The sequence below is a fragment of the Cygnus olor genome, chromosome 1 (assembly GCF_009769625.2).
Source record: "Cygnus olor isolate bCygOlo1 chromosome 1, bCygOlo1.pri.v2, whole genome shotgun sequence".
Taxonomy (NCBI): domain Eukaryota; kingdom Metazoa; phylum Chordata; class Aves; order Anseriformes; family Anatidae; genus Cygnus; species Cygnus olor.
The window spans coordinates 134,617,636-134,689,724 of NC_049169.1; the positions used below are offsets into that span (position 1 = coordinate 134,617,636).

The 72,089-nt window shown below is 38.1% G+C and overlaps 1 long non-coding RNA gene across 1 annotated transcript; it reads right to left on the bottom strand.

The window, feature by feature from the left end:
• Positions 1-15,384: 15,384 nt before the first annotated feature.
• LOC121062479 lies at positions 15,385-17,468 on the bottom strand. Its single transcript, XR_005815575.1, has 3 exons — positions 17,357-17,468; positions 16,550-16,580; positions 15,385-15,558 (listed from the first exon to the last, which is right to left on the bottom strand). It is a non-coding gene; the product is annotated as an uncharacterized LOC121062479 (long non-coding RNA).
• Positions 17,469-72,089: the final 54,621 nt, after the last annotated feature.

Here is a 72,089-nt window from a genome sequence, read left to right on the forward strand (position 1 = left end):
TCACCTGATGCTCTAAAGGTACCTCCACTGGTCCAGCAATGTCTTTGTTTGGATGATAACTCTGGACTGGTATTCAATATCTGGATTGTAGAAATAATCTCAGTGAGCAGAATAAAAATTTCCTTTATTAAAACCAAAAAAACAAAAATTGTTATGATGTTTTGTTCTACATTTGTCTCCAGTCACTGATGTTACATATGCTAACAAAAATAAAAAAAAAAAAAAAAAAAGCCTTTCAATGTCCCTTTTTATGTTTTTCCAGCTTTTAAGTCTCTCAACCAAACTTTTTTTTTCTTTTTTTTTTTTTTTTTTTTGGTATTTCTGCTTTGGTCATCTGAAGTAGATATAAGACTCTAGTACAAGTCTTACCAGCTGTCTTACTCTTTATTTATTTATTTATTTATTTGATGCAGCTCTCTCAATACAGGTGACCTTGCAAATTTTTCCCTCTTTCTTGGAATGTTAGTTGCAAGTCATCACCTGAATCTTTGGTTTTAGGACACAATTAAAATCTTCTGTTACTCATGTATTTAATCCTTTTGGATAGCTGTTTCAATAACTAGCCGTTTTTATGTTTTTTTTTTTTTTTATTGTTTGTTTTTTATTCTAATTTAGCCTGAAATCTTTTGCAGAAGATTTATTTCTGTTGAATGTGACCTAACCACATTTTCCACAACTACTATTTATTAACAGCATTTATTCTCTAATGTAAACCTGTGAAACTAGAATTCTGCTATGAAGATAATTTCTGACAGCATTTCTTTCTCTAGTAAATTCATATATATTCATTTCTTACCCATGGGAATCTACAAGAGCTTTCCGCTTCTGTACAAAACCAGTCTTAGGAAGTTTATTCAAGGGAAGCAGTTTCTTACTTTTCAAATGATCATGAATTTCTTCAGCACCAATTACACACAAACCTGAGCATGTTGTAGAAATGAGTTCAGTGACAGCAGAACTAAGGCAAGCTGTGCAAGTCTTTTCATATTTCCTTACGTTTGACGAAGAGCTAAACTGTGGAGAACGCAGTAAGAGAATGGCAGATCACTTCTAAATAGTTTTGATCCTTAGTACTGAGTTATTCACATCTTCATCTTATCCAGGATAGGTCACTAGTGTTCATCACTCTAAAATATTTACTTCAGTCCATATTTACAGAATCTTCCAAAAAGTCCCATGTGTGATTAGGAGGGCTGTGAAATATTTATCATTTTCAAACTTGCTGCAATAAGAACTGGTTTTATCCTAGAAGAAAAAAAATCTAATATTTCTGTTTTGCTTCAAGATAAGGTCTGACAAGTTTCAAAGAATAAGATGGACTTTGCTAAATATAAATACAACAAGGCAGTCATATTTACTTGTAACTAAGTAATTCTAAAATGATCAGTAAGACCACTTCTTAATTGCTGAGGTTTACAAGCAGGATAAATGATAAAATAATGTCCTGCTACTTGTTTGCTAACACAGCTTAAGCAGACCACATGCAAATAATGTGGAGTCTGGGGACCTGGTGTTCATTTTATAACTACCTCCTGGTGTGTTTTATATTACTATGAAGGTCATCCAACTTTTCATTTTGCCCGTATTCAGCCAGTCTGTACATTCTTCAGGAAGGGATTTTGTATGAATGAAGGTGTTCATACCATAGCAAGGCACAATGATAATACGTGATCCATAAAATCAAAGTGAATTGTGCTGGAAAAGCTTTAGAGAGATCATACAGTTCACAGGTTACCATATGGTAAATAGTGGGCCAGAATCAGACATACAGTTAGGCATCTCAGATCTTATTTCTTTTGAAACAACTGTGATGCATTCTGTCATCTGAAGATCCAGGTTATTAACTGATTACTTCTCTAAGGACTGTGAAGATTACTTTTTATGTTTTTTGAACATGGTGACAAAGCAATGAGTTTAATAGTGTTTGGGTTTTACAAACCAGTAATATATCCATTGACATAAGAGTAGCTATGTAGGAAAATGTAGGAATAACAATGTAGCTGTCAGGATACTGACATGAGCTAAGATTTATTTATTTACTATTTACCCAACGTGTTGCTCATATTTTTTGGCATATGATACTTTTTAAAATCCTTTAAATAACATAGGGATTTCAAATCTCCAGACAAGATGAAGCAGTTCCTAAAATCTCAGATTTCAGAAATTAGGAAATCTTTCCTTCAGCAGTGAAAACTAGAGCTTTCCTTCTCTTTCACCTCTAGATCTGCCCCATCATGTCTCAGTTTATGATAATATTGCTGCTAGCATTTCTTACCATGTTTTCACACAATTTTGCCAATATCATTATGCCTGGCACTCTTACACTACATACAGTCTGGACTATATATGTATAACTGGGCACTTTAGAAAATGAATGATGGCATGATTTATGATGATGTTCAAGACATAGAATGCACAAATCATATGAATGCATAAGACACATCATTTTTACATCAGTGGCAGAGATTCCTAAGATGAGCCATGATGTGGCTTCTTATTTTTACATACTGTGACCTTTTAGAGATGCTTCTTCTGCCATAAGCTAATTAGATCAGCCCAATGATGTGAAGCAAATGTTTTAGGCTATGGAATTGGCACTGGAGTTCCATCTTCTAAAAATAATATTTCTGTTTTTTGTTGTTGTTGTTTTTGTTGGGTTTTGTTTTGTTTGTTATTGTTATTGTTGCTTGTTTATGTATTCATTTATTTATTTAAAGTTCTGCAATGAATTTTTCCAAACAAGCTTATATTTTTGGATGAAGTCCAAAATAGCTGAAGTCATGAAAGAGAAAAGATAAAAAATAAAAAATAAAAAATAACAAAAGCACAAGAAAGATGAAGAAACATTATCAACAACAACAACAACAAAAACTGAGACTGGAGACATCTCTAATCTCTTATGTCGATCACTTTCAATCCTTCATAATCCCTAAATACCAGATGTGACAAGGGCAATGCTTTTAGAGAAGCATAGAGCAAGGAAGAGAAATTGAAGTAAAATCAAATTCAGACAATATAATGTTGACTTTAAATGCAACAACCGGTGGTCTATAATGATTCTAAGTCTTTGTTATCAATTAACAGGTAACAAAATAATTAAAGAAGAAATATTTTGCAGAAACAAAACTGAGCAAATCAAAAATAAGGCAAAATAAACTGGGGAAGAGATAGCTATACTGAAACCTTAATTTTCAAAATAGTATTATAACAGTATAACATGAAAATCTCATTAAAATATCCTTCATCATAAACCTTTCCAGAAATAGACCTTTCTAAGACTATGACCCTTTAATAAAAATAGGGTTAAAGAGAAGGCATGAAGAGACACAAACCCATTTACAGCAGTCAATGTAAATTTAGCTGAGTGAGACATTTTCAATACAGCTCAAATAAAAGACCATGTTTTCTAGATTTAGGCAGACCAAATCTTAAAATAAGACCAAAATAATTATTGTAAGTATGATGTTGTTCACCTGAAGATAGACTATATATTTTTACAAAATATTACTGATTTAATGATCTCTGTCAGAGTCTGCAAATCATCTGAAAGATATTTTGGAGGCATGAATGTCTCTGTTTCCTAGGGTAAGGGAAGGGAAGGGGAAGGGGAAGGGGAAGGGGAAAAAGGGAAGGGGAAAAAGGGAAGGGAAGGGAAGATCTAAGCATGAAAATGTACATAGAAGATACTCACCAAGACGAAGAAGTAGAAGAAAAGCAGAGAGAAGATGAAATTAAGATCAAATAAGAATCCCTTTCTTGAATAGATTTGGTATCCATAGTTTCTTGACAATAGAAGTTGAAGTTGAAGATTGATTGTAGTTGTGAAGTTGATATGTAGATTGATAATTATTATTTATTTATTTATTTATTTATTTATTGGTTTCTGTAAAGCAGAATTATTCTGTGTTCTGTAGTTCCTGTGGTAAACACATCTGTAACATTATGAAAGGGTTAAAGAACATATGTGCTGGTGCAATGCTATAGAGTTGAAGAAATTATTGGGGAAAATGCTCTACCTTGAACTTCCTTTCTTCTGAGCACATTAGAAGCTTTTGTATTACAACGCTGTTGTAAGTATAGAAGAGGCTTCATAACACAGAAGGACTAAATGTGCTTCATCACAGGGAAATGAGATATCAACTTGCATGCAGATATCTCCTAATTTAGGAGATAAACCTAAGAAACCTAATTTATTTTGGACCCTAGTAAAAATCTAGCTGCAAGAACATGGAATTTAGATGGCAAAAACACTAAATGGGGAACTCGTGAAATTTTGAATTAGACCATTCCACCAAGATCGTGCTGACGATTAGTATCTACAGTCACTTCTCTGAACTAAGTATATGAAATATATATTCATATATATTAATATATATGTATATTTAGCAAGGTATTACAGAGTATAAAAATACTCAAAAATGTATTTAAAAATACACACAATGTAGAAATAACCATCTCTCACCCCAACTTCAATGTGACCTCCTAATGAAAAAAATTATTCCTATTAAGTCAGAGAAAGGATTAAATCATTTTACTCCCCTCTCCCCCTCCAACACACACACTTAGGTCAGCTTTCCTACGAAGTACATACAGTATATGTTGCCAATAGATCATACATCTAAATATCAGTAGAGCAACTATGCATCGAAACCTGGATAAAGATGATGAAATCTCTGACTCAGACATATTCTTTAGATAAGTTTAACATCTAGACTAAGCTGGACAAAAAACTATTTGAAAATTGCCCTCATATTCTATGGCTCTTTATTAACCTTTAAAAAACATAATTTGTTTTCCTGAACAGCAGTTATCTCAGGGAGTCTCTTTCATATGTGTATATTTTGCTGGAAAGGATGAAATGAGTCTTAAAAACTACATAGCATACAGGTAAGTTATTCCAGTCACTTTATTTATGTCATATCTGTGTTTAGTCTGTGTACTGAACCAGAGAGTTTCTCTGAAACATGGACATTTTTTCTCTGAAATAATTTTGGTTTTGTAAATCTTAGATAATTAATATGGTCATATATCTGGTTTTGTTTATCGATTTATATCTCAGTATTTCTTTTGTTCATGTGTATATAAAATTGATCTCTTTAATCACAGAATAAAAGCATGGAGGGAACCTCTGGAACTCATCTGGTCCAACCCTCCTGTGCAAAAAAGGACATGTAGAGAAGATTGCCTAGGACCCTGTCCAAGCAGCTTTTGAAGATCTCCAAGGAGAGAAAGACCCCACAACCTCTCTGTGCAACCTATTCAAGTGCTCCATCACCTGCACAGTGAAGTGCTGATGTTTAGGCTGCATTTCCTGTGTTTCAGTTTGTGCCCATTGTCTCTTGTCCTGTCATTGGGCACCACTGAGAAGGCTCCATCTTCTTTGAACCTTCAGGTGTTTATAGGCATTGATAAGATCCCCCCCCCAGCTGTCTCTTCTCCAGCCTCAACAGTCCCAATTCTCTGTCTCTCCACAAAGGAGATGTGCTCAAGTCCCCTGATCATCTCAGTGGCTTTAAGTTTGACTCTTTCCAGTATGTCCATGTCGCTCTTGTATTGGGGGCACCAGAGCTGGGTGCAGTACACCTAGGTGTGGCCTCACCAATGTTGAATAGAGGGGAAGGATCACCTTTCTTGACCTGCTGGCGATACTTTGCCTAATGCAGCCAAGAGTACCATTAAGCTTCTTAGTGTCAAGGGAATATTGCAGCAATCCTACATTGTTTATATTCTAACAGCCACAAAAAAAAAACAAAACACAGTTTCTGTGATCACTTCTCATGGCTGTATCTTTACTGAATAATTGTGGTAGTCTGTTATTCAGAGTCAAGACAGTTTTTCCAAGCCCATTAACCTTTGATAGTAGAAATAACGGATTGTTTATTGTCTGAATACTTTATTAAGAAATAAAGTAAGTCAACTTTCCAGTTAGTTGATTTAAAACTTCAAATCACTGAAACTTTGAGCTGTTAAAAAAAGAGATGCATCATCTACAAGACAATCAATGTTTGTGACATGCATTGTGCATTTATTACCAGCAAGACTGTTCTGAAATATATACATCTATCAAATGTAAACTATTCTACTTATGCAACTAAAACATCTTCTTAGAGCATAAAAGGTTTATGTGCTTCCTTAGTTTCACAGAGTGTGCAAGTTTTTACCTATTAGAGTCTAAATTGGCGTTCCCCTGTCCATCATGCTTACACAGATCTTACATAAAAATTTCTAAAACCAAACCCAAACCAAACAAATATGTTTATATTTAATTATAATTCCATTAAACATTAAGAAACATTTTTTTTCTTTTTAACTATTTTTTCCTAATGTACTTTTAATTAGCCCTTCTGTTCTCTGACAATGACAAGTTGCCTATTGTATTTTATGTTCCTCTGAATTCAGATTTCAGTAAAAAGCCATCAGCCTATGGGAACAAAACCCAATATCGTTGAAGTTTATTGTTTATCAATATTCAAAAACTATGGGATGCCTGCCAGATATATTACTTCATATTTAATTCAGTTAGAGAAGAGCAATGCATTATTTCAAAATTAGAATTAAAATGTGTTATTCAGCAAATGTCAGATTCTGATCAAAATTCTGATCTCTGTAAAGATAGTACTACACTCCATGTCTTTGTGGATACACTCTAAATTCATAAAAGTCTGTAGTCATTTTCATGTCCTTATAGAGTTGAAAAAGTAGTTGCAAGAATGAAACAGACATCTTGTCTTGAATGAGCTGAAGTGTCAACTGAATCACTCCACCACTCACAGGGAACGGAGATTGCTGTATCCTGTACACCTTGAAGTAAAATCACTCCTGCATTTATTATGCCTTAGTAAAACACCATTCGCACTGTTTACCCAAAGTACAAATGAAGAAGAATGAATATTTTTGTTAGTTATCCATTGAATAAAAATTGGAAGAAAACAAACAAACAAACAACAACAACAACAAAAAACAGTTCCATGTTTCAATGAAAAGATATTATAAAAGAAATAAGGAACAAAAATATAAACCAAATAAAATTTCAAAGTCAAATGTCAAGAAATGTCATTATTTAAGATTCTGTAGATTTTTGCACAGTCTCTGAAGTTACATTCCTCCGAAGGTAACTTTGCAGGGTGTTGTATTGTTTAGAATAAAGTGTAGGAGTAACAAAACAGGTTGCACTACACAGTAAAAATATTATTTCCTTCCCAGCGAATGGAAGTTTCCTTCACCTAGGTTGACAGAGAAGAGCAGTTGAACACCTAAGAGACCTCTAATATTTGATCTAAAATTCATTAAATAAGACCTGTGATTGGTTGAAGTAGAAGAATCTTGACAGTGACATATTTAGTCAGGGATCTGTATGTGCTTATTGTTACAGGACACTTTAAATTGTGTCCTGTAACAGTAAATAAGTACATGTACTTTAAATTGTGTAGATCTTCAGCTCTTTGTTAAATTTATAGAAAGCCTTGATTTTACAAAAAAAAAAAAAAGTCTGCAAAAATAAAATCTGTAATTTTCCTATTAAGACAGGATACTAAGCTAAATTAAGAGGTTTTCGGTGTCACAGCAGTGGGTACTTTATTTTGGATCAGTTTACAACTGCACGAAGTTAAATTCTGGTCACCTAATGCAGTTTCAATATATCTCAATTATAAAATTCTATTCACTTCAACTGAATATCTAGATTTAGACTTCAATGCCAAAAGTAATTCTATTATCAAAATTTACCTTCTGCATATGCAGATTAGAGAATATTTCCAAAAATCAAAGTTGTATTTTTGGAAAGATATTTGATCTGATTCAAATTGCAGTTCTCGGTTTATCCACCACTACCTATGGTAGTGTTTCAATGTTTAATTATCTACAGTACTAGAAAATGGTATCTTATATAAAAGTTAATTTTATCTAACCTCAAATTTGAGATATTGGGTCACATGTCATGGTTTTGGCTGGAACGGAGTTAATTTTATTTGTAGACGCACAGAATCACAGAAGCATCTAGGTTGGAAGAGATCTCCAAGATCACCTAGTCCAACCTCTGACCTAACACTAACAAGTCCTCCACTAAACCATATCACTAAGCTCAACATCTAAATGTCTTTTAAAGACCTCCAGGGATGGTGACTCAACCACTTCCCTGGGCAGCCTATTCCAACACCTAACAACCCTTTTGGTAAAGAAGTTCTTCCTAATATCCAAACTAAACCTCCACTGGCGCAACTTTCGCCCATTCCCCCTCACCCTATCACCAGGCACGTGGGAGAACAGACCAATCCCCACCTCGCTACAGCCTCCTTTAAGGTACCTATAGAGAGCGATAAGGTCGCCCCTGAGCCTCCTCTTCTCCAGAAGACCTCATCTCTCGCCAAAGCGATTGGCTCCAGGGCAGACGCATTCTGCAGCGGAGCAGGAGATCGAGGCGGGCAGGGTGTTTTTTTTCAAAGTATCAAAGGTTATAAAGAAGCATATTAATAATTTAATTTAGGAGATGTGTCTAATACACATACCAAAAATTCTCCTGCAATTTTCCACACATTCATTTAAAGTAATAGCAGAAACTAAATATTGGTAATCTATTCCTTTAGGCTAAAATGGGGGGCTCCCTAGAAGAACATCGTCCTCTCAACATCTCGTCCAGGGCAGCAAATACACCCTCCAAATGTCTTCAAAAATAACTCCAAAGTTTCCACAAGAACCCCTCTTTTTTTTTTTTTTTTTACTTGTTGCTCTGATTTGTTACTCTAGTAGTGCTGATTGAAGCATGCTCTATTTTGCAGAAACTGCGGAGTTAACTTTTAAAGCTTGTGCATGTACATTAATGAGATATGCTTATGGCTCTCTAAATACCTACTTTACTAATGCTGTCCATTAAATTCTGTTTATTATCAAGTATAAGATTATAAACTAAAAATTATAAAGCAAGGTGCTTAAAAAGGGGAGGGGAAAGAAAAGACAATTCAAGTGTTAATTGTATTTGCTTCCCTCTAACCCTACCATTAGAGCTATAGCAATGTTTTCAGAATATGCCAGTGCAACACTAGAAGGATGATCAGTTTTTGGAATGTGAGGGTAAAAATTACTTCCTCAGATGTATGTAAGGGTATGCGAGAGGGAAGTTATAAACAGAAAGGGAAGACTACAGTGTTGTATAGAGTTTACATGGCTTTTTTTTTTTTTTTTTTGGGGGGGGGGGGGGGGGGGGGGGGGGGGTGTTGCTGCTGCTGCTGCATGGGTGCCATCTGTGAGAATAGACCAGAAGTTTTCCCATGTTAGGTAAGAGCCAGTTCCAGCTGGCTCCAAAAGGCACCCACTGCTGGCCAAAGCTGAGGCCATGAGCAATGCTGGTCATGCCTCTGTGAGAGCATTCATACGTACATACATACATACATACATACATAAATAATTAAATACTGCTCAACAGCAGCTGGGAGAGAGGAGTAAGAAAATTTTCTGAGAACCAGCCCTGCAGACCCCAAGGTCAGTGCAGAAGGAGGGCAGGAGGTGATCCAGGAGCCAGAGCTGAACTTCCTGTGCAGCCTGTGGAGAGGCCCCTGGTGGAGCAGGCTGTCCCCCTGCAGCCCATGGGTCCCACATGGTGCAGATCTCCACGCTGCAGTCCATGGAGGAGCCCCCGGTGGAGCAGGTGGACGTGGTCTGGAGGAGGCTGCAGCCCATGGAGAGCCCCCACAGGAGCAGGGCCCGGGCCGGAGCTGCAGCCCATGGAGAGGAGCCCACGCAAGAGCAGGGGGTCTGAGGGGAGTTGCTGCCCGTGGGGGACCCATGCTGGAGCGGTTTGCTTCTGGGGAATAGACCCCATGCTATGGACCCATGTGGGAGCAGTTCCTGAAGACCTGCTGCCTCTGGGCAGCTCCCGCAGGCTCAGTTTGGGAAGGACAGCATTCTGTGGAAGGGATCCCATGCTGGAGCAGGGGTGGAGAGTGACCGTGAAGGAGCAGCAGTGACAAAGTGTTATGGACTGACCACTTTCCCCATTCCCCTGTTCCACCTGGGGGGAGGAGGTGGAAGAGGGTGGATGGGGTGAACATGGTTTTAGTTTGCTTTTAGTTATCACAGCTCTAGTCTGTTGTTAGCATTAGGGAATGAATTACACTAACCTCCCTATGTTGAGCCCATTTTGCCCATGACAAAATCCGTATCTCAACCTATGAGTTTTTGTTTGTTTGTTTGTTTGTTTGTTTTCATCATATTTTCTCCCCCTGTCCTTTTGAGGAGGAGAAGTGAGAGAGCAGTGTGGTGGAGTTTAGTTGTGTGAAACCACCACAGAGGTTATGAGCTAAAGACTTGTAACTGAGGACTCCTTAAGTGAAAGCAGTTTCTGGTAGAAATCTAAGCAATGAGCTTTGATGTAGATCTATTCTTTAGATGCCTGAAGTCAAGGGAGAGAAATACGTGTTTCTCTCATTTCCTTATTTAGAAAGGATGACTGTCTTTTTTTGTTCTTTGCACCTTTTCACCTATTCAGGAAGTAAGGTTGCCTCAGTCCTTTATTCTAAATTAATGTATGATAGCTGCAAAATAGAAGTTCTTAGCATTTCCATAATAAAATTAATCACAGTTTATTAGCACTATTCTTACTTTTTTTTTTTTTTAGTTCATAGAACTCAAACTCAGGAGTAGGTATACCTTTTTACCTTTTGTCAAGATGTTTCATAATGTCATATACTCGGAAAGAACAGATAATTAGTAAAATCTTGGTCCTTCTGAAGTCAAGAAAACTGTGTCATTTCAACTTAAAGATGTGAGAATGACAGACATATAAGTAGTTCTCTTAAATATAAGGAAGAGTGTAATGTATAATATGATTAGCCATATTATGTGAATGTGTGAATTTAAAGAAAGAGACAGGAAGTCTCAAACTAACAACAAATATGGAAAACAAACAGACAAAACCCTTAGCTTTCACTGAACCACCAGCTGAATTCCAGCACAGTAGAAATCGCAAAGATAAAATTATTTTGACATTATATTCCTTTATTTATTTATTTTATTTTATTTATTTATTTATTTATATTTTATTTTATTTTATTTTTAGAATGCATGAAAACATGCTCAACTTGAAGAGAATGAATCAGAGAATCATCATTTTTTTACATTTATGGTATGCTTTCTGGAAGCCTTGACTTTGTTTTCACTGTTATTTAAGCATTTCACTGCAGGGGAACTGTTCTTAATAACATCATTAAGAGGCATTGCACAAACAATTTCCCTTTCAATATTTGCAATCCAGAATATGTAACGATAGGATGGTTGTTAAACACATTGCCTAGCACTGTTCAACAAGAGGCATAAATGACATTACAAAGCTAAATGGCAATTAATATCTCAAGAGGCTGACATTTATAGACAGAATAAAAAGATTAGTGTTGACAAAAGTAACCTGAATAAAGATAATTTTGGAGCACATGGGATTTACATAGATTACCATTCTACTTTGATGTCGTGCTAGAACATTTTTGATAAAGAAGTCCATTAGATGTTATTGTTACAATAGGCATAAAAATAGTTTGTAGAGATTTAATCTTGTTCTCTATTTCTATTAGTATCTCATACTTTGATTGTTATTGTGACTTAAAAAAACCACCACCATATGGTATGTCTTTATATAGTGATATCAGGCCCTTCTGCTGAGGCAGAGAAGGTACTCACTTTACTGCCTGTGATCTTCAGCAGAGTCAGATTAAGTAATTCAGATGTATAGAGGTATGTTGCTTCATTGTTCAGCTCCAGGGGAATATGGGCCTGAGATCATGTTGCTTTTATTATTTGGATGTGTTTTTTTTTTTTTTTCCATCTCTTTTCTTTTCTATTTTCCCTTCCCTTCTCTCTTGAGGGAGGGAAGGTTTAGCCACAAAAATGGAAAAAGTCTTATAAGTGCAAAGTGAATAGGTATGTTAAATAAGAAACGCCTGTCTTCACAGTCAATCTTTAGACTGTAAGTACAAATTAAAGTATGGTTTAAAGCAATTACTTTTTTATTATTTTTTAATTAAAATTCTCATTCAGGGTAAAAACAAGTGAACTTAATACTTGACTGTGGAGTGTCTTATTAGCATTATACTTTTGGTGTTGTTTTGTACTACAGCCCAAGCGACAGTCCATCCTTTCTGTAGCTAAGATAGGCTAAGTCTATGAAGATAGAAAGTTTAGTTGGTTTCACCAGTTTTCTGTAGCAGCACTCTCAGCTAACATCACTCGCCATCAAATAAGTATGTGCCCTGAAACATGTATTTGAATGCTTAGCCTTTCTGCAAACACAACCTTACACTTACAGAGGCACTCCACAGAGAGAACAAAATGCTTTGGGGATTTATAGAAAAGCTCTAACTCATATGGATCAAGGATGTACGAACTCATGTGTCTTGAGAAAAGCTCCCAACTTTGACTAAGTGAACAGAATTTTTTGTTGTAAAATAATAGTAACTGCTTTAGCTTTCTGATAGCTGGAAACTGATAGCTGAGTAAAAATGGAAGACAAGAAATAACATCACAAAAGAGTTATAAAGCAAGAGTAAAAGTCAAATAGAAAAAAAAAAAGACAAAAAAAAAAAGATTATAAAGGATGGAGGCAGAATAAAAATATACTGGAACAAATTGGTTTAGAAAATTACATTTTATTGGATTTTTTTTTCATTTAATTGAAGAGATAATGGTAAAGAGAGAATAAATCAAAACAGAGTTTCTAAATGGTGAAGGAGATAAGACAGTGTTTTATTTTCTGTCACTGTGCCAGAATATACATAACACTAATCCATAATAGGAAGATAAAGGGGATTTCCACATGGTCTATGGAGGCACAGCCAATGCCTTTTAGACTTTTCTGGTAATTCACACAATGCCATAACTAGTGAATGACATACAGATCATACACATTGGTTGCTTTTTTAAACTGTCCATAGGATTAATTCATCAAAGAGCAAACATACTTTAATAACAATATCACTATGGGCTCGATCCAGAGCCTACCAAAATTAATGTGATTCAAACCAGAGTTTGTTTGCAACATTTTTTGAAAGTCTTTACTGAAAAAGGCAGTGGCTGACTCTGAGCTTGACAAGGTTATCATCTCTAAAAATAATCTTGATATGTCTTTTCCTAAATAACTTCATGAAATACTTTATGGCTTGTTTGCTTTTTGGTTTGGTTTGTGTGTTTTTTGTTTGTTGTTGTTTTCACTTGGAAATGTACACTTCTAAAATATTAAAATAACCTTAAAAGGATAACACTAAAAACATTAAAAGGATGTTAATGTCATCTGAAAAAAAATGTCCTTGAAATGTGCACTTTTCAGTCATCCTAAGCTTATGTTGCAATTCCTTTCTGTTTTAATTAATGGTACAAATAAAAGTAATTATACAAAAAAAAAATCTATATTTTAAAATATGTTTTAATGTGCCCTAAATGTTACTAATAAAACAGAGGATTAGATTCTTTAGCCTTCAGAAAAAAAAAAAAAAAAATCAAAATATAATACACATCACGTACATCTGTTAGGGTACATGAGAAGTTCATCTCCAGACACAGAAAGAGCACAGAAGAACAACAATAGACAGATGATGCCCACATTGCACCCTGCCCCATCCCATCCCATCCCACTGCACCATGAAGGGAGCCCAAGGGGCCCCAGGGTGGTAAGGAGACTGGGATCCAGGGGCAGCTATTGGGCATACTGAATATATATATATTGTGCTGGAGCATGTATGTGTATATATATATGTAAATATATATACACAACCCATGTTGTGTGTATATATATATATATATATGTAATATATGTGCACATATATAAATATACATTTTTATGAATATACTATTTACATATACATATAAATATACATGTACATATATGTATACATAGACTCAGTGTCTGAGCTCAAATGTGGATGTGTATACATACATATATTCCCACTAACAGCTTAATCCTGACAAGCCAGAGAGGGGAACGTGATGTAGCCATCAGAGTTTACAGTTTTTGAATGTTGAGTGCATCTGCCAGTGTTCTGTATGGCTGGCTGTCTATATATATGTATACGTGTATTGAGTATCACAACATTACAATTCACAGGAACTTTAATGAGATAGCATTACACATTTTGGTAATTTGAAAGCATACATATCAGTCATGAAGTTTGTTTTCTACTATAATTAAATCTAATTTCACATACTTCTTTTTCTCTAAATAGACATAATTTAATATTTTTAAATATTAGGTTTAACATCTTCATATGTGTATTTAATATCTATTTTAAATACTTCTGTATATATTAATTTCAGCACTTAAAATTTAATATAAATAATCTTAATATCCTTTCCTCTGTGAAAGGAAGTTGTGCTTTTTTAGTGAATTTCTGAAGGTCTTTACACAATATGACCTAGAGCTTTACATATATTTTTCAATTTGTTGCAGAAATTTTTATAAGATAATAAATATATATTTTTTTCACTAATCCATGATATGCCTATATGACAACAGAAAATAAAGGAAAGTAATTTGGGGGGGAAAGCATATTTGAGACATGATTCATTTGCCAAAATTTTGGTACCTACTGTAATTTGAAATAAAGCATTCACATGGAACTCGAAAATAAGGTAATGTTTGAGTAGCTCTTGACCTCTGGAGAATCAGATGAAACTTCATCATCATGGGATTGCTTACAATCTCCATGACAAACCAAGAAATCTACAAGCTCAGGATGCATATAGTTAGGCATTCCCCTCTATTCAGCACTGGTGAGGCCACACCAGGAGTACTGGGTCCAGTTCTGGGCTGCCCAGTATCCCACACAGGGCCACAGAAATGATGGAGAGTGTGGAGCATCTCTTCTATGAGGAAAAGCTGAGGGATCCAGGACTGTTCAGCCTAGAAAAGAGGTGTCTCAGGGGGTCTCATCAATGTGTATTAATACCTGAAGGGATGGTGCAAAGAGAATAGAGCCAGGTCTTTTTCAATGATGCCCAGTAACAAGACAAGAAGGAATGGGCACAAACTGAAACACAGGAGGGTTTTTACTGTGATGGCGGCTGAGCACTGACACAGGTTGCCCAGAGAGGTGGTGCAGTCTCTCTCCTTTGGGACAGCCTCCTTTGAGAGGCGGTCAAACATGGTCATGGGCAACGTGTTCTAAGTGGCATTGCTTGAGCAGGGCGTGTGGATCAGATAAGCTCCAAAGGTCCCTTCCATCCTCAGCCATTATGTGATTCTGCGATTCCACAAACTATCAGCAAATTTCTCAAAGGAAATCCTGTATTTAGGTGTTACTGACTTTTGGCAAATAATTTTTAAAACAATTTTAAGAATAAATATAATAATATATGAATAAAAGTATTATTTGATCAGGAAATATGCTGTATAGAAATTAATTTCTCCAATTTAATTTGCTTTTCTTAAGGACACTGAAAACAAGATTTCATAGCTCATGTTTAGAAGACCACAACATGGGTTCTGATGGTAAAAACATCCTCATTTTGCATGTCAGATATTGAGCCTAGAGAATTTCAGTGACTGAAGCAGTCTTTTTTTTGATGTAAATTTCTGTGGTATTCCTAGAAGATAAATAGTAAAGTAAAGTAAAGTAACGTAAATTTTAATCTTGCTCTAATTGATTTACCCTAATGAGATTATTTATAAATGTGAATTTTTGTTCTTATTTGAAGGACAAAGTAAAACTTCAACATCCAGAGAATGTTCCTGAAAGACTCAGAAGTCCTATGCTTATGCAGATAGCTATAGGATTTCATTGTAATAAACCTTTAGAGCTTTAAGATAAAATAATTTTGAAATAAAAATTACATCTTCTGTACCAAGTAATTAAAAAGTGAAAGTTTAATTACCTGAAAAAAATGTATGTATTTAGCTGAAGTGTTATTTACAACTAAATAAGATAAATTGCTAACACCAGGCCAATTATTTGTTTGACTACTGAATCCAGTGTCAGTGAATCAGTTTATTAATGACAAGATTTTCTGCACCAGTAGACAATTCCTTTAGGAGATTAAAAAAAAAAATAAGAATTTACACTGAGCAAGAATCCAGATAGGATTTAGAGTTTTTGTTTGTTTTGTTTTGTTGTTTCTTTTAGTTATATATATATATATATATATATATATTACAATTACATAGACAATTTGTGCAGAACGTAGCCCTATTTTCTTCAGAAATCTTTTTTTTTTTTTTTTTTTCCTAGCAAAAAGTGTGTATATTTGAAGTCAATAAATATTTCATATACTTACCCAGGAACAATTGCCGCTAAATAATCACACAGTATTTATAACAAGGATAAAAATTACAGCCTGCTATTAATGACAATTGACTGAAAGTTGAAAGAACTTTTAAAAATAAATAAATAAATAAAGCTTGAACAAAGTGCTTTGACTTAGCAACGTTCTTTTAAATGAATTTTTACTGTAAAAGATGCTGGTTTGGTATCTTGAAAGAGTATATGACTGGTTTTATTCAGAGAACAAACAGATATTCCAAAGCAATAAATTCCCCATGCCATTCTGTATGTGGTGCAAAGAAAGACACAATACTTACATGAGCTTTATCTTCTGGGTATCTCAGAAATCTTTTTGGGAAAAAAAAAAAAAAAAGGTTATTCTATAACAAAAAAATAAGAGCTTATTGCTAATTTTCACAATACTATCAGTATTCTGGTAGCAGTAATATTAAAACTAGCAGCATAAATATTATTTAAAAAATCTGAAAGACATTATGTATTTATTTTTTTAACTGAAGCACCCTGATTCCAGCAGAATTCATAAGCCGACATTTCCCACCTCAAAAAAAAAAAAAAAAAAAAAAAAAAAAAAAAACTGTTCTTAAATAAATAAATAATCACATCCTGCTATTTATTTATTTACAATAGAAACGTCAAGGATTTTTTTCCCCAAATTACAATTAAAATTTAAAATGGCATACATGGATGTCATTTAAATAATTATACAATTACATTTAAAAGGCAAGATGCTTAAAAACCCATTTATCTTTTCCAAACACTATGATTTCATGTAATAAAAGATAATAGCACTCCACAGAAACACATTTTTTATCCTTTGACCTGCACAGCCTTGCTGGAAACCAAAGTGTGTGGAAATGTTGTGCAAATTGTATAGGATAAAAGTTTAAGAGAAGAATTAAGCTATGATTAATTTTCCAGATTTCTTTATGCTGAGCTGCCACCACGGGAAGATCCACACAGATCAGATTCAGACAATACCTTGTTTCAAACTGTAGAATTGTTACTGGAACTAGGCATTTGGATTTATATTTTCAGTCTCAATAGTTAGCCTACGCATGTCCATATCCTGTATCAAAACATCATAAAAATGTACATCAGCCCACCTTAGAAACATTTTTGTTTCCAATGAAGCGGAACTTTATACAGACAAAGTGGAATGAAGCTGCATAATGAGAAGTATGTTCTCTTGCAGCCCGGAAAGCCAACCGTATCCTGGGCTGCATCAGAAGAAGCATGGCCAGCAGGTTGAGGAAGTTGATTATCTACTCTGCTCTTGTGAAGCCCCACCTGGAGTATTGCATTCAGCTGTGGGGCCCCCAGCACAAGAAGGACATGGAAATATTAGGACACATCCAAAGATGATCAAGGGGTTGGAGCACCTCTCCTATGAAGACAGACTGAGGGAGTTGGAATTTTTCAGCATGGAGAAGAGAAGGCTCCAGGGAGACCTTATAGCAGCCTTCCAATACCTAAAGGGGGCCTACAGAAAAGCTGTGGAGGGACACTTTGCCAAGGAGTGTTGTTGATAGGACAAGGAGTAATAGCTTTAGAACTAAAAGAGGATTGATTTAGATTAAAAAAAAAAAAAAAAAAAAAAAAAAAAAAAAAAAAAAAAAAAAAAAAAAAAAAAAGGAAATTCTTTACTCTGAGGGTAGTGAGGACAGATTGCCCAGAGAATTTGTGGATGCCCCATCCCTGGAAGTCTGGAAGTGTTCAAGGCCAGGTTGGATGGGGCTTTGAGCAACCTGATTTAGTGGGAGGTGTCCCTGCCCATGGCATAGGTGTTGGAACTAGATGATCTTTAAGGTCCCTTCCAACTCAAGCCATTCTATGATTCTGTGATAAGTACCCACAGTTCAAGAGGTACTCAGTGTTTATCATACATTACCCTTGACCCCTTCTCTCAGCCACTCCTTACAGTCTACAGGAGCAAGTTTTGGTGTCCCATACTTTCACTGATGTCTCCTTTGCCAACTTGCCCATGAGAGAAAGAAACTCAGGCTTTGATCTCGTAGCATTGACAATACCACCACAGGTCACCTTCATGCATGCCACAACAGCATTTTGACGTGCATTTTGTGCTGATATTTAGTCTAATTCTTGCTTATTCCTAACTTTTTCTGGAGCTTAACTGACTTCAGAGATGGCATCATGTATTTTAACATTATAACAGACCTCAGCATCAAATCTACTTAGCTCAATCTGAAACTTCAAATCAAACTGAACTTCAAACTAATACACAATAATACAATAAATTGTAACTGTGCAAAAGAATTCCACTCTCAGTAAAGCAAAGACATGTAATACAAGGCTTTCATTTTTAGTTTACAAGACCTGCAGTCAGAGATTTTATTGTAAAAAATGTTTTTCCTAATGCTTACAGAAAATACACTTAAAACATTTTTCATACAGTCTCTACTAGAAAGAGAACTTTGGAGGTACAAATTCAAGGTATGGCATTAACATTTAAACACACAACCTCTATTTTTTAATTTTTATGCAAATTAAACATATTTGTCATCTTGAGAGGGTTTTATCAAAAATAAATATGCTTCTTAAATTCAGTATATGTAAGAAACAAACAAGCAAAACAAACAAATAAAAACAAAACAAAAGCTACCAAACATTAATTTACAAATGTGCATATTGGCTTTCTTCTTCAAAGATGTTGGTGAATTTATCAGTAGTGACCTAAATAGATCTAGAAGTGCTTTAGGAGTGGAATGTAGAATATAAACAATAATATTATGACTAGGTTGAGACATCAAATGAAGAAAATTTAAGGTACAAGCAAATCTTGCAAATCCATCTTGCTATGACAAGGCATGAATGACATTACTGTGAATAGTTTTAATTGAGTTGCACTTTTGTAATTGATGCTTTCAACTTTAAAATTAGATTATTCAGAATAGCATTTGTACCTCCATGTGTATATAAAACATGAATACAAAATATAAGAAGTGTGATAACTCAGAACTGATAGAGCTATTCAGTTTTGCTGAAAATTTTAGGATATGATTTGTAGTTGCAATCATCATTTTCATGATTGCATGCCTACAATCATGAAATGTAAAACATCAGAGCTCCATACAGATTTTGAACTTCTAACTTAGTTAACATGACCTTGTATCACAATACAATGAATGCCTTCATCAATGTCCACGCTCCTGCATAAATTACTGATTAAAATCAATAATATGTTACCTATAATTGACTTTTTTTTTCTGCTACATTGAAAAAAAAACAATGTTGTTATTGGAAAAGGAGTTATAACACACTAGTTTCCTTCCATATCTGACTACTTGATAATTGCATAAAGTGAACTGAGAACTGCCTGGATGGCAGAGCACACAGGGTTGTGATCAGCAGCATGGTCTAATTGGAGGCTGGAAGCTAGTGGTGTCCCCCAGGGGTCAGTAATGGGTCCAGTCATGTTCAATTTATTCATGAATGACCTGGGTGAAGGGACAGAATGCACCCTCAGCAAGCTTGCTGATGATACAAAACTGGCAGGAGTAGCTGATACAACAGAAGGCTGTGCTGCCACTCGGAGAGACCTGTACAGGCTGGAGAGTTGGGTAGAGAGGAACTTCATAAAGTTCAACAAAGGCAAGTGCAGGGTCTTTCACCTAGGGGGAATAACCTCATGCACCAGTACAAGTTGGCGGCTGGACAAGTTGACCTGCTGGAAATTAGCTCTGAAGAGAAGGATGTGGGAGTCCTGGTGGACAAGAAGTTAACCATGAGTCTGCAATGTGCCCTTGTGGCCAAAAAAGACAATGGTATCTGCTAAACTTGGAATTGAGCTCATATTATATAACCTGGAAACATATTTGCATTATATTTTTTTCTGCATGTTCCACTTCTAGCTGAAACCTATGGGATAGCCTGAGCAGAGTTGTTGGACTACCTGATCTCTTCCAAACACAACCATTCTGTGATTCTGTAATATTCTGATAGGACAATGCAGTAGTGGAGAACTTTGAAGACAGAGAGTTGTGGGAAAACTCAAGAATGGGTTGAAACATTAAACTGGTATGTCCCAAATGCAATTCTAGTACTCTAATTCCTGAAAAACCTCTCTGCTTGAAGAAACGATTTATCTGTCTTTGTTCCTTATCCGCCTTAATGAAAAGTCAACCCATAATGATGGATCTTTTAAAAAATCTTTAAAATTTTTTAAAAGGGTAGAGAGGAAAACCTGGGGAACTACAGACAGGTGAGCCTCACCTCTGTGTCTGGGAAGATCAAGGAATGAATCCTCCTGGAGGCAATGTTAAGGCATATGCAGGACAAAAAGGTGATCCAGGACAGCCAGCATGGCTTCACCAAGGGTAAATCATGCCTGACCAATCTGGTGGCCTTCTATGATAGAGTAATGCATCAGTCATCAGGGGAAGACTGACTGATGTCATCTACTTGGACTTCTGGAAGGCATTTGACAAAGTCCCACACAACATCCTAATCTCTAAATTGGAAAGATATGGAATTGATGGGTAGACCATCCTGTGGATAAGGAATTGGCTCAATGGCCACACCCAGAGAGTGGTGGTCAATGACTCTGTGTCCAGGTGGAGACTGGTGATGAGCTGTGTCCCTCAGGGGTCTGCCTTGGAACCGATGCTTTTCAATATCTTCATCAATTACATAGGTGATGGGATTGAGTGCACCCTCAGCAAGTTTGCAGATGACACCAAGCTGAGTGGTGTGGTTGATACCAAAGAAGGAAGAGATGCCATTCAAAGGGACAGGCTGGAGAAGTGGGACCCTGTGAACCACATGAGGTTCAACAAGTCCAAGTGCAAGGTGCTGCACCTGAGCCGGGGCAATTCCAGACAGGAGTAAAGACTGAGAGAAGAACTCATTGAGAGCAGCCCTGCAGAGAAGGACTTGGGGGTTCTGGTGTCCAAAGTCTCAACATGAGTCAGCAGTGCGTGCTTCCAGCCCAGAAGACCAACTGCATCCTGAGCTGCATCAAAAGAGGTGTGGCCAGCAGGTCAAGAGAGGTGATTGTCCCCCTCTACTCTGCTCTCATGAGGCCCCAGATGGAGTACTGTGTCCAGGTTTGGGCCCCCCAGTACAAGAAAAATGTGGACTTGTTCGACTGAGTACAGAGGAGGGCTACAAAGAAAATCAGAAGGTTGGAGCACCTCTCCCACGAGGAAAGGCTGAGAGAGCTGGGGATGTTCAGCCTAAAGAAGAGAAGGCTCTGGGGAGACCTCATTGTGACCTTTCGATACTTAAAAGGGGCTTATATAAAAGATGGAGAAGGGCTCTTTACTTGGGCAGATAATGACTGGACAAGGGTGAATGGTCTTAAACTGTGATTCTGTAAAAGAGGATAGTTTTAGACTAGACGTTAGAAGGAAACTTCACTGTAAGGGTAGCGAGGCACTGAACAGGTTGCCCAGAGAAGCTGTGGATGCCCCATCCCTGGAGGTGTTCAAGGTCAGGCTGGATGGGGCCTTGGCCAACCTTATCTAGTGGGTGGCATCCCTGCCTATGTCAGGGGGTTGGAGCGAGATGATCTTTACGGTCCCTTCCAATCCAAGCTGTTCTATGACTCTATGATTCTGATTGATTCTATGATTCTATGACCTCACAGTATTTGACTCATTCTTGCAAAGAATATGACAGTGAATTAATTTGTACTTAGAATACTTAATTTGCACTTAAAATAGCACATGTGAAAGTCAACACATTAATACCAATTGTTGTTATTGTAATTAAGAAGTTGTCAACATAAGCAATATATAATTTTTAATAACTGGTTTTAAAAATAGATTGTCTATTTATAGATCTGTTACTGGAGAACAGAGAGGGTCTTGTGGGGGACGTGGCAATTGGTGGCCGTCTCAGTCATAGTGACCATGAAGTGGTTGAGTTTAAAATTTATGGTGATAGAAGGAAAACTGCCACCAAAACTTCACCCCTGGATATGGGGAAAGCAGACTTCAGGCTGCTCAGGGAAGTAGTCAGCAAAGTCCCCTGGGAAACTGCTTTTGAAGGCATAGGCGTCCATCAGTGCTGGTCAATCTTTAAGCACTGCCTCCTAAAAGCACAAGATCAGGCAATTCCAAAATACCGGAAGTCAAGCAGGCGGGGCAAAAGGCCAGCCTGGCTGACCAGGGAACTTCTACTGGAGCTTAGGTGAAAAAAGAAAGTGTACGGCTGCTGGAAGGAAGGTCAGGCGACAAGGAAGGAATACAGGGATGCTGTTCGTGTTTGTAGGGAGAAAATTCGTGGGGCCAAAGCCCAACTAGAGTTGAAGCTGGCCATGTCTGTGATAGACAATAAAAAAAGTTTTTTTAGATATGTGAACAGAAAAAGGACCTTCCCCACTACTTGATGGGGAAGGTCTCCTCACAGACAATGACACAGGCAAAGCAGAGACTTTTAATGCCTTCTTTGCCTATGTCTTCAACGCTGATCATGGGCTTCGGGACCCAGGGTGCCCTGAACTGGAGGACCTTGATGGTGGGAATGATAAACTCCCAACCGCCCCTGAATGAGTGCAGGATTTGCTGCTCCACCTGGATCCATACAAGTCCATGGGTCCAGATGGAATTCAACCCAGGGTGCTTAAAGAGCTGGCTGATGTCATCGCAGGACCTCTCTCAATTATTTTTCAATGATCTTGGGAATCTGGAGAGGTCCCAGTGGACTGCAAGCTGGCAAATGTTGTGCCAATTTTCAAGAAGGGCAAGAAAGAAGACCCTAGCTCTTACAGGCCTGTCAGTCTCACGTCAGTGCCTGTTAAAATTGTGGAAAAGATGATCCTTGAAGTTATTGAAGCGCACCTGGGGGACAATGCAGTCATTGGTCCCAGCCAACATGGGTTCATGAAGGGTAGGTCCTGCCTAACTAATCTGATTTCTTTTTATGATAAGATCACTCATCTAGTCGATCAAGGGAAACTAGCTGATGTGATCTTTTTGGACTTCTGCGAAGCTTTTGACATGGTTTCCCATAGGATCCTACTGGACAAAATGTCCAGCATAAAACTAAACAAAAACATCATCCGATGGATGAGCAATTGGCTGACGGGCAGGGCTCAAAGGGTTGTGGTAAATGGGACCACATCAGGCTGGTGGATGATCACTAGTGGGGTCCCTCAAGGCTCCATTTTAGGGCCAGTCCTCTTCAATGTTTTTATAAATGATTTGGATGTAGGACTAGAAGGTGTTTTGAGCAAATGTGCCGACAACACCAAACTTGGAGGAGTTGTAGACTCGGGTGAGGGTGGAAAGGCCTTGCAGAGAGATCTGGACAGATTGGAGAGCTGGGTGATCACCAAGCGCATGAAGTTTAACAAGAGCAAGTGCCGCGTCCTGCACCTGGGACGGAGCAACCCTGCCTATACGTACAGACTGGGCGACGAGACGCTGGAGAGCAGCCCCACAGAGAGGGATCTGGGGGTTGTGGTTGACAGTAAGTTGAATATGAGTCAACAGTGTGCCCTGGCAGCCAAAAGGGCCAACCATACCGTGGGGTGCATCAAGCATGGCATTGCTAGCTGGTTGAAGGAAGTGATTGTCCCACTCTATTTTGCACTGGCGTGGCCTTACCTCAAGTACTGTGTGCAGTTTGGGGAACCACAGTACAAAAAGGACATTAAACTGTTGGAGAGTGTCCAGAGGAGGGCTACGAAGATGGTGAAGGGCCTAGAGGGGAAGACATATGAGGAGCGGCTGAGGTCACTTGGCCTGTTCAGCCTGGAGAAGAGGAGGCTGAGGGGAGACCTCATTGCGGCCTACAGCTTCCTTGCGAGGGAGTGGAGGGGCAGGCGCTGACCTGTTCTCCGTGATCACCAGTGACAGGACCCGCGGGAACAGTGTAAAGCTGAGGCAGGGGAGGTTTAGGCTGGACATCAGGAAGAGGTTCTTCACCGAGAAGGTGGTCGCACACTGGAACAGGCTCCCCAGTGAAGTAGTCACTGCACCAAGCCTGTCTGAATTTAAGAAGCGATTGGACTGTGCACTTACTCACATGGTCTAAAATTTTGGGCAGACCTGTGCGGTGCCAGGAATTGGACTTGATGATCCTTATGGGTCCCCTCCAACTCAGGATATTCTATGATTCTATGATTTGTTATATTTTCAGTAATTTGGAAAAAAAAGAGAAATAGATAGCTGCATCTTTAATGGTTACTATTAACAACAAATAATTCAGACAGCACTCCTCATTACCATGGATATTTCAAGATACTTCCTTATATAGAGAGATAACAGAAGGCAATCTACAGTACTTAAATGAAAATATACATAATTTGATTAGGTCCAAGAATTTTTTAAGTGTTCCTATACATGGAAAATCACAAATAAATTGTGGTGAATAAGGTCATACATTCTCTTCCATCATTTTTCTATGATATCCATATTATATAGTATCTGTTCTTCCTTCGGAGTTTGCGTGTGGAGTGATCTTATAATCATAGAATGGCTGGGGTCGAAAGGAACCTTAAGAATCATCTAGTTCCAATCCCCCTGCCATGGGCAGGGATGTCACCCACTAGATCAGGTTGTCCCAGGCCTCATCTAACCTTGTCTTGAATACCTCCAGGGATGGGGCATCCATAACTTCTCTGAACAACCTGTTCCAGTGACTCACCACCCTCTGAGTGAAGATTTTCCTCCTAACCTTTGATCTAAATCTCCCCTTGTTGTGGTTTAGCCTGGCTGGCAGCTAAACACCACACAGCCGTTCGCTCACCCTCCCCCCTCCCTCTCTGGGATGGGGGAGAGAAACGGGAAAGTGAAGCCTGTGAGTTGAGATAAAGACAGTTTATTAAGACAGGAAAATAATAATAACAATAATAATGATAATAATAATAGTATTAATAATAATAATGTGTACAAAATAAGTGATGCACAATGCAATTGCTCACCACCCGTTGACCGATGCCCAGCCTATCCCCGAGCAGTTGCCCCCCCCCCCCCCCCCCCCCCGGCTAGCCACCCCTATATATTGTTCAGCATGACATCAGATGGTATGGAATACCCCTTTGGCCAGTTTGGGTCAGCTGTCCTGGGTCTGTTCCCTCCCAGCTCCTGCTGCATCCCTAGCCTGCTCGCTGGCAGGACAGAGCGAGAAGCTGAAAAGTCCTTGACTTGGTGTAAGCACTGCTCTACAACAGTTAAAACATCAGCATGTTATCAGCGCTCTTCTCATCCTAATCCAAAACATAGCACCCTACCAGCTACTAGGAGGAAAATTAACTCTGTCCTAACTGAAACCAGGACACCCCTCTTTTTAGTTTAAGGCCATTCCTCCTTGTCCTGTCACCATCTACCCTATCAAAAAGTTGCTCTCCATCTTTTTTTAACCCGCCTTTAAGTACTCAAAAGCTGCAATAACGTCACCCCTGATCCCTCTCTTCTTCAGGCTGAACAGCCCCAGGTCTCAGCCTTTCTTCACAGGAGAAATGCTCCAGCTCTCTGATCAGCTTCACAGCCCTCATTTGGACCTGTTCTAACAGATTAACATTATTCTTGTGCTGGGGGCCCAAAACGTGGATGCAGTACTCCAAATGGGACCTCACAAGGGCATCGTAGAGCGGGGAGGGGGCAATTTCTTCCCTTGACTTGCTGGCCACTCCTCTAAGATGCAGCCCAGGATGTAGTTGGCTTTCTGGGCTGCAACCACATGCTGCTGGCTCATGTTTGGCTTTTCATCCACCACAACTCCCTAGTCTTTCTCTGCAGGGCTGCTTTCAATGAGTTCTTCTCCCAGTCTGTACTCATGTCAGGCCATGATCATGTTGCAGTCCCGTTTTCTACATAAGATCACTTCGAACAACAAATGAGAAAACATCAAGTATCATGCATTGTCAGGTAAACCTTCACTATAGATTTTTTTGTCTTTCTCAGTGATAGACTTATCAAAAACAAACAAACAAACAAACAAAAAACTTGTACAGTGTGTCTGCTCTCATATAGCTTGTTCCATACAAAGTTCTGTAAGTGAATTTGGTTTACTGGTCTGTTACTGCTACATAACAGCCTGAAATCACATTTAAACTGCTTTATATTTTTGGCTGTGTATTGATGTGGTAGGACATTCAAGCATTGGAATGGGGTACCAAATTAGTTGGAATGGATTCCCAAATTAGGTGGTGTTGTCCCTGTCCATGGGGAGATGTATAGATGAGGCACTAAGGGACATGATTTAGTGATTGAACTTGGTAGGTAAAGTTGGTGGTTGGTCTTGACGATTTTGAAGGTGTTTTCCAATTCAGATGATTCTATAATTCTATGACACCAAATACATACTGAAAAATTCATACTGAATTTCAATACTGAAAATTCGTACTGAAAAAAAGTAAGACTGCAAAATCAATGCAGTAATTGATTTAGATTACTATGGTGTTAAAATATTTTTAAAAGCAGTGTATGAAACTTTCATATTTTAAGATTAAAGCATTTTTACATGATAAAAGACTTGTGTAGATGCATGCATATATGTGTCCATATATATATATGTACAAACATGTGAACACATAGGCATACAAATGTATAACTGGTAGAGAAGCTAATGCTTCTACAAAATTGCTGATAGAATTAAGTTATGCCTATAAATTTTCCAGTTCTGTCACTTCTGTAGAACCCAATCAGTGTTCAGGAAACTACATTTTACACTGCAGGTTATTCCAGTGTGCCACTACATGTGTCTGAGACTTCACATACCACATATTTATTTTGTAATTCAGAAGTATACATATTGCAAGCATAGACAGTTTAGCAGAGTACACATATATCCATCCTCACCAGGATGCAAATATCGCCAAACCAAATAATTTGGACATTACCACAGTATTTCTCCAAAATAAATGAAATTAAACTTCATCAAATAAAGCCATCTGCTATGAATTTTATGTCATTGTTGATATTCATAAGGAAATTTGATGTCAAAATTATTTTCTATTGCAAATGTGTGAAAAACATCTTTATTTTACAGTGAAAACAATCATTTAACATTATCAAGCATAACAACAAACACTATCAACTAGTCTATTCAATAAAGCAGTAGAATAGCTTTCTTTTTATTTCATCATGCACTTGAACAATCAGTTATACAAACTGAATTTCCTTTAATTACTCCTAGATCATAACTTCTGAGGAAATGTAACCTATCCTATAAAAATGAAAATAAACTATTTTTATGGAGCCTTTATTAGTTGAATGAAAAGACACAGCTACAACCATTGGTTTTGAAAAAGCTATTACAAGACTGTGATCATTTGATGTTAAACTGTACATGGTCATGCTACTCCCAGGGCTAAGTAGCATCTTTATTACCATAAGCATCATTGCTACTGCTAACAGCTGAGTTATAAGGAGCAGAAGCATTATCGATCATATTATTAGCATGGCATTCTTTCAAAACCTTTTTTTTTTTTTTTTTTTTTTTTTTTATTATTGATGTGTACTTCAATGATGCATTTCATCACTAGGGAAAAGTGATCAAAAAACAGCCAAAAAAAAGACACCAGGGCTTTTACACATTGCACACTATTTCCTTGAAAGGAAAAACAAACAAACAAACAAACAAAACAGCTAAATAATGTGCCTGTTTTGTTTAGTCTCATTTTTAGTTTCATATTATTGTCTCTATTTTCTGCTTCATGGTTTTGTTATCATGTCAGAGATTTTAGAATTGCATGTTATTCTGTAATACTTCCTGATTTCCTTGCTTTTTAGTGCTCTTCAAATAGCTTTAAAATTTTAAACAAAGCAGAACAAAACAAAATGAACAAACAAACAAACAAAAAACAACAGCTCTTTAATCTTGCCAGATTTCTCTTAATTGAAAGGATGAAGATAATGAAGATAGTATTTCTGTACTGGTTTTATAAAAGCTGTAGAACTCATTGGGAAACACAGCTTCTTAGGAAATCTCTTCTAAATATTTTATCGTGCTGAAGGTGTTTGGTCAATTGTATGTTGTTTCTTAACAAGTGAAACTGATTTTGTTATCACACTCAATCAGATTACACTGATAATGGATAAATTGTCAACTGTCATAGAAGCATAGTTTAATACTCCATTGTCTCTTAATCAAAAGACTCAGAATATTTAAGAATAGCGTACCTACCAAGAGTTCTCTAGTGATATGGAGTGCAGCCTCAGCAAGTTTACTGATAACACAAAGCTCGGAGGAGTGGCTAGGAGGAGAGGCCCAGAGGATGTGCTGCCATTACGAGAGACCTCGATAGGTTGCAGGGTTGGGCCGAGAGGAACTTCATGAAGTTCAACAAGGACAAGTGCAGGATCCTTCTCCTAGGGAGGAATAACCCCAAGCACCAGTACAGGCTGGGGGCTGACCTGCTGGAGTGCAGCTCTGCAGAGAGGGATCTGGGAGTCCTGGTGAACAGCAGGCTGACCATGAGTCAGCAATGCGCCCTTGTGGCCAAGAAGGCCAACGGTACCCTGGGCTGTATTCAGAGGAGTGCTGCCAGCAGGTCAAGGGAGGTGATCCTCCCCCTCCACTCAGCCCTGGTGAGGCCACACCTGGAGTGCTGTGTCCAGCTCTGGGCTCCCCAGTACAAGAGGGACATAGAACTACTGGAGTGAGTCCAGAGGAGGGCTATGATCAGAGGACTGGAGCACCTGTCGTACAAGGACAAGCTGAGAGAACTGGGCCTGTTTAGTCTGGAAATGAGAAGACTGAGGGGAGACCTCATAAATGTATGTAAATATTTGAGGGGAGGGTGTCAAGAGGATGTAGCCAGTCTCTTTTCAGTTGTGCCCAGGAAGAAGACGAGAGGCAAAAGGCACAAACTAAAGCACAGGAGGTTCAGGCTGAATATGAGAGGGCACTTATTTACTGTGAGGGTGACAGAGCATTGGCACAGGATACCTAGAGAGGTTGTGGAGTCTCCTTCTCTGGAAATATTCAAAACCCGCCCGGATGCTATCCTGTGCAATGTGCAGGTGCAATGAGGTGATTCTGCTCGGCAGGGGGGTTGGACTAGATGATCTTCAGAGGTCCCTTCCAGCCTCAGTCATTCTGTAATTCTATGATACCAGACTATCTGTTTAGACAAAAAGATTGCATTTATACCATCACAACAAAATTGTTTCTGTATGAGTGAATCTGAGTCTGTTTTCCTAAATGTAGTGTACTGGCAACTGTTAATCAGATAATTCCACATGAGTTTTGAAGTTTTTATTCTTGTGGTGAGAACATTGTTTAATTTGGGCTCTTGGGACTTTCTAGGGAAGTCAGGAGGGAGGAAGTTGTTGGTTTGTCTACATGTTTTCTGGAAATTTATTTTCAGTTTCTGAGTAAAAGAATTTGTCTAATCAGAATTTTGTTAGAACTAATTAGTGGGTAGGTATACTGTTCTCTTGGAATTACGTAGTTGAGATAACTTTTTAAGTTGCCTAAGCACATATATGGAGAAAAACAATTAATCTCGTAACTTTTTGTTAAAGTGGTTGTATGCTATAACTGTAATAAGTAAAGTCTCAGGTTTATGTCATTTCACACTGTTGTAATTCCACTGATCTTGTGATGCTATTTCTGATTTTATAGATAATTTCAGATTATATAATATGTAATCAATCCTAAGATAATTGTCTATAACAGAGAGTGAGAAAGTGACTCCAGATCATTCTTATCTCGGTTAAGTGGACAGAGTCCAAAAATATTTGTCCTTCTTAAGTCTGGTGAGGCCGAACCTCGAGTACTGTGTTCAGTTTTGGGCCCCTCGCTACAAGAAGGACATCGAGGTGCTCAAGCAAGTCCAGAAAAGGGCAACGAAGCTGGTGAGGGGTCTGGAGAACAAGTCTTATGAGGAGCAGCTGAGGGAGCTGGGATTGTTCAGTCTGGAGAAGAGGAGGCTCAGGGGTGACCTTATCGCACTCTACAGGTACCTTAAAGGAGGCTGTAGAGAGGTGGGGGTTGGTCTGTTCTCCCACGTGCCTGGTGACAGGACGAGGGGGAATGGGCTAAAGTTGCGCCAGGGGAGGTTTAGGTTGGATATTAGGAAGAACGTCTTTACCAAAAGGGTTGTTAGGCATTGAAATAGGCTGTCCAGGGAAGTGGTTGAGTCACCATCCCTGGAGGTCTTTAAAAGACGTTTAGATGTAGATCTTAGTGATATGGTTTAGTGGAGGACTTGTTAGTGTTAGGTCAGAGATTGGACTAGGTGATCTTGGAGATCTCTTCCAACCTAGATGATCCTGTGATTCTGTGAAAGTTAGGTAAAGGTCGTACGGCAGCCATATAGCCAAGACTTTTTAACTTTTGGCTTAAGATTCATAATTAAACAAACAAAAAGAAACAAACATAAAAATTGAATTCACAGCTGAATTCTGAGAACTGCAGTCAAGGTATACTTGTTCAAAATAGAGATGACTTGTGAGAATTAATGATAAGCAGAATATAAAACATTTTTATTGTGATGGAATAGTAGTATTGTTGTCGTGTTTACATAATAATAATCTTGTTTGAATGCTGTGTATTAAATTGGAGGTGTGAACTTCAGAAAAACAAGGTTCCTACAGCAGCACATCCCAGATTTCCCTTCTTATGTCTACTGAGCTGGCTTTCTGTCACTTCATAAAATGTTTTACATCCTAATCTTGTTTCTCATTAGATTCTTCATTATGTTACATTTTTTTTGAGAGAGTTTACTGTATGGAGGAAAAAGAAAAAAAGGAAAGGAAAGGAAAGGAAAGGAAAGGAAAGGAAAGGAAAGGAAAGGAAAGGAAAGGAAAGGAAAGGAAAGGAAAGGAAAGGAAAGGAAAGGAAAGGAAAGGAAAGGAAAGGAAAGGAAAGAAGGAAAGAGAAGAGAAGAGAAGAGAAGAGAAGAGAAGAGAAGAGAAGAGAAGAGAGAGAAAGAGAAGAGAAGAGAAGAGAAGAGAAGAGAAGAGAAGAGAAGAGAAGAGAAAGAAGAGAAGAAAAGAAAAGAAAAGAAAAGAAAAGAAAAGAAAAGAAAAGAAAAGAAAAGAAAAGAAAAGAAAAGAAAAGAAAAGAAAAGAAAAAAGAAAAAAAAAAAAAAGAAAAGAAAGCACACTTAAGAATCAGCTTTGAACTTATAAACAGTATGGTATAAGAAATGAAAGTCTGGCTCATTGTTTTCACCATCCAGATCTACTATATTCATTCTCGCCAGGAATCAGAATGTTTGTACATTTTTCTCAGTTGGTAAAATGGTATGTCCCACCTACCTTATCTAAATTTTCTATAATTTGATGTGTTCTGGCACCAGAACTAGCAACTATTCTGAGTGTGGGAGATCAGTGAGTTAGGAAACAGAATGAGCAGTTTCCTCCCCACCCCCACCCCCACCCTCACCCACCCTCCCCCCATAAAATAAAATAAAAATAAAAGCAGTGAGTATAACTGTTGCTGTAAGTTTGGACCTGGAGCTTGAGGTCTTTTGCAGCCCCTCTTCATAAGTGGGTTACTGTAAATCTAAGATAAAAAACAAATGCAATGAGAGTATAGAGGATATTTTTATTCCTTTACAAATCTCTTCCTAAAACTGTAGGGCTTTTTATTGGTTTCACTTCCCTAAAAATACAGTCTATAAGAATTAATTAGCTAAACAAAGTAGCACAATTCCATACTTGACAAATAACAAACATGAACTGGTTCTAGTTATTAAAGGTTTAGAGGTGAAAAATGCAATTTGTTTTCCATCTCATGGCACTGAGCTCTTGAATAAAAAGAAATGATTATAATTGCTTGGTTAAATATGGAGGGGAATTAATAGAGTCATGATGAGTAGTCTATTCTTTCTTCTCATAGTAATTGTCTTGGATACAAAACTTTTGGTAAAACAAAATTTTAGAAGTTTGGCTGATGTTCTTTGCTTTCTGTGAAGCCTTACTAAACATAATACACAATAGAGGCTGAAACTGTAAAAATAAGATTTTTTTTTTTTTTCTGCTTTCTTTCTCTCTCATGATGACTGCAGAAAGATAAAAATTGAGAATTCTACAGAGGCAAGAAAAACCTGCTTTGATGTGGAAAATAACCCAGGGAGAATACAGAAATGGGCACTGGAATGGAAAGAGACTGCTATAGAACATCAAAAGAAATGGGTCCCAAAGAGAACTGGCTGAACAGCAATTGGATGTTTCCTTCTGAAGGGTCTGATTAATGTTAGCAGTATAAATTTACCTTAAAGCTTCTCCTCTGTGAGCTTTACATACACACAGGTGTATATATGCATAGTTATTTCAGAGATTTTTAACATAATTTGTGCCATATTACAGAGCTGTTACACTGTTTGTATTTATTTATTTATTTTTGTAACAAAAATTCTGCACTGGGTAGATATCATACTTCAAGATCACATACTGTATTGCTTCAGAGACTACTGACAACTATGGTAAAAACTTACACTAGGTTTAACTAGATATTGAATTCATAAGAATTCATAATTCTCCTTTATATATAAGGAGTATTAAAACACAGAGATTAGAGTTGCTACGGCACATTTATCCTAACTCATTTACAAAAATTAAAGAAATCTAAAATTATGATATATGACACTTCTTTAATAATAAAAATGAGTAGGGCTCTGCTAAGTTCAATGATTTTGCAGAAGTTCAGAGTGGAAAAGCTTGGATGCTGAACAGGCTCCTTGTAGGATATAATATAAATGCATTGCATCAATGTTCTTAGCAATGGGAAATTTCTCTATATTTTTCCAATTATATCTGCTCTGTGTGTTTTGAACACAGTTCAAAATCATTTTCCTGAATAGCAGAACTATTTTCATGCCATGAAGTGTCTTTAAATAGCTACATGTGCCTTCCACTTTACTTGGAATATAAAGGGGTCTATTTTAACAAACCACAGCATACTACAATCTTTATTGACATAACTATTCCGTGTCAGGATATGTTTTTCATAACTCTTTGAAAGACAACACCTATGGTCAGACTTTGTTTTTTCTTGTATTCATTACATTATTTGCATATTAAACATTTTCCAAAACGCAATCCAAATTTATCCAAAACACTACTACATGCCATTTCCTGTTGTTTGCATGCAATGCTGCAGTTATGAATGGCAGTTTTTCTCACATCACTCACAAATGACTGTGTAATGTTCTTTTAGACTTTTGAGTTGTCTTTTGTGAGATTTTTATCAGAGGTACATAATGCTTATGTTCTCCTTGCTTTAGAAATAATGATCAAGGAAGCACGTTTTGCCTGTGTAGAATCAGTGGGAGATCTGTCCGTTCCTTGACTTGACTGAAACGGGATTCTGCAGAGTATCATATTGAGTACAAAGTATTCAAATCTGCTGTGGGCTCATCTGAGCAGAACAAAGTCCTGCCTTTGTAGCGTGAACAGACATTTTCACACAACAATCAATTTGAAAATGATTTGGTTTGTCAAATAAATAATGGCTATTTCTATCATTCATTGATCTGTGGGTTTATTTATTTTTTCTTTTTTTGTTCATGTGTTTGTTTGATATTTCAACATCTTTGTCAGAAAAAAGGGGAATCAAGTTTTTTGTATGACTTTGAGCACACGTCTGATCCTTCCTATAATTACAGGTTATTATAAACCATTATCAATATATTATACTTTAACATGCTTTTGCACATGATCATTAACTCTTTTTTTTTTTTTTTTTTTTTTTTTTTTTACCTTCAAATATCTTTGTTAGTCAGGGAAGCTACACAGCTAGAGAATAAAAGAATTCTTCTATTCTCAAGATGGAGCTTGGTTTCATTTCAATGAATTTCAGCATGCATCATCTGGAACAGCATTTCTCTTTTAGCTGAATACAGACAGGGACAAGTCAACTAGTCTTCTAATTTAAGTATATTGGTTATTGCAAGAGACAACATGCCATCCTCAGGCAATTTATTCTATAGTCTAGTATCTCTACTTTTTAAAAAATGTGCTTATGTATAACCTGAACCGTGCTTACTGTAGTTTAAACTCATTGCACCTGATACTATTTGCCATTAGCATGTAGAACAATTTTTTACCTTTATTTTCTAGTAGATATTTAAGTGTTAAATGTTTTCTTATACATCCACTTATTCTTCTCTTTTCTAAGCAATGCCAGTTTATAAATTTATAAATTCTTTTGTTAAAAAACAATAAAACAAACAAAACTTTCAGGTTTTCTCTAATCTCTCTTATGTTGATCCACATATTTCTGGTAGTACTCCACATTGAATACAGGACTCTAAATAAAACCTTTACTATTGAAAGGAAAGGAACGGGTTTAATATTGAAGGTAAAATGTGGTAGTAAAAAGACTCACTAAAGAATATTTTATATTCATTTTCCTCTGTCACAAACCTTTAGGTATTTGAGCAGAACAGATTTCCAATTCAATATTTTTTCTAAGTCATTCAATACCAGCATTTTCTTTCATTACCTACTACATTTCACTCATTACCCAACACAAGAAATGAGTCTTATTAAAGTCTAAGGGGTGTTCTCAAAGGCAGTAATGTTTTGTTTTGTTTGTTTGTTTGTTGCTGTTGTTTGGTTTTTGCTTGGTTTGGTTTGCAAAAATATAAGCAAAACATGATTAATAATAAACCATATTAATATATGTTCTCATGGCTTTGAATTTGCTTGTGACAACTTTAACCTTAATAAGTAATCAGTATTTGATTTTCAGCACTTATAGTCCTCTTAAAAGAAAAAGTGATTAACTTGGAATTATTTTGTGTATTGAGGCTGAAATGAATAGCCTGCATTAATCGATAATAGCTTTTTTCATCAAATGTAAGTTTAACAGATCAACGTGAGCCTCATCTGTCTTGCTTAGAGCTGAGCACTGCATGCTGTTATATCTTGAATAAGAGATTCTAAACTCTTCATCTCCAGGCAGCATAGTTTAGACTTGGATAATTTTTGCACATAGAGAAAGAAGGAAAGGAAGGAAAGGAAGGAAAGGAAGGAAGGAAGGAAGGAAGGAAGGAAGGAAGGAAGGAAGGAAGGAAGGAAGGAAGGAAGGAAGGAAGGAAGGAAAAGCATTCAGTAGAATTTATTCATTGTTATTTATTAAGCTTCACTTCTTTGTTATGTGACTGCCCAAAGGACAGCCTGCATAATGCCTATAGGTGCCTTCTGCTGTGCCAGGTTATTCACAGGCAAGCAGAATGTTGGTTAATTTGAAAAGGTCTTGAAAACAGTCTGAAGGACGATTGCCTTACCAGGAGGTAAAGATATATCCAAGAAATTCAGTTAAGAGGAAATTTATTGACTCAGATATATTTATTTTTGTTTTATCTTTTTACTACAGAATCTTAAAGATAGATGAAATGTTTCTTTGGCTTTAATAATTATAAAAAATAAGAATAACATTGATCCGCAAACTTGAAACTCTGAACAGGTTCTTAGCTATCCTGTCACTGATGGGTAAATTCCAGTCTACAACTGGTAAAAATGTCATCTGATAGATAATGATTTGTTGTTGTTGTTACTGAGTTGTCAAATACATCTAGTTACCATTTTACCATTATACTATTAGGCAATGGAATCTAACTGGGCATGGGCATTAAAGGAAGAAGGAGAAAAAAGTAATTTATTTTGCTTATGGAACAGTGCAGATGTATTTAATTTTTTTTTTTTTTGAAGTTGAATAAAGTATTTATTTTTCTGTCTGCTGATGCCAGTTGGCCTGCATCACCTTTTTGAGATTTCTTCTATTAAAAGTTAATTAGGCCACAGAAGGTAGGGCTGGATCTATGAAGATATTTAGGTGCCACTCAAATTTATTAAGGTTATAGGATTAAAAGTTTTGTGGGATTTTTGCTGTTGCTATCTTTCTCTCTCTCTCTCTCTCTTTCAAAGTTTTGTTTGTTTGTTTGTTTCTTCTTTTAAGGTATTCAAATTGGATGGCTTACTGCTAAGACTTCAGAAAGGATCATTCTGAACAAAGAGTAGTTAGAAGACAATCCATTACTGCAACAGTAGTATTTTTTTGCACTGTGATGATGCTGCCAATATGTATCTGTCTGAGGCAAGGAAATGTTCCATAGCTTTTGACCTTTCTTGCTTCCTTTTGGAAACTGGTCATTTTCTCTACAGAAGATATTCACAAACTCTCACTGTCTTATTTATTTTCTTCTCATTTAAATTGAGTTGCTTTCCTGAGTCTTAGAAGATTTTTTATGTTAGCTCACATATGCTGGTATTGTTCCTTCCTTTACATTTTTTTTCCAGAAAGAGTATATATCTTGAAGATTGGAAATTAGTTGTATGAAAGAGATTTTTGATGAGATGGTTTCATTTTCATCTTTTCTATCTTTTCCATTAAATGTCTGAGTGTGATCATTATTTGCAAATCCTCCTGGATATACTCTATCTGCTATACTGGGTAGCATGACCAAAGTGCCCCAGCAGCCACAGTTGCACAGTGCCTATGCTTTCATTCCTACCTGTATACATTATGACATGAGTTCAGTTACTCAGTAAAGAATTTCATCCAACATATCACCTATCTTAATCTTTAATTCCAAATTATTTTATGATTTGCTATGTACCATGAGATGTACTGAAGTCTATGTCAATTATATATACAGCTATGCTATTGTCAGATCTCATTGTCATTTTCTCTGTGAAAATTAAATTAGTGATGCATGACCACTTCCCTATTAATCATATCTGACAAGCTAGCAATCCTTGCCCATATTACACCTGGAGAGCCTTTGTCTTTGGCCTAGTCAAATATTTTCAAACCATTATGAAAAATAAATTTCAGAACTCTCTTTCTAACCATCACCCTATTTTATTAACCGGATAGTAGTGCAGGTGTCTAAAGCTACCAAATCTGAGAAGTAATACTTCAGGCTTCAAAATATGTTTTTCAGTAATGGAGTAGCAAATATCTATGTCAAGGTACCTGAAGGATTTGAGTAGAAATTATTTGTAGATTTAGTTTAGTTTAGTTTAGTTTTGTTTGTTTGTTTGCTTGTTTGTTTGTTTCTTTCTTTCTTTCTCTCTTTCTTTCCTTCTTTCTTTTTCTTTCTTTCTTTCTTTCTTTCTTTCTTTCTTTCTTTCTTTCTTTCTTTCTTTCTTTCTTTCTTTCTTTCTTTCTCTCTCTCTTTCTTTCTCTTTCTTTCTTTCTTTTTCTTTCTTTCTTTCGTTTTATCTACTTTCCATTTCGGAATAATCAAAAGTGGTACTGTGATTCCTAGTGATTTCAAGTTTTCATCTGTGATGACTGATTTGTTTTATCATTTGTTCCTTCCTCTGGGAAAATTGTAGCTGTTTTCTTTATATTTGCTAGTAAGAATCATGAGAGAGAATTATTTTAAGACACCATAGATTCTCACAGTGTTAGATTTGCCATATATAAGAAATCTTGAACAAGTTCTTTCTTTCCTATAAAGACTTAGATGAAAATTATGTGATATGTACTCTATGCATTGTGTAAGCATGTATCCCTGTAATACAGTATCGTTACTGCTAGTGATAGTCCATACACTTTGTATGGAATTTGCAAAGCCTGAGGACTGAGTCTTGTCAGGTTTGCTCTGTCTGAACTTTTCTTGAACTGTCTGCAAATTTATTTTACTTGGTTTAGCTGCGATACTGATTTCTCTACTTGACTAAGTATTTATGGCTATTTTGTTTTCATTTAGCTTCATGTGATAAAATTATAGTTTTAAATAGGTAAAAGTAATGAGCAGGTTTTCTATGTAGAAAGAGATATTTAAACACAATTTTGTAGTATACAGAAATACTGTCCTGGTGCCATAGCAGAGGCCTCAAGAAGCACAGACACGGAGTAGAAATGCAGCTGGAGATGAGCAAAACTGGTTTTGGGGGGTAAAAAAGAAAATGAAGAAATAGAAACCACGCAAAAGTTGTGGTGTCGTGCGGAGCTGCATACCAACAAATAAAAAGGAAATGTGTAAAACTCCAGTAGCAAATATGGAAAAGTGACACCGAGTTGATCCTAAAGTGTGGAAGAAATCACAAACATCAACATTATATTACTTCTGGTAAAGGACTCCAGAGGCAGATTTTTCCTCTCCAGCAGCTGCAACTAGTGCCTTTAAGACCTGGAAGAGCAATGGAAAGGAGGGTATAACCACAAGAAAGGTAGTAGTAACTAGAAGTATGTTACAATGTCAGTTGTATGATTACTGAGGTCTTTTCTGTATGGAAATACTATGTGTAAATAGCATAACAATATCTAGACTAACAATGATTTTTAATTAGACATTTAACGTTTCAATAATAATAATAACCATGAATTCTTGGCTTTACATAAAAGATGTGTTTACTGTTTGCACATAAACACGATTTTGAGCATAACAGGGCTTTTTGCAGAGATAAACCTTAAGAATAAATTGGTTTCTCTAGTGAAAAACATATTTCACTAAAAACAAATGATATTTGAAGTAGTGAAGGTATATGCAAGTGCTTTGCCTGTATCTGTCTTGTGTGGTTACTAACATCATTACTTTCCAGGCTGCTGTTTCCCACTTGTGTTCAAAAGAAATCAGTGCTGCTGGCAAAGATCTAATTTAACATATCCCAAGGTGTCAGGTGCCTTTGAAACATAATTTTCCTACATATTTTAAAGATCCCAATAAACATTGCTATTAATTGATAATGATTGTTAATATTAAAGAGAATGTACTTCCTTTAATGCTTCTTATATCTGTCCAAAAATGATCCTTTATGTAAAGGCACTCTGAAACAAGCTAAACAATACATTTTTTTTCTATTAAAATTTCAATGGAAATGACACTCCCTTTACAGAAGTAGATTCACTGACCTTGGCTGGACTCAAATGTTTTTTTCATAAACAAAAGGATCTTACCATGAGACTTATGTCCACTCTGCATAGCAGCAATTATATATAGTAAATGACCTGAAAGATGGAGTTACTGTGAGAATCCAGATATCTGTTCAGGCTATGGCTGTAAGTGTACAGAAATTTATATTTAGTGTTCATAAGCCATTACTAGAAGCAATTTGAATGACATTTGCTAATAGCACAGAGCCAGGAGTTTATGTTCTTCTAAAGCCATTAGCCCTAAAAGCCTCTGATGGATCCACTAGCTGTTAATCAACCCAGAATAAAGTATGTCATTTTTCCAGGGAAGACAGCGAGTCTGCAGAAAGCCTCTCCTGAGGTATGTTATCTAAGATAGCTGCCGCATTGGCATAAACAGCAAACAGAGAGGTTCATGGAGTATTCTTCCTTTTTGGCTATCTCTAAGGATTTCTAAAAAGATAAAACTGATCAGACATTGAACATGTGTTTGCATGCCACCATTTAACAGAAAAAGTCAAATAATTACAAGCAGATTTAGTATTTCAGAAAATAGAAGACTAAGGGAAATTCTAGTAAAGGTCCCTACACAAGGTCAGTAAAAATTAAGAGGAAATCCTTACATTTTATGGCTTTGTTTTTTATTGAGAAATGGGATTATATTGTAATGCTATCTGAGGAATTATATTACAGTATCTTAAAAGTCTTTATAATCTCTATTTAGAAAGAAAATATCCTATGAACACAGCAATGGTTTTCCCAGAAGGTTTGTGCGTGTGTTTGTGTTTGGAGGTGTAAAATTCTTTTGCAACATTCTAAGGAGGAAATAGGAATGATTTCTGTCAGACATACATGCAGAACCAGAATTCAGACCAACTAGTCTATATTAAATTGTTCCTATAAAACAATGGATGGAAAATTAAAACTGGAATTTCCAATATCCAGGGGGGGAAATGCTTAATAATAATCTTTCCCCAGTCCTCAACCTTTAACTATGCGTGACTTTTAAGTATGTTACGGAGAGCAACTATTTTTTTTTTTTTTTTTACACTATAAACAACTTCTATTCCAAAGTATGTATTGGAGAACAACTTTTTTGCTTGTTCAGATAATGATTAGACAAGGGGGAATGGCTTTAAATGAGAGGAGATTTAGATTAGATGTTAGGAGGAAATTCTTCAGGTGGCGAGGTCCTGGAACAGGTTGCCCAGAGAAATTGTGGATGACCAGTCCTTGGAGGTATTCAAGACCAGGTTGGATGAGGCCCTGGGCAACCTGATTGAGTGGGTGGCATCCTTTCCCATGGCTGTGGGGTTGGAAATAGGTGATGTTTAATGTTCCTTCCAACCCAAGACATTCTATGATTCTGTAGTTTATAATCTAGTCTTAATATTATAAAAATTACAATTTTTATTTTACTTTTATTTTCTGTATATATAGAATTAATGCTATTACTGATTCATTGGTGCAGCTGGCCAAAACTCTGGCTACATGAATATAAGGAAAAGCACAAAAACAAAAATGAAGAAAGATAAAATTGACTAAATTAAGAATTTGTGAAATCCTAATTATCAATGGAGAGTATGTAAATTAACTCATTTAAATGAGTAAGAATCAAGCACCAGAATTTGTGTTTCTTTAATTATGCCAGGTATAAATTTATCCAGCACTTCATCCAGAAATCTCTTCTCACCTTTTTCCTGACAGTTTTCCTGTCAGTTACGTAGTCTCTACCTCTGTTTCTTAACCTGTGCTCCTCTGTGTGACCCTTGTATTTCACACAAAAAGAAATACAATCTGTGCCTCATATTCACATCATTCACATTTCATTTCTAATAATGAAATCTTAGAACAGATTCTACTGTTCCACTATCCCAGCATGTGACCTATTCTTTCAGCTAATTATTTCGTCATAGTGTTCAACGTGTTTATATATTAGAACTGAATGAAAGACTGCTATTATCATGATTAGACTCAAATTTACAATGCCTCAGTAGCCTTCCCCAATACAATAATAAAAGACAGTAAAACATAATTATTGTCATTATCTGTTATCACTAACTTTTAAATTTCCATCATCTCTTTAGGGAGATTTGGTAAGAGTACTGCTATCCTAGGTTTTGAAATAGCTTAAGTATATCTGCTTAGAGAAATTCTAAACTGGATATGTCTGTCATTCAGATGGACACAACTGAACAATGTTCTGAAAAGGAAAGCAAAATACCAGCTTTATACTGCATCTGGGCAATTCATACTGCATCATGGGCTCTGGGACCCCAGGTGTCCTGAATTGGAGGATCATGGCTGTGGGATTGATAAACTCCCAGTCAACCCCGAAGTTGTATGAGATCTTGACAAACGAGAAAGCTGGGCAATCACCAACAATGTGACGTTTAACAAGAGCAAGTTCCAGATTCTACACCTGGGAAGGGGCTACCCTGGCTATACATACAGACTAAGGGATGAGAAGCTGGAGAGCAGCCCTGTAGAAATGGATCTGGAGGTTTGGTCGATGGCAAGTTGAATGTGAGTCAACAGTGTGCCCTGGCAGCCAAAAGGGCCAACCATACCGTGGGGTGCATCAAGCATGACATTGCTAGCTGGTTGAAGGAAGTGATTGTCCCACTATTTTGCACTGGTGTGGCCTTACCTCAAGTACTGTGTGCAGTTTGGGGAACCACAGTATAAAAAGGACGTTAAAATTTTGGAGAGTGTCCAGAGGAGGGCTACGAAGATGGTGAAGGGCCTAGAGGGAAAGACAGGTAAGGAGCAGCTGAGGTCACTTGGTTTGTTCAGCCTAGAGAAGAAGAGTCTGAGAGGAGACCTCATGTCAACTTACAGCTTCCTTCCAAGGGGGAATGAAGTGGCAGGCACTGATCTCTTCTCTCTGGCGACCAGCCATAGGACCCAAGGGAATGGCATGAAGCTGCATCAGAAGAGGATCAGGTTGGATATCAGGAAAAGGGTCTTCATTGAGAGGGTGGTGAGGCACTGGAAAAGGATCCCCAGGGAGGTGATCACATCACCGAGCCTGCTGGAGTTCAAGAAGTGTTTGGACAATGCTCTCAGACATATGGTCTGAGTTTTGGGTAGCCCTGTGCAGAGCCAGGAGTTGGACTCCATGATCCTTGTGGGTCCCTTCCAACTCAGGGTATTCTATGATTCTATGATTCTATCTGTAGGGCTGAGCTCTAGCTAAAAAGTCCTGCTAAGACCTTAATAGCTTTAGCATATTTGTTAATGGAAAGCACCACACTTTGTGGGGTGGATTTCCGTCGTGTCTGTCTCAGTGATCTCCATCTGAGGCAGATCATGTGAATAAACCTTTGATAGAGGATTTAAATCAGAAATTTGGGCCTAAGTTAAGATCTCTGGACCATCTTCCCCACTGATGATATCTTTAATTACTCGTGAGGCCTGGGTAAGAACTTTAAAAATTAATGCATTTTGACATTATTATGAATGGTTGTAGGAATTAAACTGTTGGCATTTTGCCAAATGAATATTACAGGAAGGCTGAAGGCAAAGATGTATACCAGGATTAGGGGAGGAAGGGAATTGTCAAGATTGACATAAATGCCTTATGGATTGTTCCTAGATATATTCTTGATTGCTATGAATATTGAGAAAATACAATAACTGTCTTTCACGTCAGTAAGCCGAAAGGTTATTATTTTCAGTTTAAAATTATACTTTCATAGCCACAATTTCTCTTATTTTTTGCTCAGAAATTTCTTATCACTAGATATTAGTGATACCCTTCCTCTAATCCACAGTGATACTGCCGTACCCTCTAGAGAAAGAAAATACCATGTCCATAACAAATGTGCCAGGTATTCCAAGTACTTTATACCCCTTCCTTCTCTGGAAGTCTGCCTGAGGGCTAAATATAGTAATAAAAATACTATTAATATTAATATAATAAATAATATTAATAATATTAATAAATATTAATATTGATACATTGATATAATGGTAATAATATAATTGATAATGAATAAAAATTAATATTTTAATAATTATTAGTACATATTAATTATACAATAATATTAATAAATTGGTAAATAATGAGTGATAATTAATATTAATAGTAATTTAATAATTAGATTATTATTATTATTATTAAATTATATTGGTATGTTTGTCATTTTATGTTATGTTGTCATATATATCATATCATATTTTGTTAATATTATAATAATAAATGTTATATTATTATTAATATATAAAAAATAATAAAAAAGAGCTAAGAAAATTAGTACATATATTTGTACACATACCCTGACTTATACTACCTCACTGTATCAGGCCCTTATGCCTGATCCTCAAAAACGATGCAACTCCAGTGAGATTCTTCTCCTGTCATTATTCATATTGTTTCTGAATAATCTGAGGACTAAGGCATCTCAAAGTTTTTCTAATTTTATTTATCTCTATAGCCTGCAAAGCTGTGCTGATGCTTTCTATAAGATAAATATTTATTTGGGAGCAAAAGAGGGTATAAGATTACGTGAATCAGGGTTTGGTTTTATACCATAAAGGAGCAACTGTTTTGATGAAGAATATGTGACATCCCTTAGAAGACAGGCACCATCTTTTTTTCCCTCCCACATAGATGAAAAAACCTGAAGGACAGTGTCCAGCCCAAAGTTAGAAACTGGAGCATTGCTGTTCTCTGCTGAACAAATTGCAAAACACAGAAATGGAAACAGTGTTGGGAGGAAAATTAGGCACATTTAAGATTCATGTTGTGTGTATGTTTTTTGTGTTGTATTTTTGTTGTTGTTGTTTTGGGGGGCGTTTGTTTTGTTTTTTGTTTGTTTGTTTGTTTGTTTGTTGTTTTCCTTGGATTACATTGTGCTTCAGTATAATAAGACCTCTGAAGAAATCAGGGAAATACCTGATTTTTGAATAGAAGGACTTCTATTAGAAATGAGCAACAAATAGATTAGAAAATAAAAATCTCTACTTAAAATACTAACACTTGCTTATTCACCTGTCTTATACATAAAAAAATAAATAAAAAAAGAAATGCAATCATTCTGCCTTGCTATATTGTCATTTTTATTATTTTAAGTACTTTCTATCTATATGTTTTTTTTATTTTTTTTTCTGAACTCCTCTGTTCCATATATAATCACAGACTCACAGAATCATTAAAGTTGGAAAATACTTTCAAGATTATCTGATCCAACCGTTCCCCTAGCACCAATATTGCCCACTAATCCATGTCCCTAAGCACCAAGTCCAACCTTTCCTTAAACACCCCCAGAGACAGTGACTCCACCACCTCCCTGGGCAACCCGTTCCAATGCCTGACTACTGTTTCTGAGAAGAAATGTCCCCTCATTTCCAACCTGAGATATCTTTGCATGATATCTCACTTTATGTTCAGGAATTATATTGTATTCTGAGATGGTATATGCACAACTAAAACCAATACATAAAGACAGCTATAGTAAATATGCATTCAAGATGAGATTTAATTTCTCCAGGCACAAAGTGGGATTTTGTAGTTTTTTATCCATTCATTTAAATTCTGCTCATGCAGTGAACAATAATTTGTTGCTTGTTTTGAGATATAGGAATGTAATTTACCATTATGGTTGAACTTCAAAATTATGTTCTTGTAAGAGATGGACATTCACATGTCCATTACCATGCTGGTGGGTTCTTACAAATTTTCCTTTATATGCTGAATAACAATAGACTGTTGGGCTAGGCTTTGAAAAACACACATGCACTATTTGGCAGTTTGGGTTATGAAAAATACTGAAAACAGTAAATCATTACAGCCTTCATGTGGGCAAGATGGTAACTATAGTAACATCACAAATAAGTGGCATAGTATAACATATGGTGTTCCATCTCTGTTTCTTTTTCTCAGTAGATTTTTCTCAAAACGTAGGAGGAAGTTCAGTGCAAAGAGCCAATTCTGGAAGGTCCAAAGGATCCTTGAAGAAAAATGAAGGTACCAATCATGAAGAAGGCCAAAGGCATCTCAGCTTCTATCAGGAACAGTGTAACCAGCAGGACCAGGGAGGTGATCATATCCCTGTACTCAGCTCTGGTAAGGCCACATCTCAAGTACTGTGTTCAGTTTGGGGCCCCTCAGTACAAGAAAGACACTGAGGCCCTGGAACATGTCCAGAGAAGGACTACGAAGCTGGTGAAGGACACAAGTTCTATGGGAGCGGTTGAGGGAACTGGGGTTGTTTAGTATGAGAAGAGGAGGCTCAGGGGAGACCTTATTGCTCTCTACAACTACCTGAAAGGCAGTTGTGGGGAGCTGGGGGTCAGTCTCTTCTAGCACATAACTAGTGATAGGACTAGAGGGCATGTCCTCAAATTGCACTGGGGGAGGTTTAGCTTGGAAATTAGGACACATTTCACATTTCTTCTCAGAAAGAGTGGTCAGGCATTGGAACAGGTTGCCCATGGAGGTGGTGGAGTCACTGTCCCTAGAGGTATTTAAGGAAAGGTTGGACTTGGTGCTTAGGGTGTTTAGTGGGTGACATTGGTGGTAGGGTGATGGTTGGACCAGATGATTTTGGAGGTCTTTTCCAACCCTAATGATTCTATGATTCTATGTCTAGAGTAAGAACAAACAATCTTCCTGGATCATGACTTATGTTATTCTAAACTTCCTGAGGAAAGATGTATTTCTCTGCAGTAACTGACATATAAACTCTTGCTGTAAAACAAACTAAGCCAATCGTCATTTCCAATTTTTCTATGCATATTCCAAACTTCATCTTTTAAAATCAGAATTAATTAAAACTGGCAAAATTATCAGTGACTAAATAGCTGCAAATCTTATTAATAAAAATTACTCATTTTGAGTTTAATGAGTGTAAAAATGGTTTTAGAACTCTTAACTATAATTTTGTTTTTACACTTGGATATTTGAAGCTCTTAGGCTCAGACTTATACTGCCTTCTGCTTTCATATGCAGTCTAGTGCTAATGTAAATCTACTATAAATATCAATGGCAGCAGTTTTCCCCTTGCCCCCAACACACACACCTTCTCCCTGCAACCACCTCATTGACACTTTGAACTTTGTCTCTTTTCTGTATTTTATTTGCTATGGTATTTATTTAGGACTTAGTATTTACATCTACACATACAATAAAGAGCTAGCAACTATCTTGCTCGTAAATACTGAAAAACAGAAGCTCCACCTACTCAAATGGAAGACTTCAGAATAGTGGGAGATCAATGACTCTTTGTTTATTCATCTGTTTCCTGGAGTTTGTAATAGGGGAAAGGCAAGCAGGGGGAAAGGACAAAAATAAAACCAAGACTGAAGAAAGTTCTAATTTTCATCTAATTTCCAGACTTGAAAAAGATCTTTTTTAGGCATAAACATCAAGGAAGAAGAAAGGTCTGTAGAAACAGCTAATTTTCTGAGCAGCTCAGATGGGAATAAAGACTGCAGGGGACACAAGCACTGCCTGGAAATAGTGAAAAAAATTCTTGTGAGCAAGAGATAAGTGGCTATACTGCAGACCTCAATAAAGTGAGGAGCTACTTTGCTAGTGTCTATCCTGGAAGCTGTAGAAACATGGAGCTGTGTATGGACAAATTTATCCCGATTCTCTATGTAAGATTATAATATACTGTATATTAATTCTACCTAATGGGTGTATTGGCAATATTAGATATCATTGATTTCTTACTGTGATAGTGCAGACCCATATACACAGACGAGATTTTAAATGATGGTTTTATATTCCCCCTCACCTTTCTCTAGCTTATGGATTCTGAAAGTGAGATTTCTAAATCCTTCAGCAATATTTTACAGTACGTGCAGTATGGCTGGATATGGGGTAGGTGCCCCAGAAATATGCTTACAGGCAACAAGAGGGGAAATAACAACAACAACAACAAACAACAACAAAACAACAACAACAATAATAATAATAATAATAATAATAATAATAATAATAATAATGTCTTCAGACCTACAGAGGTTTTACAGAATTCATTATTTTATGAAAAACTCTGCTATATGCCCTCAGTAAAAAAAAAAAAAAAAAAAAAAAAAAAAAGCTCATCTTTTTGACATCACCTTTGTATAACGTTGTATTGGATTTACATTTCTATTAAATCACTCATATTTTTATTTGTCTTGTGGTAGCAGTGAAGTAGGAAGAGACACAGTTATTAAATCTCCCCAGGGAAATCCAAGCAACTTAATGAATTTACCTGCAAAATGCAATATGGGAAGATGCATTTCTTTAAAAAGGAGGATAATTAGCAATTTCAACCATTTAAATAAGGAGACATTACATTGTCTTCTGTGCTTGCCTGTATCCTAGCTCATCCCGATACAACTATGTTCATTACAAGAAGTGTTTTCTTTTCTTAAGACCTTTCTTAAAGAAGAAGTCATTACAGAAAATATCAATACTGAGGTCTGGCATTAAAAAATGTGATTCTTGTATATGGTTAATAATGATCATAGTACTTTACAGTTAGTGATAATTATTCTTAATGCCTTGGAAGAAATAATCAAATGCAGCAAGCTGCTGATCTTAACAGCAGAAGGCAGTATAATTTGTGTTAGTATTAGATTATTTATGAATACATTTTCAAATCCACCAAAACTCAGCCATACCAAAAACATTATGCATTGCTTTTTTCATCTTCTTTAAAAAAATATGTTAAGCTATAATAACTCAGAGACCAAGGCTATTATACATAAGAAATATATGTATTTCATGCTACCTGCTTTTGACCCCTTTAAAGTTTGGCAGTTAGTATCTTGCTTCTTTAAAGAAAGAGAGAAAGAAGATTTTCCTGGAGTTTTACTCCATCTTGTCCTGGTTTCAGTTAGGACAGAGTTAATTTTCCTCCTAGTAGCTGGCAGGGTGCTATGTTTTGGATTAGAATGAGAAGAGCGCTGATAACATGCTGATGTTTTAATTGTTGTAGAGCAGTGCTTACACCAAGCCAAGGACTTTTCAGCCTCTCTCTGTCCTGCTAGCGAGCAGGCTAGGGATGCAGCAGGAGCTGGGAGGGGACAGACCCAGGACAGCTGACCCAAACTGGCCAAAGGGGTATTCCATACCATCTGACGTCATGCTGAACAATATATAGGGGTGGCTAGCCGGGGTGGAGGGGTGGCCGGCTGCTCGGGGATAGGCTGGGCATCGGTCAACGGGTGGTGAGCAATTGCATTGTGCATCACTTATTTCGTACACATTATTACTATTAATACTATTATTATTATTATTATTGTTGTTATTCTTTTCCCTGTCTTAATAAACTGTCTTTATCTCAACTCACAGGCTTCACTTTCCCGTTTCTCTCCCCCATCCCGGAGAGGGAGGGGGGAGGGTGAGCGAACGGCTGTGTGGTGTTTGACTGCCAGCCGGGCTAAACCACAACACATCTTAAGACAGATGTTAGAAAGGTAAGAAAGAGACATAACTATACTAGACAATTGATAATCTTCAGCTAGATATTCTCATTAAGCAGCCTAGAGAAGCACACTTTCAAATTCATTCAGAAAATATAAAAGGTCAGATGATAACATGTATTGATTTTATAATCACCTAACTACCTCTGTTAGGTTCAATGATATGAGACTTTTTGGATATTCCACAGTAAATGGAGAACATTTAGGAATTTGGCTGAAATTATATGGTGAAGAAAACATACCATAAACTTTTCTAGTTCTTTGCTTTAATCCTTATTTCCTAACAACCACTGCTTTAACTGTGGGGTTTGTTTATTTATTTATTTATTTGACATCCTTCCCCCTTTTCTCTGTTAATTCTGCTCTTACTGGAGATTAATTCTTCTCTTACTAAAGTTAATTGCAAGAACTATTTAGACCAGTAACAGCTGAGTTAAGGCAGTTGTGAATATGCAATAAATTATATGTAAGCAACTGCCACAACTACCCATCCTATCCTTTTCTAATTATGATATCTGAGCTAAAACATCAAAGAGTTCTTAGTAAACATATTCTTATCTTACACTAGATTCATGCAACAAGAGTTGAGAACTCCTCCATTCTTAGGCCTTAAGTTAATTAAAGAATAGAATACCTTACGTATCCTTAAAATAAACACAAGGTTAGGAAATAACCTCAAACAATGTGTTATTTTTTTGTTTGTTTGCTTGTTTTTTCAGGGAGTTACATGCTCCATTCTAAGAGCAAACATAGGGATATGGGAGTAGAAATGAACTGCTACTTGTAAAAAACAAACAAACAAAAAAGGAAATTAATGTATCTCAAAGTGGTTTGCAAAGTAGCAGATGTGAAAAAAAGAAAAAAAGAAGAAAGAAAATGTTGTTCAGACTGGAAGATTAGCAAGAAAGAGCTTATTTATCAAAATATTTTCCAAAAGTTTATCTAAAATATATATGTGAATTGTTAGCAAATAACAACTTTCTTATAAATTATAAATTAAATTCTTATTTGGTCCTTTGATTTAATATCTGACTAACCTACTTTTGGTAATACTCTTATTGAAGTAGGGAGTAAAATAAAAGGAAACTATCTCTGAAAACTGAGAAGTAAAAAAGTGTTTAAAAGAACCTAAACTTGAAAATTAATTAAATTAGGTTCTCCATCTTAGATACACATTCTGAATTTTGCAATATATTTTTACATGGAGGACAAGGACTTGTGTTGTAACTAAGGTGAATAGCTACAGACGTTTTAAGTAGCATCTGGAATATTCTTTGGAACTGTTTATTTAGGTCATTCTGACCTGTTAAGAAAACATTATTTCTCTATTCTTATTTTCATGAACAGCATGCTAAAATGAAACATGCCTTCTCTAATTCAGTATCAGCTAGAGAAAATAGTTGTTTTGCAAATGTCTTTAAGATTTCAAATCTTTAAGTGCTTTTCAAAGAAATGTTGAATTATTAAGCAATATGTATTTGCTAAATTGAGACACCTCTGTATGCTCATTTATGTCGTTCAACTCCATTTACCTTCTACCAGAACAACAATATGACAAATGACTAACTGATCCTCTATTTGAAAAAGTTTTCAAGCTAATTCTAAAACAATTCAATTGAATCCTCTGGGGAAAAAAATAAATAAATTTAATAAATATATGATTTTTTTTCTGTTTATTTTATTTCATATGGTTACTTGCATTAATGCAATGCACTTAAAAAAGAGAGAATATGTTTAAAGTGTACATATCAGTTTTCTATTTGAGTCAATATAATCAGTGATGAACATGAAAATTCATCTCATGGAGGGAAATTCAGGGTTTATTTTGAATCCCCTAAAGTGGTATCACCAACTACATGGAGCTTGGAGATTTGATGGGACAAGTGTGCCATATTGTATTGGAAGCTGGAAGCAAGTGAATCCCACCCTTATATTTAGTCCTTTAAATCACCCCATTAGCTCCACTGTGTGTATAACTGAATAACTGATTCAGTTGTACAATAACATAATCTAGCTGTGTAAGTGGGTATTGATTAAAGGAACCTTGAACATTTTCTTTCATGTTGACACTGGACACATTGTAAACATTTATGTGGGATCCAGCTCACAGATTAAAATACCTATGTTTAAATATCTTCCTGTGGGCTTTCATCATGTGGCTAGCAGGCCACGTGTTGCTCCCTGTTGTAGATGCTTTTAGTGAGATAGACAGAGACACAGATCCTGTCTTCCTTTGAATAGCCTTAAAATGAAAATAGTAGCTGTATTCTTTATATTTTGCATCTAATCCATTTTCAGCTGAATTTGAAATTGCATAAAAAGTCACAAAATTATAAGAGCAAAATAACAACTCTTATAATTAGGCATAGTCATTTTGTAGGGATTCCTAGATCTTTCTGTTCAGAGAAAAGCTTTCTAAAACATCACAAACAACACTTCAGGATTTCTTCAGACCGAAATACTGTCACTGCTTACTTCAAAAGCATGATGCTAACATCTCTTAGCAATTGTATTGTAAGTAAAAGAACCACTTCTTTCACTTATTCTTCTGTTTGTTTGTTTTAGTATGTGGTTTTTTTTTTTTGGAAGCATGGACATCAACCACCCTTCTTTTCTACAAATGTGTAATAGGGAAAGATGGAACAAGAAGAAAAACAGTACACTTCTATCTGATTGTCTCTGTGTTTGCCTCTCAGCATAAGCAAAATATCTCCTACACCACAGTGTCTGTGCACGACTTCTTAGGTCAGAGTTATACTTTATCATTATGCCATTAAGTATAAATGTTAAAAGCAAAGGTAGCATTTTCCTCTGTCCTTCCAGTACAAGCGAACAATATTGAAAGGAACAGGCGGACCCAAATGATCAATATGCATCTGTGAGGCTGGTGTCACTGGCAGAATTTTGTGTTTCTCAATCATGGCATGGTCTACACAATATGAGGCCTGCTGCCTGATAGTTTGCACCTCTTTTAGAGAGGAAAAATAATTTTTGTGCAGGGGAAAAGGGATAAACACAGGCCTGCTGGTGATAAGGTATGGGACAGCCTGTCAAAATCTGAGACTGCGTGCTAGTGAGATCCTTCAGTCTGCTCCATGAGGCACTGGGTACAGTGAAGCACATTTGAATGTTTCTACACCAGTGCACACAGTATGAGGAACAAGCAAGAGGAGCTAGAAGCCTTGTCTCAGTCCCAGAGCTACAACATCACTGGCATAAATGAAACCTGGTGGTAAGAGTCCTGTGACTGGTGTGTTATGGTGGATGGTTATAGGCTCTTCAGAAAGGATAGGCAAGCCAGGTGAGGCAGAGGGGTGGCGCTGTATGTAAGGGAGGGGCTAGACTGTATAGAGCTTGCAGTTGGAGATGACACAGTTGAGAGCCTCTGGGTAAGGATTAAGGGACAAGGAAATAAACTGGATGTTGCTGTGGGAGTCTACTGTAGACCACCCAGCCAGGATGATGACATTAATGAAATATTAAGAAAAAAAAAAAAAAAAAAAAAAAGATACCTCTAGATCTGCTGGCCTTTTCCTTTTGGGGGACTTCAATTTGCCAGATGTGAACTGGGAATACCACACAGCTGATACAAACATATCCAGGAGTGCCCTTGATGATAAGGTACTTGAACACCTTGATGATAAGGTACTAAGGGAGCTGATTAAGAAAAGGTGCTCTCTTAGATCTGTTGCTTGCCAACAAAGAGGGTCTCATGGGTTAAGTGGTGATTGGTGGCCATTTTGGCCACAGTGACCATGAAATAGTTATGTTTAAAATCTTTGGTGATAGGAGGAAAACTGCCACCAAAACTTCAACCCTGTATATGCAGAGAGCAGACTTCAGACTGTTCAGGGAACTAGTTAGTCAGGTGCCATGGGAAACTGCTTTTGAAGGCATTGGGGTCCATCAGTTCTGGTCACTTTGTAAGTACCACCACTTAAGAGCACAGGAGAAGACAATTCCAAAATGTCAGAAGCCAAGCAGGCAGGGCCAAATGTTGGCTTGGCTGAGCAGGGATCTTCTTCTAGATCTCAGATGGACAAAGAAAGTGTAAGGCCACTGGAAGTAAGATCAGTCAACATAAGAGGACTACAGAGACGCTGTTCACCATGGTATGGAGAAAATTTCTGTGGCCAAAGCTCAATCAAAGTTAAAGCTGTCCAGTAGTTTGGGGGATGATAAGGATTATTATTATTATTATTATTATTATTATTATTATTATTATTATTATTATTTTATTATTATGTTAACAGCAAAATGAGGACAAGAGAAAACATTGAGTCATTACTTGATGAAGATGGTCACCTAACAAACAAGGACATAGACAAAGCAGAGATGTTTAATGCCTACTTCACCTCTGTCTTCAACACCAATGATGAGCTCTGGGACCCCAGGTGCCCTGAGCTGGAGGATCATGACTGTGGGAACAATGAACTCCCAGCCAACCCCGAAGTTGTACAGGATTTGCTGCTCCACCTGGATGCATCTATGCCTAGGGGACCCAATCAGATTAATTCCAGAGTACTCAGAGAGCTGGGTGATGTCATTATGACACCTTTCTCAATTGTATTTCAATGATCTTGGGAATCTAGAGAGGTCCCAAATGACCAGCAGCTAGCAAATTTTGATCCTATTTTCAAGAAGGGCAAGAAAGAAGACCCTGGTAATTACAGGTCTGTCAGTCTCATTTCAGCACCTGATAAGATTATGGAGAAAATTATTCTAGGAGTTATTGAAAAACACCTGACAGACAATGCACTCATTGGTCATAGCCAACACACATTCACAAATGCAAGCTCCTGCTTAACAAACTTAATTTCCTTTTATGATAAGGTGACCCATCTGGTTGACCAAGGGAAGCCAGGTGATGTCATCTTTCTGGATTTAGCAGAGCTTTCAATACTGTCTTTCACAGCATCCTTCAGGATAAAATGTCCAAAATATGGCCAGATAAATGCATAAAACTATGGGTGAACAATTGGTTTATGGGTGAGATGCAAAGGGTTATAGTAAATGTGGTTATATCAGGCTGATGGCTACGGTTCCCCATGACTCCATTTTAAATCTAGTCCTCTTTAATGTTTTCACAAATGACTGGGATGTGGGACTTGAACATATACTGAGTAATGGATCTGGAGGTTTTGGTCGATGGCAAGTTGAATGTGAGTCAACAGTGTGCCCTGGCAGCCAAAAGGGCCAACCATACCATGGGGTGCATCAAGCATGGCATTGCTAGCTGGTTGAAGGAAGTGATTGTCCCACTATTTTGCACTGGTGTGGCCTTACCTCAAGTACTGTGTGCAGTTTGGGGAACCACAGTACTAAAAGAACATAAAACTATTAGAGAGTGTCCAAAGGAGAGCTACAAAGATGGCCAAGGGTCTAGAGGGAAAGACAGGTAAGGAGCAGCTGAGGTCACTTGGTTTGTTCAGCCTAGAGAAGAAGAGTCTGAGAGAAGACCTCAAGTCAACCTACAGCTTCCTCACTAAGGGGAACGGAGTGGCAGGCACTGATCTCTTCTCTCTGGCAACCAGCCATAGGACCCAAGGGAATGGCATGAAGCTGCATCAGAAGAGGATCAGGTTGATCATATGGTCTCATATGGTCTGAGTTTTGGGTAGCCCTGTGCGGAGCCAGGAGTTGGACTCCATGATCTTGTTGGATGTATTGGGCTTATGTGGCAAGGTTTTGGTAGTTGGGAGCTGCAGGAGTGGCCTCTGTGAGAAGAATCCAGAAGCTGCCCCATGTTAGATAAGGGCCAGTTTCTGCTGTCTCCAAAGGGACCCGCCACTGGCCAGAGCTGAGCCCATGAGCAACACTGGTTGGGCATCTGTGAGAGCAGTTTTAAGGAAAGGAAAAAAAAACTGCTGTGCAACAGCAGCTGGGAGAGCAAGGAGTGATAAACAGCCCTGCAGACACCAAGGTCAGTGAAGAAGGACGGCAGAAGGTGTGGGAGTGTGGCCATGGGGGTTGACAAGCCCCATGGTTGGTGATAACATCAGACTCTTAACGATGAGGCCATCAGGAATGTAAAGAGTTTAGAGGCAACGTGGAGAATGAAGTTATGTCATCAATAAAGTGGCAGCAGTTACTGATCCTAAAAGAACCCTGGTGTCCGTGTGGTTATTACGCCACAAATGGCACCCGAACAGGGACAACCTGAAGAACAGGGACAGGCTAACAGAACAGGGACAAAACCAAAAAAGGAATGAATAGGGACAGGCTAGCAGAACAGGGACCAGGTCAGGAACAGGGACATTGATTGCCTCATGAAGATAGGTTCGGCCAAACTCAGCAAACCGCTCAAAGAAGCTCGTACAGAAAGTCGCTGGAAATTGGCGCACCGGAGCTGGAAAGAAGCTCAAGCTGAGAGAAGCGGACCTGCGCACACAACTGCCCCTCACTGGCCGAAGGTAAGCAGTTGCACGCTATGGGGAATCATACATCCTTAGAAACAAAAAATGTCCTGGTAACCTTACAGCTTATTCCCTTTATTAACAATCAGTTTATGATCCTGAAACATGGGACCAAATTGAGGTCAAGATGTGGGACTATGCTACTAAAAATGACAAGGTTGCGGTGGGATTGCTTGGCACCTGGCGAGCAATCTCTGAGGCCTTAAAGAGCCATGTGGGACCACAATCAGAAATGTGTGGTTTGCCAGATAGTGAGGGAGCTGCGGGCTCGTCCACCGATCCTTCTGCTACACCATCAGCCCCCCCGCTGCTACAGGCATCGCAGGCCTTTGTTGTTATGCCCCCTGGTGACCTGAACGTTCCTTTTGATCCAGGCCCTATAGGCCCTGAAAAGAGCCGGGTCTGTTTCCCTTCGATCCAGGAGGAATAGGATACATAGGGCCCGAAGGCCGAGTTGCTTAACAACTTAAAGCGAGACACATTGTTCCCATGACTAGCCCTGGAACTCTCTGGTGTTTGTAATCAAGAAAAGGAATGGAAAATGGAGACCGTTATATGATCTGAGAAAAATTAATGAAGTCATGGAAGATATGGGAGCACTTCAACCAGGATTACCATCTCCAGCTATGTTCCCCCAGTCATGGACATTAATAGTAATAGACTTAAAGGACTGTTTGTTAAACACTTGCCAGAATTCGGAAAACTTTGCTATGTTTATGTTTCAATTGATACCTTTTCTAATTGTATTTTTGCATCTGTTCATGCAGGAGAAAAGGCAAAGGATGTGTGTAAACATCTTCTATCAGCTTTTGTGAAATTAGGAGTTCCAAAAATGATTAAAACAGATAACGGGCCAGGATATGGGGCCCATGCAACCCACTTTTTTTTCAACAGTGGGGTGTTCAACATCTGATGGGTATACCTCATTCTCCCCATGGGTCAAGCAATTATTGAACAGGCCCATGGTACCCTAAAAGCTATGTTTCTAAAACAAAAAAGGGGGAATAGGGATGAGACCCCCAGGAAAAGATAGCTAAAGCATGCTATGTTCTTAAATTTTTAAATTGATGGACAGAGGAAGGTCCTTGCATCTGTCCATGCAGGAGAAAAGGCGACAGACAGATCTGGGAGAAATTCAGTTAAAGAAAGGGCACAAGTCATGGTAAAAAATTAAAGCACCAATCATTGGGAAGGACCCTACACTCTAATAACTTGGGGCTGAGGTTTTGCTTGTGTTTTAACAGGAGCCGGTCCTAGATGGGTGTCAGCACGATGGGTCCGTCCGTCTCATCATCTGCCTTGACATGGTCACAGCACTCTCCTCTGCGGTTTGGACTCCAGCTCAAGCAAAAAACAACGTATGGGAGGGTCCCGCTGGCATATGCAGGACCCACAAACAAGAACTTCAGGAGCTGGAGGGGCAGCCAGAGCCACCCCAGCTGGGCAGCACTCAGTGCCTGCCTCTCCTAGGGATGTGGTTACAAAGCTTGTTAAAGATAGAATTAGTATGCCTGGTAGTTTTTCTCTGTGTTTTAGTTTGTGTTAATTGTGCTTTCTTAATTTGTGTTAATCGCACTTTTTTATGTTAATAAAGAAGGGGGAGATGTGGGAGTGTGGCCATGGGGGTTGACAAGCCCCATGGCTGGTGATAACATCAGACTCTTAACGATGAGGCCATCAGGAATGTAAAAACTTTAGAGGCAACATGGAGAATGAAGTTATGTCATCAATAAAGTAGCAGCAGTTACTGATCCTAAAAGAACCCTGGTGTCTGTGTGGTTATTACACTACAAGGAGGTGCTCCAGGCACTGGAGCTGAAGTTCCCCTGCAGCCTGTGGAGAGGCCCAAGGTGGAGCAGGATGTCCCCCTGCAGCCTATGGTGTACAATGGTGGAGCAGATCTCCTTGCTACAGCCCGTGGAAGAGCCCCCGGTGGAGCAGGTGGATCTCACATGAAGGAGGATGCAGCCTATGGAGAGCCCCTGCAGGAGCAGACTCTGGGCCGCAGCTGCAGCCCATGGAGAGGAGCCCATGCAGGAGCAGGGGATCTGGCAGGAGCTGCTGCCTGTGGGGGACCTGCGTTGTACCAGTTTTCTCCTGATGGATGGACCCTGTGGTTTTAGTTTCTCACTGCTCTAGCTTGTAAGTAATAGGTAATAAATTTCATTAAGCTCCCTATGCTGAGTCTGTTTTGCCCGTGATGGTAATTGTTGAGTGATCTCCCTGTTCTTATCTCAATCCTTGAACCTTTTTCATTGTATTTTCTCCCCATTTCCCTTTGAGGAGGGGGAGTGAGAGAGCAGTTGTGGTGGAGCTCTGCTGCCCAGCTGAGTAAAACCACCAGAGTGGGTCTCTTCCAACTTGGGGTATTCTATGACTAGGATTCTTCAAAAATGGAGTTTCTTAGATGTCAAATTGCACGTCAAAGCCCCATGGATCCTCAGGTTAATTGATTCTATTTTATTTTCCAGAAATTTCACTGGCCATTCTTTTTTATGTGTTAAAGAATCAAAACATATAAGAAATCTAAAATTACATTTTTCTGTAACAAGTTTTCTAGCTGATATATCACCTTAATTTATTTTTAATAATTGTTTTCAGCTCTGATATCCATGATATCACATTCATATAAAGTGGTAATTGAAATAAATTTATGTTGGATTTCGCTAGACAGAACTTTACTAGAGAACAAGAAAAAATATGCTTCACTCCTTTCCCTGTGGATTAGAATTGCCCCAATGGTACAAGTATTTTTTTTATGATGTAATCAAGATAGAATCTGAGCTAAATAAGCCTAGACAGAATTTTTGAAACAGGAAAAAAGCCTATTCCTAGATATATATTGAAGAAATCAAGTGCTAAGAAATCCTTAAAGAAAAAGCTATACAGGAAACGAAGTAAGAAAAAATATCAATTGAATATGGTATATGGATACAACTTTATTCACCTATGTTCTGAGTGTCATAATCCATAAGGTGTACATTCAGAAAATTAAAATACAAAGCTAGAATACAAAGCTAGAAACTTTTTTTGTATCTCCAACAAGCCAAACCCTTCAGTTTTTCAACCTTCTGTCTCTGAAAACCACATTTTTTCCTATTTATTTTCTAACTTGCTTTAGAATTAAGGCAAATTTAAAAATGATGAAGATCCTTTAATAGAACTGGTTTAGTGATTGCTTATAGAACATAATTTTAGAGTTTTGTGGGATTCATTGTCATAAATAGATTTCTATTACTTCCACTAGTGTTTTTGCCTGGGATCATTTGAAAATGCTTCTGAATGACTAAGAGCAAATATTTGAAGGGCTTCAAACTTAACTGTAGTTAAAAATAATCAGATTAATAACACTGTTATTTAGTGCCTCAGTATATATACATCCTTATATGTGTGTATGAAAACAGTAAATCCAAACACTCATATCTAGATAGACAAAAACTGAATAAAAATGGAAGATTAGAGAGTCTATTAAAGAGTGAAAAAAGGAAGAATGAGTGTCACAGAATGCTTGATTCTGATGGAAAACTTACTGAATATCAACCAAAAATTGAAGTTGAACATTTCAGAGTAACCTACATAAATCAACTGATGTTAAATTTATAGAACTATGAGACATATGTTGTATGCCTTAAATATGTAATAGAAGATAATAGTTTTAAATTAAAAATATATATTTCAGAATAAAATATTTAGAACACCAAATAATTATTTAAACATTAAAGTAACTCTATTCCTATTTCAACTTTTAAGAATATACAGGATGCCAGTAATAACCTAGAAATAAAAATATTTTGAAAGTGTGTGGCATAATTGCTGGAGGTGACTTATTGAGGCTAAACATATGTCCATATCATAAGAGAAGGATCAGCACTGAGGAAACTTCCAGGGTGAGATGTGGCAGATATGCAAGGAATCTGTTCCATGATACTCCCCTTGGCAACATAATCTGCACCCTTAGGTATTGGCAACACCAGGGGAGCTTGGTGTGTTGACTCTAAGAGATTCAGCACAGAGGGTGGAGTGGGGTGAAGACACCATGGCCAGGCTCTGTTATCACTGCAGGGATGGGGAACCCAATGGTACTATGAAACTGATAGATCGCATGGCCAGCCCTAAGTCCAACTGATAACCAAATCATGTCCTCTTGGTGAACTTTTTTCATTATACTCTCATTATAATGCCAAACCACACCTCCATCCCAAAGGCTACCCGCGTCCAAGGCGCAACTACCCCTCACTGAGCATGCGCTCTGAATTCCTCTGAGCATATACATTCAAAACTAAAGCAAGAAAAACTTACAACAATCACACCACAGACTCATATGACTAGAGTCACTCAAGCTCCACCTATAAGTAGGAAAATAATATAAAAATAGCTCAAGAGAGGAAAATGTTAGGGAAGACACCACCACAGACAAGTCAGGAGGACATCGTTGACTTCCGGGACCAGTCAACGGGCTGAACCTCTCTTTCCCCCCATAGAGACTCCTATTGGGTGAGATTCAAACTCTTGGTTATACCTAGTGCTTCCCTGAGAAACCTAACATTCTCTAGAGAGTTGTTTCATAAGCTAGCACATGTAATTTGTTATGTTTGTCATATTCTTGGTATTTGCATGTGCTTTGCAGATAATGCATTTATCACCAGCAATCCAAAAGAACCTGTGCTCCCGTTGCGTCAATAAACAACAACAGTCATTTACTAGACTGAAAGTGTATTGCACAGAGGAAGAACTGGAGATCTGCATGCAGTCACAAGGCTATGATCTCACTGCAATCACAGAGACATGGTGGGATAGCTCTCGTGACTGGGATGCTGTCATGGAAAGCATTTTAGAAAAGACCGGCCAGGAAGGCGAGGTGGTGGAGTTGCTCTTTATGTGAGAGAGCAACTGGAATGCATGGAGCTCTGCCTAGGGGTGGATGAAGAGTGAGCGGAGAGCTTATGGGTAAGGATTAAAGGGCAGGCTACCATGGCTGTGGGTGTTTGCTACAGGCCACCTGATCAGGAAGAGGAGGTAGATGAAGCCTTCTTCAGACAGCTTGAAGTAGCCTCTCAGTCACAAGCCCTGGTTCTCATGGGGGACTTCAACCACCCTGCTATCTGCTGGGAGGACCAAGCAGCTAGGCACAAACAGTCCAGGAGGTTTCTGCAGTGCATTGATGACAAATTTTTGACACAGGTGTTAGAGAAGCCAACAAGGAGAGGTGTGCTACTGGACCTTTTACTAATAAATGAGGAAGGACGAGCTGGAGATGTGAGGGTCGGGGGCAGCCTTGGCTGCAGTGACCATGATATGGTGGAGTTCAGTATCTTGAGAGGAGGAAGCAGGGCAAAAAGTAGGATTGTGACCCTGGACTTGCGGAGAGCAAACTTTGGCATCTTCAGGGATCTGTCTGGAGGAATCCCGTTGGTTAGGGCCCTAGAGGGAAGGGGGTCCAAGACAGATGGTCAGTATTCAACTATCACTTCCTCCAAGCTCAAGATCAGTGCATCCCTATGAGTAAGAAGGCAAGTAAAGGGGGCAAGGAGACCTGCATGGATGAGCCAGGAGCTCCTGGCAAAGCTCAGACAAAAGAAGGAAGTTTACAGCATGTGGAAAAAGGGACAGGCCACTTGGGAGGAATATAGGGTGTCCTGGTTTCAGCTGTCAGAGTATGCAGGGATGTGACAAGGAAGGCCAAGGCCCATTTGGAATTAGATCTAGTGAAGGATGTAAAGGACAACAAGAAGGACTTCTTCAAATACATCAGTAGAAAAAGGAAGACTGGGGAAAACGTTGGCCTGCTGCTGAATGGGGCGGGTGCCTTAGTGACAAAGGATATGGAGAAGTCAGAGTTGCTGAATGCCTTTTTTAATTCACTCTTTACTGCTAAGGTCAGCCCTTGGGAATCTCAGACCCCAGAGACCAGAGAGGAAGTCTGGAGAAAGGAGGACTTTGCCTTGGTCAAAGAGGATCTGGTCAGAGATTATCTAAGCAAACTTCACATCCAGAAATCCATGGGCCCCAATGGAATGTATCACAGGTGCTGAAGGAACCGGATAATGCTATTGCTAGGCTATTGTCCATCATCTTTGAAAAGCTGTGGAGAACAGGAGAGGTGCCTGAGGACTGGAAGAAAGCTAATGTCATGCCACTCTTCAAAAAGGGCAAGAAGGAGGACCCAGGCAACTACAGGCCAGTCAGCCTTACCTCCATCCCTGGAAAGGTGATGGAACAGCTCATCCTGAAGGTCATCTCCAAGCACATGGAGGATAAGAAGGTGATCAGAAATAGTCATCATGGATTCACCAAGGGGAAATCACTTGCTGAGTGCACTCTCAGCAAGTTTGCTGACGACACAAAACTGGGAGGAGTGACTTACACCCTAGAGGGCTGTGCTGCCATTCAGAGGGACCTCGACACACTGGAGGGTTGGGCTGAGAGGAACCTCAACAAGGGCAAGTGCAGGGTCCTTCACCTAGGGAGGAATAACCCTAAGCACCAGTACAGGCTGGGGATTGACCTGCTGGAGTGCAGCTCTGCAGAGAGGGATCTGGGAGTCCTGGTGAACAGCAGGCTGACCATGAGTCAGCAATGTGCCCTTGTGGCCAAGATGGCCAATGGTGTGCTGGGCTGTATTCAGAGGAGTGCTGCCAGCACGACAAGGGAGGTGATCCTACCCCTCCACTCAGCCCTGGTGAGGGCACACCTGGAGTGCTGTGTCCAGCTCTGGGCTCCCCAGTACAGGAGGCACAGGAGAAGACTGAGGTGAGACCTCATTAATATATGTAAATATCTGAGGGGAGGGTGTCAAGAGGATGGAGACAGTCTCTTTTCAGTTGTGCCCAGGAAGAGGACGAGAGGCCAAAGGCACAAACTGAAGCACAGGAGGTTCTGTCTGAACCACTTCTTTATTGTGAGGGTGACAGAGCACTGGCACAGGTTGCCCAGAGAGGCTGTAGTCTCTCCTTCTCTGGAGATATTCAAAACCTGCCTAGATGCCACCCTGTGCAATGTGCTCTAGGTGATCCTGCTCGGCAGTGGAGTTGGATTAGATGGTCTTCAGAGGTCCCTTCCAACCTCGCCCACTCTGTGATTTGTGCATCCGTGATCATAGTCATCATGACCAGACATATAGTGCTGACTGCACTATTTTTGCATCTGTGATCATAATTCAATATAATTAATGCTACCAGACTTACAGTACTGCAATATTGTGCTATTTGTGCATCCACAGTCATGTTAATTCAATATATTTAATGCAACCAGACTTACAGTGCCAAATTTGGCATCACTCAGAATCTAAGCCCAGCCACCCACAGCCCCTCTGATATCTGAGGAGAAGCTGGAACGTGAAGAGGTTTAGGTCCTGCCAAATTTCCTTTCCCTTTAACATAATAAAGTGAAAGGAATTATAAGCAGTAGTTTGATTTATATTGAAATGTAAGAGTGAGTAAGTAGAAGATTTTTAATAATTTATTGACTTAGAGAACCAGCTTCTCCCTGTGGTGGTTCTACTTTGCTGGGCAGCTGGACTCCACCACAACCACTCTCTCAATCTGCCTCCTCCTCCTCAGGAGAGAGGGAGATGGAAGTATGCTGGAAAGAAAAAGAAATGCTCATGGACTGAGATAAGGGTAAATTAATTAAAGGGGGAAAAAAGAGGGAAAGACCAAGGAAGAGGGAAAAAACAAGGAAAGGCTATGTGGAAGCACAGAGAGAAAAAAAATATTCCCTACTTCCCATCAATGAGCGATGTTCAGCCACATCTCAGGAAGCAGGGCCTCAATATATGTAGCAGTTGTTCAGGAGGACAGCCATCTTCATAATGAGATCCCCCCCTCTCCCCACCCTTTATTGCTGACTGTGACATCATATGGTATGCAATATCCCTTTGGTCAGTTTAGGTCAGCTGCCATGGTGATGTCCCCTCTCGACCTCTTGCCCAACTCCAGCCTACTTGGGGGTGGGGGGGTGGGGTGGGTGGAGGTTGGAGGGAGTCTAGTTGCTGTGTCAGCACTGATCAGCAATAGACAAAGCATTGCTGTGATATCAGGGCTGTTCTAGCTACAAGTGCAGAGCACAGCACTATGTGGGCCACTGCAGAAAAAAAAAGAAAAAAAAGAAAGTTAACTCTATCCCAGCTAGACCCAGTATACTCCCATTTTTTTGTTGTTGGTGGTTGTTTGTTTCTTTGTTGGTTTTTATTGGTTTGTTTCCAGAAGATAGACATAAAGGCAGGCTGATACTAGTGGCCGTTGACTTTTCTACATGTTTTGTAGCTAGTGTCAGTTCGGTACAGTGTGTTCTTTTTTTCTGATGCTGAACTGCTATGTCATGTTTCAGTCATTCAAGGTTGGAAGTAATCAGGAGTAAGACCAATAAATGTTTTTGTTACAATTATTTGTTTTGGTAAATGACTCTAAGAAACACCATGTGCAATAATAATGCAATAAGTCAAAAGGAAAAGCAAAGCAGAGCAGTACAGAAGAATATATGTTGACTTAGTGAACAGGGAAAAACAAAAAATCACCACATTGCATACTGTCATATACTATTCTGTGTTGTTGCTTTTTGCTCTTTTGTAGTTTAGAATCTTTCCTGAAATTTTCACCTCAAAGTATAAATAGTTGAAAATATTTTGTCTAAAGACAAGCATTCAAGCAAATTCTCCAGTAGGATGAAAAGTATCTCCTGATTTCCCACAGGCAACAATAGCTCGCATTTCAATTTGAAATCGAGTATTTGAAAGGAAAGGATACAGCTATGAAGTTAATAGTTTAAGGAAATCATACACTATTTCCGAAAAAGTCACTGAAAAAATATTTATATTTCTCAGTTTATAACACAAAATGTTTTCCACAATATAATTAAACTGTAGTCAATTCCAAATCATTGAAAATGTCTGAAAATAATAGATATTAAAAAAATCTATGAATCTGAATGCGTACATACACACACGTTATAAGCAACAAAAAGTATTCAATGTGGAGTGTAATCTCATCCTTTGACTACCTATGTATTGTGTCCTTGTTTTATATTTTCCAAAGTGTAAGCCATTCTTTAGAAGTTCTGCCATGTACTCAGTTTTCCTTGGAGAAGTTCTGCTGATGAAACTCTTTTATGAATAATGGATCTGATGAAGAGCCTTTAACATTGAAAGTAAAGCTACAGTTGGCTGGCATTCATTTGCTCTGTTCAATTTAATGGCAAGCTGAAATTGCCTGTTTCATGAGTAACGGTAGGTGAGCCTGAAAGCTCTGCCAATGATCTTCCTCGTATACAATGAAATATTTTGGGGTAGTTTTTTTTTTTTCTTTGGTTTGTTTATATTTCTTTTTGTTTGGTTTTAATTTATTATTTCCATATCCGTATCGTATTACCAAAATCTTATATATTCATGAAAATATGTTAAGTAAAGATCAGGCTTAACTATATTGAAACCTAGAGCACCACAACAGAGTCTGGAATCTTTAAAGTAACCCTTCCAATCTTGGGTTCACTGTCATGTTCAGTGCAGGGCAGCAAGACTTCACTTTTTTTTTCCCCTAGCATTTCCTGACTTCAGATCAGATTTTATTCAAACAGTGAAATTATTTGAAGTATTACTTATTTTTCTTCTGAGAAAAAAAAATGTAAATGCTGATTAATAATAATAAAATTAAACAGAAAAACAAACAGAAAAAAAAAAAAAAACAAACAAACCATAATTCAGTTTAAGCCCTTCCCAGTTAGAATCATACAATCAGACAACACTTTAGAACTCACTTTAGAAAATGGAACTCTGAAAGCATCTAGTCCAACTTCCAGCTCAAACCTCAGAATATTAGAAGGGGTTGCTCAGGGCCTTGTCTGGTTAAGCACTGAATTTCTCCAAGGACACAGATTTCACAGCCTCTTTGAGCAGCAGGTTGCAACACATAATTATTCTCATATAAACCTCTTTCCTCACGGGCAGTCAGGCTTTCACTCTGTGTGACCTGTGGCTATTGCCCATCATCATTTTGCTGTGCACCTCTACCCACCTGGAACTTGGCCTCTGAATCTGTCTTGAATCGTGGAAAGCAATCTCTCTTCTTAAAGCAAAGCAAGCACATTACTCCAACCCTGTCCCTCCTCATATACAGGAAGTGTTAAAACTATGTAAATATCTTGGTGGCACTCCACTCTACTTACTCCAGTTCATCAACATCTCCCTTTTTACTTGGAGAACAAAGTTGCAGGCAATATTTGAGATTTGGCCTCATTAGTGCTAAATAACACCTTCCCTCATTATGCTAGCAACACTCTTGATAATATAGCTCAGTGTGTGGTTTGCCTTCAGCACCACATTGGCACACAGCTGATTCACATTCACCAGGAACCCAGGTCCCTTCATGAAAAGTAGGCACATAGAATCATTTGGGTTGGAAAATACTTCTAAGATCATCTGGTCCAACCTTTAAACCACCACTGCCAAGCTCACCATTAAACCATGTCAGTAAGCTCTACATCTACATATTTTTTGAAGACCTCCAGGGATGGTGACTCAACTACTTGCCAGGGCAGCCTGTTTCAATACCTGACAACCATTTAAGTGAATAATTTTTTCCTAATATCTAACCTAAATCTTCCCTGGTGCCCTCTTGTCTTGCCACTTGGGAAAAGAGACTGATCCCCACCTCACTATAGCCTCCTTTAAGGTTAATTGTAGAGCAAGATAAGTTCTCTCCTGAGCCTCCTTTTCTCCAGACTAAACATCCCAGCTCCCTCTGCTGCTCCTCATAAGACTTGTTCTCTAGATCCTTCAAAAGCTTTGTTGCCCTTCTTTGGGCATGATCCAGAACCTCAGAATCCTTATTGTAGTGAGGGGCCCAAAATTCTCTGGGCCCAAAACTGAACACACTACTCGAGGGGTGGCCTCACTAGAGCTGAGTACAGAAGGATAATCACTTCCCTAGTCCTGTTGTCCACGTTATTTCTGATACAAGCCAGAATACTGTTGGCATTCTTGGCCACCTGAGCACGCTGTCAGCTCATATTCAGACAGATATTTACTAACACTCCCAGGTCCCTTTCCACCAGGCAGCTTTCCAGCCACTCTTCCCCCAGCCTCTAGCACTGCCTGGGGTTATTGTGCCCCAAGTGCAGGACCCAGCAATTAGTCTTGTTGAACTTCATACTGCTGGCCTCAGCCCACTGGTTCAGCCTATGCAGATCCCCCTGTAGAGACTTCCTACCCTCAAACAGATCAACACTCCCACCTAACTTGGTGTTGTCTGCAAATGTACAGAGGGTGCACTCAATCCCCTCATCCAGATCACTGATAAAGATATGGAAGAAAACTGACTGCAGTACTGATCCCTGGGGAACACCACTTGTGACCAGCCTCCAACTACATTTAACTCCATTCACCACAACCCTTTGGGCCCAGCCACCCAGCCAGTTTTTAACCCAACAAAGTGTACACCCTTCCAAGCCATGAGCAGCCAGTTTCTCCAAGGGCTTGCTGTGGGAAACAACGCCAAAAGCCTTACTGAAATCTAGGTAGACTGCATGCACAGCCTTTCCCTCACTCACTGAGCAGGTCACCTTGCTGTAGAAGGAGATCGGGTTCATCAAGCAGGACCTGCGTTTCATAAGCCCATGCTGACTGGGTTCGATCACCTGGTTGCCCTGTAGGTGCCACGTGATGGCACTCAATCTGCTCCATGAGCATTCCTGGCACCGAAGTCAGACTGACTGGCCTATAGTTTCCCAGATCCTCCTTCCATCCCTTCTTGCAGATGGGCATCACATTTGCTAGCGCCAGTCAACAGGAACCTTCCCAGACAGGGCTGCTGATAAATGATGGAAAGTCGCCTGGTGAATGCTTCTGCCTAGTCCAGCAGTACCCTTGGATAGATCCCCTCTGGCCCCATAGATTTCCTTATGACTAAGTTGTTTAGCAGGTTGCTAACCATTTCCTCATAGATTATGAGGGCTTCATTCCGCTCCTCATCCCTATCTACCAGCTCAGGGGACTAGGTACCTGAAGAACAACTGGACTTGCTGCTAAAGACTGAGTCCAAGAAGGCATTAAGTACCTCAACCTTTTCCTCATCTCTCATCACTATGCTTCACCCCACATCCAATAAAGGATGGAGATTCTCCTTAGTCCCCCTTCTGTTGTTTATGTATTTATATAAAAAAACAAAAAAAAATTAATTGTTTTTTAACAGTGGTAGCCGGATTGAGCTCCAGTTGGGCTTTGGCCCTCCTAATTTTCTCCCTGCACAGCCTTATGATATCTTTATATTCCTCCTGAGTTGCCCACCTCTTCTTCCAACTCTCTTTTTCTTCCTGAGCTCTAGCCACAGCTCTCTGTTCAGAAAGCTGGTCTTCTTCCATGTCGGCTCATCTTTCAGAACGTGGGGATGGCCTGCTGCTGCAGCTTTAAGATTTCTTTCTTGAAGAGTGCCCAGCCTTCCTGGACTCCTTTGCCCTTCAGGACTGCCTCCCAGGGGACTTGGCCAAACAGTCCCCTAAACAGGGGCCAAAGTCTGCCCTCCAGAAGTCCAGGGTGGCAGTACTGCTAAACCCCCTCCTGACTTCCGAGAATCTAAAACTCTATTAATTCATGATCACTAGTACTAGTTTCACTGTCAGCCCCCAGTATGTATTGTTGCACTGCACCCTACATGCAGAACATTATCAAGCTTTTTTGAGTTTGTTTGTTCTCTTCTACAATATTTAATAGCTATCTCCAGATTGAAGACTAGTTTCAGTTTTGTCATGCCAGTTAACTTTCTTGGATTCTGAGTGGAGACCCTCTCATATTCTAACTATAACCTGTTTTTCCCAGTGATCCTATTTCAGCAGCGTCTTCTACTGGTGGCAGATCTTTGCTCTGCATGTTTTTTTGTCCTATGACCCATACAAAATGTTTAAGTAAAGCTAGAGTAAGGATCGTTTCAATACAGAATCACAGAATGTCCTGGGTTGAAAAGGACCTTAAAGATCATCTAGTTTCAACCCCCCTGCTCTGTGCAGGGTTGCCAACCACTAGAGCAGGCTGCCCAGAGCCACATCCAGCCTGGCCTTGAATGCCTTCAGGCATGGGACATCCACAACCTCTCTGGGCAACCTGTTCCAGTGCCTCAACACCCTCTGAGTGAAAAATTTTCTCCTTATTTCTAACCTAAATCTCCCCTGTCTTAGTTTAAAATCATTCCCCCTTGTCCTATCACTATCAAGGCATGTAAACAGGCATTCCCCCTCCTGTTTATATGCTCCCTTCCAGTACTGGAAGGCTGCAATGAGGTCTCCCCGGAGCCTTCTCTTCTCCAAATATACCTTCTCTTCTTCAATATACCTTTGGAGTCTCTAAGTTTCCTTAATTTAGCACTTTGTTTGTTCTTCATATGATGATGCAGACCAGCGCTTATTAATAAAAACAGGCATTAGAATGGAAAGATACTCTCATTCAACTATCTTTCTTTTCCAAACATCAAACTGCCAGAGCAGTTGACAACTGTTCAGACAAAAATGCCCAAATGAAGTTCACTCAGGAACTTGTATTCCCTAATTCAGACTCATCTTTACTCCAATTATGAATTATTCAATTATCTTTTTAACGAGTTTCATGTTTGTTTCCTATTTTGGTATCTGAAGGAGGCTTTCCCATCTAAATAAACTGAAAATCTGCATAGTGGCTTTTCATTTTCCATCTATTACCCAGAAATCTGGGGTTCTGGAGTTTTTGCTTATGTTTCCTTTCAGATGCTTGGAGTTTGCCTGCTTGTCATTTTTCACTCTTTTTATCCTATTTCACTAATCAGATAGAAAGTAGGGAAAAAAATACCCTAAAACAAAAACCTAAAGCATAACCCCTGCTGTGAAATATGCTTTTAGAACATAAGAGTTTGTACCCATATCCTGAGTGGACTACTGCCATAAGTGTTCTTGAAAGCAGGGATTTCATGAGGCTCTGAAGTTGGAATGTATTTATAGTCAGACCGAATACAACCACCAAGTTCAACACTTTCTACTTCAGGTTTAGATTTTACATATTCACCTACCTAGGTTAAAATACACTATATTTTAAAATGAAATATTTTAATTTATTTGGATTATCAAAGTATCAGTTAACCGTGCCCTGTGTACTCTAATTTTTTATTTTTACTTTTTTTTTTATCTCCTTCAAAATATCAAGGAGATGTAAAGGACATGATTCAGTTGCCTGAACATAAAAACCACTTGAGACAGACAAGGATATCCAAACTAAAAACATGTGATCCCCACAAGATACAAGAGACCTCAGAAGAGGCCTGAATATTGAAGAGCAGCAGGTGTGATGTACTAAGCAGTCGTAGGTAACACTGAATATATGGGCCACAGACAGACTACAGGGGATTTGGACTCCAGTTTAAGACAATTTCCGTGATGCAAGAATTTATTGGTAAATTTGATATCTATTCTTCTTTCTTACCAGTCACAGGCAAATAAACACTGTTCCTGGAATCTCAAAAACAGTTCATTCCATCTTCAGGCTCCCTTCCTCCCCAGCCAGAGAACCTTAAACGTCAGTGAAAGAAGACCAATTATTTTCTATGAAGTTTGGTCTCTACCCACCTACCATTCAAACACAAATGACCTACCTGTTGCTAGGCAAGACCAAGAAACACCAAGGCACATGTGGGCTCTTCAGCAGAATAAAGATCCAGACTTAAATTCAGCTGTCTCTGAATTTCCTTTGACCCAGAGAGTGAGATGGGAATACTGAGAAGAAATTCCATGCTTCCTGCAAGTGTTGAGGGCTCATAACCCTAGGATTAATTACTCATGAGCTACAACCGTATAAAATGCATAGCATTGATGGCATTTAGCTCATATAAGTAATTGAAAACACTGAGTAAAATAAAAGTTCTACAGCATCTGAAGAATGCAATCTTTATTAGCTTGTACATAACATGAAGAAATGCCTACAATGATCATAGATTCCCAGATCATGAATAGATTTGTTTCAAGGGCTTGCTCATTTGGATTTAAACTACACTCAGATCTCTGAATATCTCCGTAGGCTTCAGCCTTTTGTCTGGAATGAGGAAAAAATGGCAGAAATTATTTCTACAGAACTGTCCTTTCTGAAAGCCATTTCTGTATACAAGTTCAGGATTTCAGAACCCTAACTTTTCTTTTTGTTGATGTTGTTTTAAGTATCCTGCCTGTGAATGTCTTCAGTTCATGCACAAATATGGAAGAGTCAAGAAACTTCATAGCTCTCCCAGTCAAACATCTGTAATTCTAGTATCTTTAAAGAAAAAAAAAAATTCAGTTGAGCTGATACTTTACTCCTTTTAATTACAGGAGAGAACAAATATTATCCATTTCCAAGCAAAAAATAAATAGCATGTAATAATATCTTGCACATAAAGGTTCATGTTCCAAACATTTCTATACAGAATCATTTATATTGTAGAAGGCACCCAAAAAGTAACTAATGGTCTTTTAGTTCCCCCATTGCTTTCTCACTAGTATCGCTGAATTTAAACTGAAATACCTGAATTAAATAGAAACATTTGTTTCTGGCATGAATATGCAATAGCAACATCAGAAACTGAAAGAAAAAAAAAAAAAAACCTCTGCTATTGCTTTATTTATCATACGGGAAAGAACCATTTTAACAGCTTCCTTATTATGAAAATATACACAGATATGGAAACAAATTCTGATACTGAGAAGAAGTGTTACAATTACTTGTTCCCATATATGGGAAACTTTATGTTAAACTGGATAGCAAAAGGGAAAATTCACTTATTTTCTGTCAATAGCAGGGAGACTTTACAAATGTATAGATTATTCTTTCATTTTACACTAAGAAAAGGTCAATTACACTTAGTGAGTTAGAAAATAACCTTGAATTTATGCTTTTGCATAGTTGTTTTTTGATAATTACAGATTCTTTTTTCCCCCAAAGCCAGAATTGTTTTGTCTTGTTAAGGATGAGTATTTTTATTAATTATTTCCTTCTACTCCATTTAGAATGTAAAATTCTATTTGCATGTTAGAAACCCTGAAATATGATATTATTATAAAGTCTGTGGTATGTTAAATTAGTTTTAACTTTAGGAGGTAAACAGGTGTTTGTAATTAGCCATTTGCTTCACAGTTGCCTCATTATTTGCATTGCTATCAGGAATTTACAAGGTGAAGTCATAGAAAAGGTAGTAAATTGAAATTAGGAAGTAAATATGGAGTGTCTGAACCCATGCTTCCCTGTATGTCAGTGTAGGTCATATTTAACTATTTCAGTTCCTCTTAAACTCTTTTACTCATGAAATTGTTTATTTTCCAACATATTACGCTACACTGTCATTACTTGACTGTAGGCTTACCTACATTACTTTGTCCAGTTTGGTTTTAAATCATTCAAACAATTCATTTTCTTTAATTTCCCTTGGGAAGCTGTTGCATGGTCTAATACATCCAAGTGTTAGCAAGTGTTTCCTCATTCAGTCCTAATTTTACTTTCACATTTTATCTGATTACAATCAATTATGCTTCCATATATCAACTTTAGCAACTCTTCTAATTTCTTGTTCACAACCTATAAATAAATTGAAATAGCTTTATAAACTTTTTTTTTGTCATCATTTAGCTAAAGTCAATAATGCAATTTTTTTTCTTACCACCAGAAGAGTGTTTTTTTTTCTGAGAGTATTTTTAACTCTTAAAGGAGTCAAATGCTCAAAAAGTCAACAATTTAAGGTTCATTTTTTGATTGCAAAACTTTCTGATAAAAAAAATGCTACTAATGAAGAAATAATTTAACATGTCACTTTCTATTTGTCTTCCTGAAAGCCCAAGCTTTCTTGATTATCTGTACACAGTCAGTGTCAGAAAATGTATTCATTAAGTGAGATAAAGAGCAAAGTGTAGGACCACCTCCTCCTGCCGAGGACCAGCCACTCATGCCCAGCTAGGTGCACCCAGGGACCCGTGCTATGCATCTGCTGCTTTCCTCTTCACAGGTTCACGCAGTAGCGAAGCTGAGCACATGTCCCAGAGATACATAAACACACAGATACTGAGACAGGACACTGACACACAGGTCACCACTGTCACATGCTGCCTTCAACAAGACTCAGACACAATCATCCCCATCCTCTTCACTTGATGGTAGAGTTAGAATTTCACTGTTGCAAGCATGGGTACACAGAACTCTCTAGGTTCACAAGCACGGGCACATTCGTAGATCATTTGCATACCTGACAATGTCCCTCTATCCATCCAGCACCTCCCACACAAATCCTTGAGTACC